Source organism: Olea europaea, chromosome 15 (genome assembly GCF_002742605.1).
Source record: "Olea europaea var. sylvestris chromosome 15, O_europaea_v1, whole genome shotgun sequence".
In the NCBI taxonomy this organism is placed as follows: Eukaryota; Viridiplantae; Streptophyta; class Magnoliopsida; order Lamiales; family Oleaceae; genus Olea; species Olea europaea.
This window is the reverse complement of record NC_036251.1, coordinates 16117754-16189842: the sequence shown is the minus strand read 5'-3', so window position 1 is coordinate 16189842 and position 72089 is coordinate 16117754. Positions and strand designations below refer to the sequence as shown.

The following is a 72089-nucleotide window of genomic DNA, read 5'->3' as shown; positions in this document are numbered from 1 at the left end:
CACTGTTACCAGTCCTATAGAGAAGGAAGCTGTTCAGTACTTACTTGATTATCCCAATTTAATCCGTTGGTCGGCAACGATTTTACGTCTTTCAGATGATTTAGCAACATCCGGGGTGCGCATATAGACTAAAATTTCATTTCATGTTTTCAAGTTCATTCTTGTTTATGAAATCATTAGCAATTCAAAATTAACCCTTTCAACTGACAGTTTATTTCGTTTTCTCTCTCAGGATGAAATGAAAAGAGGTGATGTTCCTAAAACAATACAATGTTATATGAACGAAACTGGGGCTTCTGAAGACGAGGCACGTGAACACATTAGATCTTTGATACGTGAGACGTGGAAAAAAATGAACCAAGCTCAAGAAATAATTTGTCCATTCTCAAAAACATTTATTGAAATTGCAATGAATCTTGCGAGAATGGCACAATACATGTACCAGTATGGGGATGGGCATGGCATTCAAAATCATGAAACTAAAGATCGCATCTTAGCATTATTATTTGAACCCGTTTGAAGAAAATTGAGTTTTTATTATTTATTCTATTAAATAAATTCAATTTTAATTTCGTTTATTTCTAATTAATTCTGAATATTAGGGTTTTAAATTTTTGTCATTATCTTTTACATTTAATAACTATATAGATTTTAGTTATTTCTTTAAATAAGGGTTGAAAGCTATCATGAAAATTAGTTATTTTGTAATAAATATTATAGATTTTGGAGCTGTCGAATCTTTTAATCTCGCTATTTGATACCCATATTTCTGGTAATTTTGGGAATCAACAAAAATTAGAATAAAAAAACTTCAATCGCATGTTCGTTTCATTATTTTTTATGCTTTTACCTACATCAGTTGATATCAGAGTGAGCTTCTATCACTCCTAATATAGACGAGCTAATGTTCGTGGAATCCAATATCAGAAGTTCTATTTTGGAATCAAACTTTTTGGCCCTTTTAATCTGCAGAAGAATCTTTGGTGACATTTACAATATTCCACTCATTTTTGACATTGACAGAAGAAGATGCATCAATGAAACATGCATTTGAGATATACCTGGTTGGTGTTGTACTCCTTGTTATCATGAAATTAATTAGCGGGTCTTACTTTATCAACAATTAAATCATGATGAATTTTATCAAATCCCAAATTCATGTACAAGTAACTCTATATCATTTCTTTCCCAAATCAGATTTCTCTCTTACCTTGTCCCTTCGTCTCCGTTCATCCGCTCCCAAATCATGGTCTATCGCTCATAATCGAAACCCTAAACTATATCGATAGTTCTCTCTTTCAATACCCTCCCAAATCGTTGTAACTGAAGATATTACTTCCAGAATACCGTTCTCTCCAAATTCGTATTTAGGACAAAATATCCACTGAAATCTTGCCTTGACAAATCATTTTGTGCCTATGAATCTCTATAAAAAGATCTTCTGAAGTGTTTACCTTCACCTTCCTATTCTTAGATCTACAGCTCCGTCGACTATTCACTACAGTAGGAGCTGTAAACAAGCTGTTATAGAAATAGCGAATTGCCAACCACGAAAGAGTTCCTCCAAGAAGCAAACGAATCGTGACGATACAACTTCGAGGGAGATTTTTGAACCAAAGAACCAAAAAATGGACATGCACACCCGACTGGCCCGACTCCACGTCCCAGAGTAGCAGAGATGAAGATGCCCCAAATTAACAATGCAGCCAAGAGGATTATAGAAACCATAGTTTTAGATTCTGGTTCCAACAAGAAAAAGATTGTTCAGAAAATTCAACAGCAGGCAATGGACAATATATATTTTCATATAATTTTATTTTTCCATTCAAGCATGTATCAGTATTTTTTCTCATCAAAACTCAACTTGTATAGTTCTTGATGAATCATATGGAATTGTAAAAATAAATCGGGTCAAATAATAAAGACGAGAAGATAAGAGCAATATGAAAAATAATGGATCACGCAAAAACACCAAAATTTATATGAAAGAGGAGAAGAATTTAAATATATTCTTAGATCTACAGCTCCGTCGACTATTCACTACAGTAGGAGCTGTAAACAAGCTGTTATAGAAATAGCGAATTGCCAACCACGAAAGAGTTCCTCCAAGAAGCAAACGAATCGTGACGATACAACTTCGAGGGAGATTTTTGAACCAAAGAACCAAAAAATGGACATGCACACCCGACTGGCCCGACTCCACGTCCCAGAGTAGCAGAGATGAAGATGCCCCAAATTAACAATGCAGCCAAGAGGATTATAGAAACCATAGTTTTAGATTCTGGTTCCAACAAGAAAAAGATTGTTCAGAAAATTCAACAGCAGGCAATAGACAATATATATCTTCATATAATTTTATTTTTCCATTCAAGCATGTATCAGTATTTTTTCTCATCAAAACTCAACTTGTATAGTTCTTGATGAATCATATGGAATTGTAAAAATAAATCGGGTCAAATAATAAAGACGAGAAGATAAGAGCAATATGAAAAATAATGGATCACGCAAAAACACCAAAATTTATATGAAAGAGGAGAAGAATTTAAATATGAAAAAGGAGTAGAATTTAAATATATCAAGAAACTAAAATTGTTTTACGAGATATGACTCTCAATCTAAATTTAAATAACTCTCTCAAGTTTTAAATCTATATAACTATGATTTTATTGTTAATTTATCCTTTTAAGAGCCTATTCCACGAGGAATATAATATATATTGTTGGGTTTTTTGATACCCAATAATCCAGGCGATAATTTAAAACAGTTGTCGGATTATTTATCAACACCATGGACTTGGTTCGACTCAGAGACGAACTACACTTTTGGATGGCTCGGGTTTGGGTTGAATGATTATTTGGTTAGTTGGACCATTTAGTGATTAATATGGAGTTGGAAATTGGCCCATTAGTTTAGGTTATAAGGCAGCCCACTTAGAGATCTCTTGGCCCATATTTGGTGATCTAAACTAACCTATATATATGTATCTATCTCCCAGCCGTTTGGTGTGTGTGTGTGTTGTAGCAATGGAGAGGAGAGTTGAGAGAAGAGAGGCAGCAGAGAGAGAGGGAAGTCATGTGAAGTTGTGAGTAAGATTCAACTATTGTGGTATCTCCTTCTTCCTTTCCATACCTTTCTGAATTACTAACACCACCACCCTTCTCTTTTGTGGAATTAGAGAGAAAGAGAGCAGTCCAAAGTGAAAGTGAAAGTCTCGGGTCGAGTCAAGGTAAATCGGTGTTCGTTTGATTGTTTTCTGATCCCGAAATCAAAATTTATCGAGGGATTTCCGCTACAAATGGTATCAGAGCTTGTGTTGTTGATAAATCTGTGATTTTTGGGGCTAAAACGGGCTGGAAGTGGTTAGAAACGGATCTAAAAATCAGTGGTAGAAACTGTCCAGTTTTTCAATTTTCTGTCAGATCTGTTTTGGTGTTTTCTAGTGAAACCAAAAAACAATTTGGAGAAACGGACACCACCATTGGACTATGCAGGTGGAGACGGTTCAGAAAGGTTGGGGCATCGCCGGTGCGTGGGAATTTCGACGTGGCACATAAGGGCGCATCGGCCGGAATCCGACGATGGTGTTTTCAGACAAAATGTTGCTGGAGATGAGACGGACCCTGCGGTGTTGTCGAATTTCAGTTTGGAGCAATACAGTGAAAGTTAGACGATTTTGCCCTTGGACGTTCGAGTGTCGAGTGCTGTTTTTGTGTTACTATGGTTGTTATTGACTTTAGGATGAACTGTGAGTTCCTAAAGTAGTGAATTCTCATGTCTCGATATTTACAGACCTTCAGACGTGGTCAGTTTGGTATCGTATTCTTTGCTTTTTATTGTTGCAGTTAAAATTAATGTGTAGGTTAATTATTTATTTTTCGCATTAGAAGTGATCGTGTGGGGTGACGTTAGGTTTGGAGTAACCATTGCCTGTTGGTAGACCTAGGAATTACATGTTAATTAATTGTCTTAAATTTAATGCGAATTTGTCACCAATTTTTTCTATACCGATAGAATTGTATGTGATCTTAGGAAAGTTTACTTAACTATTCTGTGTGAATTATATGTCAATACTTTGCTTGTGGTTATTATTTGGTATAATTGGCATGTATAGGTCTAAGGCAAGTACGAAAAATAAAATATGTTTTAACTGTGGTAGACATAATTGAAAGAGATTGTTTTAAGATGATAATAAAAGGAAAGATGACAATAGAGACGAGGCGAATGTGACTTTAGTGTCGAGTAGTGATCCTAGTGAGGTTTATTGAGAGAATAAACCTGATTTTTACATTGCATCTGTGTTTAATACTTTCTACATGTATGTGGTCACTTAATTCTGTTGCAATGTTGATGTTACACTTTCAATATATTTGATGTGTGTAATTGCATGAATTAGAGTAACTTATTATTTTGTGTAATATATTTACATGCATAGTGGGTTGAGTTTTGTGGCGTACTCTGTTTCCTCTGTGAGTGGTGTGAGAGTGTGGTAGTGAGAAGAAAGTTGGGCAGTCGTTTCTCTTCTTTATCTTTGTGAGCCTCCTTTGTAAGTGTTGTGAGGTAATCGGCTCTTTCTTCGATTTTTCTTTGTGAGTGCCACCCTCGCCATTTTCTTTGTGGATGTTTGGAGGTTTGGTGAATGGAGTAACCTTTGTGGTCATCGAAAGGTTTTGATTTGCCATAGTAAGTTTGAGATGCATTAGTAGTGAATTGGATGTCTTTTGGTAAGGTGGAGTATAGATGCCTAAGGGTACATGGTGTTTTGTACCGGGGGATGTAAAGTGTGACATTTGGATCACGAATGGAGATGTGATCAAATGTGTAGAATCCTTTATTAGTGAAAGAGACCCTGTACAGGTGGAGTGCGAAAGAGGCACTTCTATCACTTCTGTAAGGTGGAGTCCCATTATCCATGTAAGTTGGAAGAAGTGATGTGGTGACAGAGGATTATCCCTAAATTTAGGATCTATTGTGACATGCCAGTTAGACATGAGTTGAGTGATTAGTTTAGTAAGCATGGTGGGCGATGAGAGGAGATATGTGTTCTCGAGGTGGGAGTAACACGGAATGGGATAGGATAAGTGTGGTGAGTTCTTTCATGGGTCATTTATGCATTTGTTGCATATGTGAATGACCGTGTGTTGATTAACTTGGTGCTAATTTGTGGTTCTGTGTGAATGTGATTTGGAAAGATCTCTGTGTATGTTATCATATATATTTTCATCGCATGATTGTTTGTTCACTGTGAATAATTGTTTCTACTTGGGTGTTTTTGACCTTAGCCCTGGTGAGTACATGGAGCAAGTATGGTATATGTTTCGGTTCGAAACACAAGGAAAGGTCTGTTATTCCAATTTTATTGGATTACCTTGATTGTGTAAGTATAAACTGCGTATTTTGGTTACTTGCAGATTATTGGGCATCAAGGTGGAGATTGTTAAGTTTTTTTATACCCAATAATCCGGGCGATGATTTAAATCAGTTGTTGGATTATTTATCGACACCATGGACTTGGCTCGGCTCGGAGACGAACTACACTTTTGGATGGCTCGAGTTTGGGTTGAAAGATTATTTGGTTAGTTGGACCATTTAGAGATTAATATGGAGTTGGAAATTGACCATTAGTTTAGGTTATATGGTAGCCCACTTAGAGATCTCTTGGCCCATATTTGGTGACCTAAACTAACCTATATATATGTACCTATCTCCCACCCGTTTGGTGTGTGTGTGTTGTAACAATGGAGAGGAGAGTTGAGAGAAGAGAGGCAGCCGAGAAAGAGGGAAGCCATGTGAGGTTGTGAATAAGATTCAACCATTGTGATGTCTCCTTCTTCCTCCCCATGCCTTTGTGGATTGCTAACACCACCATCCTTCTCCTTTGTGGGGTTAGAGAGAAAGAAAGCAGTCCAAAGTGAAGGCAAAAGTCTTGGATCGAGTCAAGGTAATCGGTATTCGTTTGATTGTTTTCTGAGCTTGGAATCAAAATTTATCAAGGAATTTCCACTATATATATATATATATATTACAAGTATTTTGGATAAAATACGACTCAAGAAAGTAGTCAGAATCAAAAAAGGATTCCCGTCTGAATAATAGTGTCACTCCAGTGTCAGGCGATGCTAGGCGGGCAGCAACTCTTTGCTCAGTTTTTCACCTCTAACGCTTGAACACCAAAGTTAGCTGCTAGTTAGAAAAATTGCGACGATTTTTTCTCCACCAAAATTTCAAAACCAAGTCTTCAATTTTCCAAAGTTCTTTTACCAATCAAATTTCAACCATTGATGAACTTTAATCCTCATTTTCAATCGAACTTCCAATCCAAGAAGACTCTTGTTCCTTTTATCAATTTACCAATCCAATCCTAATCCCAATAGAAATTTGGGTCATATTCTAGCAATATTGTCATGCCCCCACTCATCCTGTCCTGTTGATTTGAATCTTTGCAATTTTTATGTGCATAATAACCTTCATTTCAGGTCACAAACCATATAGTTGTGTTTCTCCACATTTTTGAAATTATAGTGCTTTTGTTCACTGCCCTGATTCATAGCATATTACATCTAATTTAACATATCAAATTGTCGTCTCTACTATTTTTTTTCCTCAAATCGTCATTTCACAGGGATTTATGAGAAAATGAAAGAAAATGGGTTTCATACTTCTAAGTTCATACAAGGTTTCCATCAATTTAAACAGGTGAAGGTATTTGACAATAGATTCATACGTTGAGGGTATTCCCACAATAAACCTTTTTTTTTTTTTTAATTCAAGCAAACACAAAGGTGGAGCACTAATTAACAAGAAAATTGGTATAGATGGTCCTTAATGTAAGGCCCTTGTGTGGAAATGGTCCCTAATGTTACTATCATTGCGTTGACCCCCTCAACATATTGATGTTGTGTGAAAATAAAAAGGTCTTTTTCGATGGCTTCCATCCATCTTGCAATTAATTGTATATATACTTTAATAAAAATAAACTTATCCTCTTAAAGGATCATTTGTACAAGTATCATTTCCTTGTGATGATTAATAACATTTGTCACACATAATTCATCTTTATTAATAAAATCAAATTGTTCATATTCAAATAACGTCATTTAATTATAATATGGTGTTCCCTCTTTGTCTATATGCTTTATCTTGTTTCGTTGGGGTCACTTATATATTTATCGATTTATACTTTCTTTTCTCACATATAAATTTTTGCAGTGATACTTTTATTGAAAAAAAGTCTTATCCATGAAGTGAAAACACAAAATGCAAAACGAGCTAAAAAAGAAAAATATAAATTAAACTTTATTAACTGATCAACTTTTTTCATTTTTCTTTGTTTGGGAATTATTGTTGTGTGGACATGCCTAGCCACAAGATACCAAGATTTTGTTGTACAATACATCTAGAGAGATATTTCTAAAATACTCTTGAAATATATCAACCATTCGAAATATTCTCATGAATTACGGATAAAATTTACAGAAGTAAAGAAGAATGATGCGTAATATTTTTTTCCACGGTACAAAACTTATTTTATATGTTGAAGTGGACATATTTATAAAGGGCTCAAAAAGATACACTGAAGATTTTTGTCCCAAACAGCTTGAAAAACGTGATCTTAATGTTTTACGTATAACAAGTCAATTAACGCATTACGAATTGGTAAGTATTTTGATAGTAAGTGATGACATTAGATTGATTTATGGTTGGAGTTACATGGGGTCATATGGGATTTGCTAAGCCCACGAAAATTTTGGAATTTTCTTTTTTAATTTTAGTTTTTTTTTCACTTTTCTACTATTTGAACGGGTTTTTTTTTTTTTTTTTTTTCCATCCACTTGTTGCCTCCCAACTTCTTTTAAGCCTTCAGTCTCATTCTTCCCCCAATACCTAGATTTGTCATTTTTACCATATAATTGCATTTTCCTACCTAGATCATCCACATTGATGCTGACGACCGACCACATTTTTTCTCCACGTCAACACCATACTCCTCAAGGCCTCAACCACGGTTTGAACCATGCAATTGAATTGGATATTCGACTATTGAATGATAGTCAGTTTTGTACATTGAGGATGCTATTTTTGCAATATTGATAACAATGCAATTATACGAATTATGGAAATGCATAGACAACATTTGTAGTAATGTAATGAATTATTTTTGTTAATGTTATGTTGCTCGAAAATTTTTTGTAACTTAATTTTTGATCCAAAATGAAGAATATGTGGATCCTAGAATGATAGCATTTATTTTGAAAATATAATGCAATTATTTGCTTGAATTATTGAAGGCATTATTACTTCAAATCTACTTGCAACCTTATCAGACCTTTTGTCCCTACTTGATGAACAAATCTTCTCAAACATCGTCCCTATTTGTGTATTGCTTCTTGTATTATGCTATGTACAAAGTGTGTTGACAAATTTGGTTGAAAAATATGTGTTGGCAGAATTCAAGTCATTGATTTTCAATGATTTAAAAATCTATTTTTGAAATGATTGGTGTAGATATTACTTTGTCAACTAACTTTGTACATATAACATAACTCTTGCTTCTTGCCTGCCATTACCAACTTATTTGTACTGGTGCCAATTGACTCACATATTCTATTTTCAATAACCCCCTGCAAGATGGAGAGTAAATATCCATTACTCCCATCTTGAACAAGCAAGAATAAAAACTTTGGTAATTTAGAGCCCTGGTTAGAATGTCAGCAATTTGTGACACACTGTGAACATGTTGGGTGATGATGATTTCGTCTTGTATCTTGTCACGAACCAGACGACATTCGAGCTCAATGTGTTTGGTTCTTTTGTGAAATACCGAATTTGTAGCTATATGGATTGCAACTTGATTATTACAATTTAGGACTACAGCTTGAGGGTGTGCAATCTATAGATCCTTAAACAAATACCTAAGCCAAGTCAATTCACAACACAGGTTTGCCATTGTTCAGTATTCTGCTTCAGCGGAAGACTGAGACACCACATGTTGTCTCTTCAATTTTCATGATATTAAGGTTGTCCAATGAAAACACAATAACCTGATATCGACCTCCTAGTGTCTAGGCATGCTTCCCAGTCAAAATCAATAGCCCTCTAGCTGAAGCCTTGATTTTGTAGGGTAAAATAACCCTTGTCCAGGTGTCCTTTTGATGTACCATAATACTTTATGTGTAGCATGTAAATGTGGCACCCTGGGACAGCTAATAAACTGACTCAACAACTGAACTGAGTATGCAAGATCAAGCCTATTGATTGTCAAGTACAATAGCCTTCTGTAAATTGATTGGTCTGTAATTAATTCTACCTCATCCTTACTAAGCTTCAGATTCTAATCAAGGGGAATCCTAGTAGGGGCTGATCCTATAGTACCTGAAACTACAAAGATCCAAAGCATACTTCCTTTGACATATGTGAATGTTGCGTTCAAACCTTATGATTTTGATGCCTAGAAAATATTTCAACTTGCCCAAGTCTTTAATTTTGAACTTGTCATTGAGAAAAGCTTTAAGCTTATTGATGGTATCAATACAACTTCCTGCCATTCTTATATCATCCACATAAACTATAATAACTATGAAAGAACCATCAATAGACTTAGTAAATAAGCTATGAAATTGGAAAGTTTAGAGTACCATTGACGCGAGGCTTGCTTCAATCCATACAAACTCTTGCGTAATTTGCAAACTTTATTACCACTTACATTGGGATAACCCGGGGACAGTTGCATGTAAACGACTTCATCCAAGTCACCATGTAGAAGAGCGTTATTTACATCAAATTGACACAAATTCCACCCCTTAATTGCTACTATTGCCAGTAAAGTTATGATGGTGACCAATTTAGCCATAGGGGAGAATGTTTCATGATAGTCAAGTCCCTCTTGTTGAGTGTATCCCTTTGCCACTAAGCGTGTCTTGAATCTTTCAACACTGCCATTGGCGTTGAATTTAACCATATATACCCACTTACAACCTATGGCCTCTTTATCAGGTGGTAGATTGGTCAAGACCTAAGTATCATTAAGTTCTAAAGCCTTGATCTCAGCTTCATGGCATCACACCACTCATGTGAATTTATGGCTTCTTGATAGGTTTTAGGCTCAAAGTGGTTTGTTATTGAAACTACAAAAGTGCGGTGACGGAAAGATAATTTATCATAGGAAAGACTATTACTAAGAGGATAGGGACGACATGTAATATTCACTCCCTTTTCCTTGTTGAGCTTCTAGAATGGAAGAGGTGAAGATACTTGTTGACATATGAAATCTTGCATGTGATAAGGAGTCCTTCGAATTCTATTAGACCTGCGAGGTAAATGAGTGATAGCAATGGGATTTGATACCAAAGTGTCAGTAGGAGACTGTGATATGTCATGACTGGTGTTTACATGAAAATTAGAGGATTCTATATGAGCTGGACTATTTGAAATGTTATGTTTAGTATATTCATTATTAGTACTAACAAGTGGGATGATAGCAGGGTCATTAGAAACGTTAAGATCTTGTGTGAAACTAAGGTGATCAAAGTCAGACATGGAGGTGTTGCTATTGAGATCAATTTCTTTAAATGGAAAAATGTCCTCATGGAAGGTAACATTCCTTGAAGTGAAAACTTTCATTATCCTTAAATCAAGTAATATGTATCCCTTCGTACCAAAAGGATGTTGACATATGGTCGACTTAATCCTCAATGTTTTGATCATAACAAACAAGATTATTTTTATTTCTAACAAATTCACTTTAGTAATGATAGTTCAATGTTCAAATTAATAATGTATTGTTGGACTTCAAATGAAGATCAAAATAGAAGCCATGTATTCAAGCCAAATCATTCGAGATAAAAAGCTTAAGACATAAATGTAAAAAAGGATCAAGATCAAGAGTATGAGAGACGACATCAATGAAAGATCAAGACAAGGCGTACTTCAGAGCAAAGACTTGATTTCTTAAGCAAAATGTAAAGGTACTAATGCTTTGATATTTTGCAAAGAGTAGTTAAGCTCAAAATCTTGCTATGCATTAAAAATAATTTTTGTGTACTAAGATAATTCGAATGCAACCTTTTTTATTAAACATGAAAATGACTTTTAAAAATGATATATGGATTTTAAAGACATTTTTATTATGAAAATTTAGTTAAAAGTATTCTCCAAAAGTCCATACACATCAAAACTTTCAAATTGGAACAAATGAGGCCAAAACGTGAAAAGAGCACACTGCCGAGGCGGTCAACTGTCCGGATTTGACCGTTCTGACTTCTGATTTTTACTGTACAAATGGTTATATTGGTCTTCCGAACAAGAGGCGGTCGACCAGACGAGTCATCCGCAAATTAAGATTTTTTTAACGTTTTGGATTCTATAAATACCCCAACCTCTTGCATTAATAATTATCACTTCCAAGAGCATTAAATTGAGATACGTCAAGCTTTAACTCTCTACTCCTTATTTATCTTTATCAATTCATTCACTTTTGGAAAAATTTTGATTAAGTTTACTTTTGAAAGTCATTGATCAAAGATTTTTCAAACCTAACACTTGAGCTTTACTTATTGCCATTCATTAAAGTGCTAGCCTACTTTTCTCCATTGTACTCAACTTTGAATATATCTTTATTTTGGGAGAAGATTCTTTTTTGTAAAACTTACTTTTGATTGAATTGTGGGTCGTGTTGAAGTCCCGAAAAGTTCAATGATTGTAAAAGGATCGGTGCTCCTTGCTTGTAAGTCACCGTATGCGCAGTAAAGGTTGGATTGCACCACAAGTCAATCAATATAGTAAAAAAGGACTTACTCATGATGGAGAACTTGGTAACGGGGGACGTAGATCGTGATAGCATCGAACTTCCTTATTACATCGTTTGCGTTCTCCTTTCCCTTCCTCCTATTACTCTTATGTTATCTTGTTTATTCATAGTTATTTGTTTTACTTTGTGTTTATTTTCGAAAAAGTTTCAAATAACAAATTCATCCCCCTCTTGGTTAGTTGTTCTTGGGCTTTCAATTGGTATCAGAGCTTGGTACTATTTTTTTTTTTTTGAGATTCTACAATCTTGAGTAATGGTAACCAAGTTTTTCAAAATAGTGAGGGGAACTCTACAAACCGACCTCCTTTCTTTGATGGTACACATTATAACTATTGGAAGGCTAGGATGATGATATATGTTCAATCTATTGATTACAATATTTGAGAAGTTATAGAATATGGTCCATATGCTCCCACTATGACTATTAAAGTAGATGGTAGACCAGACCAAACTCTCCCCAAATCTAGAGAAGAATATGATGATGAAGATAAGAGAAAAGTATCATTAAATGCCAAGGCTAAAAATCTACTTTATTGTGCACTTGATAGAAATGAATTTAATCGAAGTAGTACATGTGATTCGGCATATGATATTTAGCACACTCTTGAAGTTACGCATGTTGGCACAAGTAAAGTTAAGGAAAAAAGATAAATATGCTAGTTAAAAAATTTGAAAATTTCTTTATGAAACAAAATGAGCCTATTGTTAACATGATTACTCGTTTTACCGATATTGTAAATGGTTTTAAAGGTTTTGATCGTAAATTTACTAACGGTGAACTTGTGAGTAAAATGCTTAGGTCCTTATTGGAGGAATGGAGTCCATTGAGGATGTTGATCGAGAATACTAAGGATGTAAATACATATCCTTTAGAAGAGCTCTATAGCACATTAATGACCTATGAAATAAACAATGCTGAGGTTAAGGAGAAAATGAGAAAAAGCAAGGAGGAACCAAAGGAGCCTCCTAAACGACAAATTGCATTAAAATCGGCAATTGAAGAAGGAACATCAAATGAAAATATGAGCGATGAAGAACTTGATGATTTGGTCCTTCTTGTCAAAAAATGGAGAGGTTTTCGCAATAATTGAAGATTCCAAAAGAAAGAAGAAAAGGGGGAGATAGGAACAAAAAGATTGTTTGCTATGATTGTGACAAGCCCGGTCACAAGAGAACCGAGTGTCCAAACAAAAAGAAAAATTTCAAGAAAAGGCACTCCAAGCCACATGGGATGATAGCGATAGCGAAGAACAAAATGGGAATGATAGTCAAGATGAAGTGGCGAATATGTGCTTCATGACAATCGAAGACGAGGTATGTTCTTATGATGAGCTTTCAATTTCTTATGATGAAATGTTTGAAAATTTTGAAAAACTCGCTTTAAATCACGCTATTCTTAAAAAGAAAAACTCTATTTTGAAAGAAGAAATTAAGAAAATTTCTGAAAAGTAAAAAGAGAGTATTGATCATGACCTTTTGATAAAAGAAAACATTTTTTTTGAAAGAAAAAGTTAATGATTTAGCACAAAATATCCATAAGTTTACCGAAGGGAAGAAAAATTTTGATTTAATGCTCGGTAGTCAAAAGTGTGTTTTTGATAAAGGAGGAATTGGATACAAACCCTCTCTAAAACAAAAATCACTCCAAAATATCTTTGTTAAGGCTTCAAATATTTCATATAGCTTTTGTAATAAAAGTGGACATATTGCTTTAAATTGTGTAACTAAAAAGAAATTATTCTTTGAAAACAATATAAGTGGATACAAGAATCCACAAAAACTAACTATCAAGGATCCAAATTTGTATGGGTACTAAAAGTCAAAACTTAATTTGTCTTTGTAGGTACCAAAGAAAATAAAAAGTAAATGATTTTTGGATAGTGGATGCTCGAAGCACATGAACGAAGACCAATCATTATTATCAAACTTTCAAGAGAATGATGGAGGTCAAGTGACCTTTGGAGATAATGCCAAAGGTAAAATAATCGGCATTGGAAACATTGGTAACCACTCATCCCCCTCTATCAAAAATATTTTACTTGTTGATAATCTTAAACATAATTTACCAAGCATTAGTCAATTTGTGACAAAGATTATAACATAAAATTCGATTCTTCCAAATGCCTTATTAAGGATGCTACATCGAAAGAGGTGATTTTTATAGGAAACCGAAGTAAAGATATTTATATTATAAACATTGAATTGGAAAATAATGAAAAATGTTTACTTAACTTGAAAGAAGAATCATGGTTATGGCATAGAAGACTTGGACATGTAAACATGGATCTTCTTTCAAAAATTTCTAAAAATTGTTTTGCAAAAGGTCTACCGAATTTGAAATTTGAAAAATACAAAATTTGTGATGCTTGTCAATTTGGAAAACAAGTAAAAAGTTCTTTCAAACCAAAACTTTATAATTCAACCACAAAATCATTACAACTTCTCCATATGGATCTTTTTGGCCCTTCTAGGACGGCTAGCTTAGGAGGTGAACATTATGCTTTTGTTATTGTCGAAGATTTTTCAAGATTTATTTGGGTTATATTTTTAAGCTTAAAAGAAGAAGTTTTGGAAAGTTTTAAACATTTTTGTAAGAATGTTGAAAATGAAAAAGGCTATTCTATTTCAACTATTAGAAGTGACCATGATGTAGAATTTGATAATGTTGAGTTTGATGATTTTTGTAAAGAACATGGATATGAACATAATTTTTTGGCTCCTCGAACTTCTCAACAAAATAGTGTAGTAGAAAGGAAGAATCGTACATTGCAAGAAATGGCTCGAACTATGTTAAATAAAAATAACTTGCCTAAATATTTTTGGGCCGAAGCCATTAATACCACTTGCTACATTATCGACAGAGTATTAATAAGCAAAAGAGAAACTAAAACTCCTTATGAACTTTGGAAAATAGAATTCCAAATATCAGTTATTTCAAAGTTTTTGTATATAAATGTTTTATTTTGAATACAAAAGACAATTTGGGGAAATTAGACTCCAAATCTGATATTGGAATTTTCTTATGATATTCATCCACTAGCAAAGTATATAGAGTTTTTAACAAATGAACTCTGATCGTTGAAAAATCCATGCATGTTACTTTTGATGGAACTAACCCATTTGATCGAGAGAAAGGTAGTGATGACGATGTAGGTTTGGAAGCTCCTTTCGAGCAAATGAAAATTCAAGACCAAAATAAGGAGGCACCAAATGGAGACATAGAAAAGTCAAATGCTCAAGAAAATGAAGCAAGAAAAATTGGAGAACAAAGTGATCCCTTGTTACAAAAAGAATGGAGGTTTATTCCAGCTCATCCCAAAGAGCTAATAATTGGCGATCCATCAAAAGGTATTGGTAGTTGTGCATTTATTTCTCAAATCGAACCTAAAAATTTCAAAGAAGTCGAGTTTGATGAGTTTTGGATTCTAGCGATGCAAGAAGAATTAAATCAATTTGAAAGAAATCATGTTTGAGACTTAGTCGCTAGACCAAACAATCAAACCGTTATTGGAACAAAATGAGTTTTTAGAAATAAAAGAGATGAAAATGGAATAATTGTGCGTAACAAGGCTAGATTAGTGGCCCAAGGTTACAATCAAGAAGAAGGTATCGATTTTGAAGAAACATTTGCAGCCGTAGCAAGATTAGAATCCATCCGTATGCTTCTTGCATTTGCATGTTACAAAGATTTTACACTTTATCAAATGAAAGTTAAAAGTGCTTTTTAAAATGGTTTCATTCAAGAAGAAGTTTTTGTTGAGCAACCTCCCGGTTTTAAAGATCACAAGTATCCGGATCATGTATTTAAACTTCAAAAAGCTCTTTACGGTTTGAAACATGCTCCTAGATCTTAGTACGAACGGTTGAGCAAATTTCTTCTCTCAAATGATTTTTCGATTGGCAAAGCGGATACTACACTTTTTATAAAAACTCATAAAGATGAAATGCTCATTGTTCAAATTTATGTTGACGATATTATTTTTGATGCTACAAATATACATCGTTGTGAAGAATTTTCAAAATGCATGAGTAAAGAATTTGAAATGAGCATGATGGGTGAGTTAAAAAAAAATTCTTGGCCTTCAAATTAAACAAATCAAAGAAGGAATTTTCATAAATCAAAATAAATATATATTAGACATGCTTAAGAAATTGGACATGCATAACATCAAGCCTATGAGCACACCTATGAGCACATCACTAAAGCTTGATAAGGATGAGCAAGGTACATCCGTGAACATCACAAAATATCGAGGTATGATCGGATCCCTTCTTTATTTAACTACTAGTCGGCCCGATATTATGTTTAGTGTTTGCCTATGTGCTTGCTTTCAATCTAATTCTAAAGAATCACACTTAAAGGCCGTAAAAAGAATTTTTCGTTATCTAAGTGGTACGAGAATTTTAGGACTTTGGTATCTAAAAGGCACTCATATTGACTTAATTAATTATTCGGATGCCGATTGAGTCGGATGTAGTATTGATCGTAAAAGCACACGTGGAAATTGTTACTTTTTAGGCTTTGCACTTATGTCTTGGTCTAATAAGAAACAAAATTTCGTTGCATTATCCACCGCCGAGGCAGAATATATCTCAGCCGCTAGTTGTTGTGCACAAACACTTTGGATGAAACAAACTCTATGTTATTATCATTTGTCTTACGTTCATGTGCCTATTTTATGTGATAATTCTAGTGCCATAAATTCGTCTAAAAATCCCATCTTGCATTCACGAACTAAACATATTGAGATTCGACATCATTTTCTTCATGATCATGTGCAAAAAAGAGATATTGAATTAGAATTTATAAAGACCGAGGACTAGTTGGCTAATATTTTCACCAAACCTCTTACACACGATTGTTTCACATATATTCGAAGAGGATTAGGAATTATCGATGAAGATGAAGTAGAATGTGGTTAATTCTCCCTATTACGATGATCAACGTCCATAGGTTTTTATAAAATTGTCCAAAGTATTGCTTCTTTATGACTTCATCATATTTCAGTATCTTAGTAAAAATAATAAATAAAAATAAATAAATAAATTTGACGTCCGGTCGACCGGACGGCCCAGACGATCGGGTTTTAAAACCATTTCTTCTTCATTTCTCCTCCATTTTTTTCTCACTTCTCTTCTTCTTCCTCTTAGATCTACCTCAAATCTACCTAGATCTACAACTATTTCTTGAAATTTCCACAAGATTTGAAAAACCCATCACTTTTTCTTCTTCAAACTCTTAAAATCCCCATCTTTTTTCAAACTCCAACTCATCTTTCTCTCTTTTCAAACGGTCGACCGGGTTATAAAGTTTTTCCACATTTAACTCGTCATGCCTAGAGTGAAAATTTCGGGAAAGAAACCAAGGAGGGAGAGGCTACCAACTCCTTCATCAGAGGATGAACCCGAATTGCTAGAAAATCACTTCGATAAATCTCCCATTCTTATAGGTAAGACTGTAGATTTTGATGATTTTACACTTCAAGCACCTGCATTTCATATAGCAGAGTTCTTTAAAAGTATGGGTTGGACTTCCATTGCATCCATGGAAGAAAATGCTTATCATAAGCTTATGCAAGAATTTTACAAAAACATGGTTTATATTCCTTTTCCGGGTAGTATTTCTTGTCTTCTCAAAGGTAAACGAATTACCATTACCCATGCCCTTCTACATTCTCTTCTTGAGTTAGAAGATTGTTCAAATCAAGTGTTTTGTCATATGGTCCATCCAACCTTTGAAGGTTATAATCCTATTGTTGCATGCTGTAGAGTGACCGGAAAGAATTTTGAACACCTAGTGAAACTTGGTTCAAATCAATTAACTTTACCTTGTAAGGTTTTACACAACATAATCGCCCATATTATTCTACCTAGGAAAGGTCATCTCAATGAAGTAACTCACTTCGATTTGTTCCTTCTTGACTCATTCTTAGTCGGACGAAAATTAGACTTTCCAACTATTGTTATTGGTCACATGAAAATAGTTCATTCCGCCACTCGCATAAAGACCTTACCATTTGGCATGCTACTCACTAAGGTCTTTAAATATTTTGAAATTTCTCTAAATGGCGAAGTCTCCATTTCTCTCCGTTCCACTGACTCTATCAACATTCATACTCTTAAACGAATGAAAATTGTCAAGGAGCATGGGCAATGGGTGGCCCATACTAAAGGGTTTGATCTAGATTCGGGCCCTTCAACGTTACCCTTCGAAGGAATGACGAGGAGGAAGATGATCAGGCCGACGACACACCACTTGTTCCCAGTCCTTCACACAACATTTCGGGATCAAGTGCTTCTCCACCTTTCGGTCGTTTTACTTTTACCGAGGATCACTACAATCTTCTCAATGGACGGCTTGACTCTCTTACCTCATCTATCGACAGGCTTAGTGGGATGCTTCGCCAATTGTAAGTTCAGCAAGACACAATACAAGCTCAACAAACGACGATGCAGGCTCAGTAATATGCTTTCTATACTTATTACACTGCTCAGCAGGAAGCCATGCAAGCTCAGCAAACTGCCTTTTATGCTCCGTTTGATGCACTTTTCCCGCCACCACCTCCTCTGGAGTCTTAGATATAATTTTATGTATTTGTGTTGTCCTTATGTGGGTCTAAACTATTAACCACTATTGTCTTTAAATTTGCTTATGTTGACGTTTAAACTATTTTTATGCTTTGTGTTAAATTAAGGGGGAATGTTGTATGATTTTATATTGCTCTTAACTGCTATATCTTTTTGCTTATGCCAAAAGGGGGAAATATGGTGAGATGATTATGCATGATTTGTAAAGGATATATGTCTTTAATATATGGTCATGATTTGTAAAGGATAGGGGGAAGAGATTACATGATAAATTTTTTAATGCATATTTCTTGATATAAATTGTTAAATTTATCTTGCAAATCATCTTGTTTGCCATGATCAAAAAGGGGAAAATTGTTGACATATGCTCAACTTAATCCTCAATGTTTTGATCATAACAAAAAAGATTATTTTTATTGCTAACAAATTCATTTTAGTAATGATAGTTCAATGTTCAAATTAATCATGTATTATCGGACTTCAAATGAAGATCAAAATAGAAGCCATGTATTCAAGTCAAATCATTCGAGACAAAAAGCTTAAGAGATAAATGTCAAAAAAGATCAAGATCAAGAGTATGAGAGACGACATCAATGAAAGATTAAGACGAGGCATACTTCGGAGCAAAGACTTGATTTTTTAGACAAAATGTAAAGGTACTAATGCTTTGATTTGGCAGAGTAGTTAAGCTAAAAATCTTGCTATGCATTAAAAATAATTTTTGTGCACTAAGATAATTCGAATGCAACCTTTTTCCTCAAACATGAAAATGACTTTTAAAAATGATATATGGATTTTAAAGACATTTTTATTATGAAAATTTAGTTAAAAGTATTCTCTAAAAGTCCATACACTTCAAAACTTTAAAATCGGAACAAACGAGGTTAAAACGTGAAAAGACCGCACTGTCGAGGCGGTCAACCGCCCAAAGAGGTGGTCGACCATACTCCTCCAATGGTCCAGATTTGACTGTTCTGACTTCTGATTTTTACTATACAAACGGCTACATTAGTCTTCTAGACAAGAGGCGGTCGACCGAACGAGTCATCCGCAAATTCAGATTTTTTTTTTACGTTTTGGACTCTATAAATACCCCAACCTCTTGCATTAATAATTATCACTTCCAAGAGTATTAAATTGAGATACTTCAAGTTTTAACTCTCCACTCCTTATTTATCTTTATCAATTCATTCACTTTTGGAAAATTTTTGATTGAGGTTACTTTAGAAAGTCATTGATCAAAGATTTTTAAACCTAACACTTGAGCTTTACTTATTGCCATTCATTAAAGTTTTAGCCTACTTTTCTCCATTGTACTCAACTTTGAATATATCTGTATTGTGGGAGAATATTCCTTTTTGTAAAACTTACTCTCAATTGAATTGTGGGTCGTGTTGAAGTCCCGAAAAGTTCAACGTTTGTAAAAGGATTGGTACTCCTTGCTTGTAAGTCACCGGAAGCGTTGTAAGGATTGGATTGCACCATAAGTCAATTAATATAGTTAAAAAAGCCTTGCTGGTGACGGAGAGCTTGGTAATGGGGGATGTAGATCGTGATAGCATCGAACCTCCTTATTACATCGTTTGCATTCTCTTTTCCCTTCCTCCTATTACTCTTGTGTTATCTTGTTTATTCATAGTTATTTGCTTTAATTTGTGTTTATTTTTGAAAAAGTTTCAAGTAACCAATCCACCCTCCTCTTGGTTAGTTGTTCTTGGGCTTTCAAAGGATAACCAATGGACGCACATCTCCTTGACCTAGGATCAAACTTGTGCCTACCATTGATAAGAGTGGTGGAAAAAGCTAGGCACCCAAAAACTTTTAAGTGACTGTAGTTTGGTTTGGTTTGAAACAGTATCTCAAAAGGGCTTTTGTGGTTCAGGAGGGGAGTTGTTCTGTTTATGAGGTATACAGCCGTCAACACGAAGTCATTCCAATATTTCAAAGGTAGACCACTTTTGAATTTCAAGGCTCTTGCTACGTTTAAGATATATTGGTGCTTTCTTTCCACAACAGCATTTTGTTATGGAGTTTTAATACATGTTCTTTTTGTGCATTATCCTCTTCTTTAAATAAAATTCAGTCATGTTAAATTCACCTCAATTATCTATTCGGGTGATTTTAATCTTAGCTTCAAATTGAGTTTCTATCATGGCATAAAAATTTTGTAAAGCAGTGATGGCATTGGATTTGAGTCTTAACAATAGATCCATGTGCATCTACTAAAATCGTCAAAAATAGATAGAAAATACTTAGAACCATCTCTGCTAAATTCATCACAAGGCCCCCATATGTCACAATGTATTAGTTCGAAGCATTTTGTTGTTTTGTGATGGCTTACTTTAAAAGGCAGCCTATGTTGTTTTGCTAGAGGACAAATGAAGCAATTATTTATGCTAGAATAAGCAGGTATGTGGATGTTCCCATCAGAACTAAATTCAGAACATGAAGAGTGCCCTAATCTGTAATGCCATAGATCAGATTCTTTGTGATTATTAATGGCAAACGGGAAAAAAGAGGACAGACACTTGAACTGTTTGCAAGCATTCAATAAACCTGAATAAGAGACTTCTTTTCGCACCATATGATACAATCCATCTTTCACTTCACCCATTCCAGTCATTCTCCAAGTCGAAAGGTCCTGAATATAACAGTGATCAGAGAAGAAGACAAGATAGCCGTTTAGAGATTGAGAAGCTTCTTTACTGAAATTAAATTGAAAGTGAAACTGCAATGCAAAGGACATTATGTAAGGTAATTGCTTCTGAGATTTTGACAGTTCCTACATGAGTGATAGGGACGTTTTCTCCATTTGGTAGGACCACAAAATAGCACACATTAGCTTGAATAGATGTAAAAAGAGTGGTGGAGCAGATCATGTGATCTGTTGCTCCTGTGTCAAGAATCCATGGAATTTCATAAATATTTCCCTGCCTACGATGAAAGGCCGTTAAGCATAGAGACATACTAGACATTTTGCGAGTGAAATCATCAGATGATGAAGGATTAGCAAGTGTTTAGACGTTGTTTGATGAAAGGGTGGAGTGATGAGTGCCTGTTGCTGGTTTGAATAGTGCCATCAGCTAAGAGTATTACTCTTGACTTAAGGATATTTTTCCCTTGTCCTTTACCACTTCTTGATTGTGTATCATGTGAGTAGAGACCACAATGGCAGCATGCTTTCCTCTGCCGTTCAACTTGTGGCCTGGTGGGAATCCATGGAGTTTAAAACATTTGTTCACTTCATGTCCTGGCGTCTTACAGTAAGAGCAGATTAGCATGCTTGGATTTGCCTTGAAGCATCGTTCAAGAGAATGGCCTACAACCTTGCAATGAGTGCAATAATATTTGTCCCCCTTCTGTGATGAAAAATGTTAGTTTCCTCCTTCTCTAGAATCCCTTTTGCTCAAAAAAAACCATGGAGTCAAATTTAATAGGAACTGGATTAGATATCTCCCGCCCCTTATCCTCTTGCTAGATTAATGAATATACTTCATTCAGGCTGGAAAACGGTCTAATCAATAAGATCTGGGCCTTAATCTCTCTGTAAGAATCATTTAGCCCCATCAATAATTTCATAACCCAATCCCTTTGTTGATTTTGAAGTACAGTTTTTAGATCTCCACACGTACAATTGGGAATACTTTCATAATTCAACAGTTCATCTAAGAGAGTTTTGAGGTTTGAGAAGTAAACACTCACCGAGTCTTGATTTTGCAACAAGGTTGTGATATCCTTCTTTACTTCAAAGATGCTAGGAGAAACGTTGTTCAAGGTCAAGCCAGAAAACGGTGAGTTGTTTCATGGTGCTACTCTTGATATCAATTGCCATGGCACTCTGCAACCACGTTATGACAATGTCATTGCACCTTAACCAATGTTCCATCAATGGATTATTTAGATCTTTTCGTTCACAAAGACTACCATCTATGAACCCCAGCTTATTTTTTATTCTCAATGCTCTTCTCATTGATCGAGCTCAGGAATAATAATTGCTAGAGCACAAGGCATGGATGACCAGCATGACAGTACTTCCATCATCGCTACCTACATAATAAGGGCCCCTGAGATGAGTTGGATCAAGAGAAAGGACACTTGAGTTCCCTCCTCCAGATTGATTTTGGATTTGGCTTGGACTGATGTTTGTATTTGGGTGGGATTTGTGTTTCCTGAATTGGATTCCTCCATTTCTAACTCTGATACCATTTTAGATTTTAAAAGATAAAAATTCTGATATTGATGAATTGCAAGAAGAATGAAATTGTATTCAATTCACCTTGTGTTATGTACAATAGAGCCCCTATATATATATACAAAATGAAGGAATCTTTCCTAACTAACTTACACAAAAAAAATAGCTAATTATTCTTCTAGATTTTTCTTCTGCTGTACAATAACAAAATCTAACTAATCGTCTTCTAGATCATTCTTCTGTTGTTGTTTTGTCGTCTGTCCTATCATTAATCCAACCTAGCCTATTTCTTGCTGATTATGTCAATGCTTCAGCTAAACTTCTTCTTCCAGCTGACTCGCATCTTCTATTTTCAATACATAGTTCTTGATGAATCATATGGAATTGTAAAGATAAATCGGCCAAATAATAAAGACGAGAAAATAAGAGCAATATGAAAAATAATGGATCACATAAGAACACAAGATTCATATGAAAGAAGAGAAGAATTTAAATATATCAATAAACTAAAATTGCTTTACGAGATTTGATACTCTCAATCTAAATTTAAATAACCACCGCAAGTTTTTAATATATATAACTATGATTTTATTGTTAATTTATCCTTTTAAGAGCCTATATCACGTGGAATATATATATATATATATATATTAGAATCCATTACTAGTATTTTGGATGAAATACGACTCAAGAAAATAGTCAGAATCAAAAAAGGATTCCTGTCCGAATAACAGTGTCACTCCAGTGCTAGGCGACGCTAGCAGAAAAAGGATTCCTATGTGCTTTATCTTGTTTCGTAGGGGTCACTTATATATTTATCCATTTATACTTCTTTTACTTTTCTTCTCACATATAAATTTTTGCAGTGATATTTTTATTGAAAAAAATCTCATCCATGCAGTGAAAACACAAAATGCAAAACGAGCTAAAAATGAAAAATATAAATTGAACATGGTTCGGTGCAGACAACCATGGGGTAATAATCTTTATTAATTGATAAACTTTTTCATTTTTCTTTGTTTAGGAATTATTGTTGTGTGCACATGCCTAGCCACAAGATACTAAGATTTTTTGGTACAATACCTCTAGAGAGATATTTCTAAAATACTCGTGAAATATATCAATCATTCAAAATATTCTCATGAATTATAGATAAAATTTTTAGAAGTAAAGAAGAATGATGTGTAATATTTTTTTTCCAAGGTACAACACTTATTTTATATGTTGAAGTGGACATATTTGTCAAGGGCTCAAAAAGAGACACTGAAGACTTTTGTCCCAAACAACTTAAAAAACGTGATCTTAATGTTTTACGTATAAGTCAATCAATGCATTACGAATTGGGTAATTGATTACATTAGATTGATTTATGATTGGAGTTACGTGGGGTCATATGGGGTTTGCTGAGCCCATGAAAATTTTGGAATTTTCTTTTTAAATTTTAGTTTTTTTCACTTTTCTACTATTCGAAGTTTGAAAACTTTTTTTTTTTTTCATCCACTTTCTGCCTCCCAACTTCTTTTAAGCCTTGAATCTCATTCTTCCCCCAATACCTAGATTTGTCGTTTTTACCATATAATTGTGTTTTCCTACCTAGGTCATCGACATCAACGTCGACGACCGACCACATTTTTTCTCCACATCAACATCAGACTCCTCAAGACCTCAACCATGGTTTGAACCATGCAATTGAATTGGATATTCGACTATTGAATGATAGTCAGTTTTGTACATTGAGTATGCTATATTTGCAATATTGATAATAATGTAATTATACGATGATTTTAAATTATGGAAATGCATAGACAACATTCGTAATAATGTATTGAATTATTCCCATTAATGTTATGTTGATTGAAAAATTTTTGCAACTTAATTTTTTTATCCAAAATGAAGAATATCTAGATCCTGTCAAGAGAGTGATAGCATTTATTTTGCAAACATAATGCAATTATTTGCTTACATTATTGAAAGCATTATTACTTTCAATCTACTTGCAGTCTAATCACACCTTTTGTCCATACATAATGAACAGCTCTTCTCATACAGGGCCACATGGGCCCTGTTTATGTATTGCTTCTTGCCTGCCATTACCAACTTATTTGAGTTGGTGCCGATACTTCAAGTGGCTCTACTGTTTTATCAAGCATCATCTTCAATTGAATCTTCATCTCAGAAGCCCCCATCGCGTCTCTCTCTTTCTCTAGTTCCTACATTATGCATAATCAAAATTTGATTGCATGAAAAAATAAGAGATGGCAAAAAAATTTGTCCCGTCACGTCTCAAATGTGGCCAGACCAGAGTTCACCCCCTTTAAAAAATAAATAAATAAATGTTTGAGTATTATTTACTTTGGATTTTAAAATTTTGAATTCGTATTTTATTCTCTAATAATAGCATAACTCGAATTATTTTTGAGTAGTGCACGTTTTTAATCACACATTCTTACAATAAAATATTTTGTATGCAAATTTAAAACTTTTTCCTACTTTTTAACTACTAATTCCCCAAAAAATCTTTATTCCAAAACACATTTTTTCAAAAAATTCCTTTTAATGGATGTCAAACAGGGTCTTATATAGAGTTAAAAATTTCTATTGCTATTGAACATTAATGTTTCTCAATTGACTTTCAACTTTAAGCGAGTTACTATTAAATTTTCTCAAATTTTTCTTAGACGTCGTTGAACTTCAAAGGTTATTCGAGTTATCACTAAACTTATTAAAATATTATGACACTTGTCACTTTGTCATTCATTGAGCATGAAATGTATATGAAATATATAATTTTTTACATACCACAAATTTCGTGTGAATAAGGGATATTTCTTTAGCTTTGATAAATAAAATAGTTGAGGATAAAATATTTATTTTTTTGAATAAACTTGTAAACACAGTCAACCGCAAAATTTGTTGGAAGGTACCTTTCAGGCTAGCCAAATATGATCTATATAAAGATCTCAAATCATCCACGCCAATTATACTATTGCGTAAAATAAGTATTCAAAAAAAAATTAAAAAAAATAATAAAAAATGTGAACTCGATGGCTACGTCAACTTGCACTTAACGGACCTCTACCAAACCCAAATCTTCAAGGCAGCAACAGAGAAAAAATGGTCACTCAACCCCTAAATTAATGACACTTATAACAGTACTTCTCTATGTTATGTTCAATTTCTTTTTTGCTTATTTCGACAAAGTCTGTAAGATATCGAATTGCTCTGATAACAATTCGTTGTAATAATGAACAAGAAACGAATAATATATTTATGGCACAAGATGAAGTAATTGAACACAAACCCAAGAACAAGATAATTTGTAGAGAAAATGATATTTCACTAGAATATGGAGAAAGAATACAATGATTTTGTGTTTATAATTTGTCTAACTTATAATGAGGTTTAACAACCTGATTAATTTGTAAAGAATAACCAAATATGAATAGGAAACAAATAGAAGACATCCATAACCCTAGTCTTGATATCGTAGAAGAAACAGAATGTTGAAAATGCTTGTAAAACGTGAAAATGGGCCCAGGTAGGATGAATATGGTGCTCGAGCATTAGGTGGTAGCTGGCTTCACTGCTTTGGACGCTCGAGCTCAAGTCAAGCGCCAAGCGAGCACGATTGCACCAAAAGTCCTTCCTAATCTATATCTTGATCTCTTCAAATCCAAGACAAATTTCAACTAGAATTTACCTAACAAACTTCGAATAGGATTTCAAAATAGCATTCCAAATAAAATTTTTCTTAAGTCAACTTTAATTAAAATTTTCAATTACCTTTCAAATAGAATTCAGGTCACACCCTAATTCTAACAAAGTCAAAATTTTCCTACCACTTCAATGATTAGGCAAATTATACAATGGCTCATCTAAAGATCTAGACAAGAATAATGGTCGTCATGAGAAATCGAGTCAGGCCCAAAACTTGCCACCACTATATTAATGACAGAAGATTTCTCTCATGTTCAATTTCGTTTGTGCTTAAGTTAGGCAAATACATTAACAGATTCAAAACTTGTAAATTATAGGCATGTTCTGTGCAATTTGTCCTAAAAATTCAATATGTCAATATTTCCAAAATCGACGACGAAGTCACAGACAAATTTAAAATAATAATAATAATAATAATAATAATAATAATAATAATAATAATAATAATAATAATAATAATAAAATAGTAATTGATATACTTGATATGCATCTCTTGCAAAGATTGTCTCTAACTCTACCAACTCTAGATTGTGAAGCAGTGAGAACGAATATACACAAAAGAATTTCGTTGATTTTGGCTAGATAAGATTGATCAATTGGGAAAAACTCCAATTTTATTTAGATCATAAGAAACAACAAAGAAAACAACACGCTCTTAAAAGAGTTTAAAAAGTGACAATCCTAACTAAGAATGACAAAATAGCTCCTAATTAAAAGTATTTTATTTAATGATAAAATAAATAAACCAATTAAAGTGTATCTCCATCTATTTGTTTGGTTTAATAAGAAGAGCAATGAGATGTGAATCACTCACGTGTCGGGTCTCCGATATTCAAAGCTCGTTAGAAATTTGTGTTTTTAGAAAGAAAAGTAAGTAATGATATGTGGACTCAGAATCAATCTAACTCACCAAATTCTTATCTATACAGTGAATTCTGGTACATAGAATTTTGATTCAAAATACTATAGCGCCACAACCGACAACTTGCCTGTTTGATAGATCATCCCTCCCTCCCTCTATATATATAGAGGGAGGGAGGGGGAGAGAGAGAGAGATTATCAACATGCAAATTCTGAGGCCAATTTCTGTTTGCTCGTTCAAAACGGAGCTTCCAAAAATGGAGATCCGTTTTGCTTTAGGTACAACTACTGATAGCCTTGCTACTAATGCTAAACAAAATCGAATTCTTGCCTCTACATCTTACAATCAGACAGTGATTAGGCGATCAGGAAAATACAAGCCCCCTATATGGGAATTCGATTATATTCAGTCCTTAAATAGTGAATACACGGTAATTATCATCATCTGCAGAATTTTTTTCTATATATATTTATTATAAGGACTGACAAAAAATGATATGCATAATGTAGGAAGAGAGATACAAAACAAGGGCTTCTGAGATGAAGATGCAAGTGAAGATGATGCTTGATGAAACGATGGAACCACTGGATCAGTTGGAATTAATTGATAACTTGGAGAGGCAGGGAATATCTTACCATTTTGAGGATGAAATTGAGCAAATATTGGCTTTCATAAACAGAAAATATAGCAGAAGTAAAGAGCCAAAGATTAAGGATTTGTATGCTACAGCTTTGGAATTTAGACTACTAAGACAACATGGCTTTAATGTCTCTCAAGGTGCACAAAAAACAAGTTAGAATCCTTTATTTATTCTGTTGATTTATGATTTCTTATTGTCAGATTCCTTGTAGCCTAATCATAATGCACACTTACAGAATCGAGCACGGATGTAATATTTTTTCAGGGGTATATTGTATGTGCTTATTTGGTAAGGATTTTGTTAATTGATTTTTTAACCATTAGAAATAAATTAAACCCTATCTGTAAGAGAAAAATTCAAAAATTAATTTTAATTGGCTTTTAATCCCTACCAAACATGCATAGTCCATGATGTAGGACATATTGGTCATATTGAGGAAAGAAACACTAGTAGAAATAAAAATGATCTTAATTTCGGATTGGGCCCATAAGACCATTTTGAAAGGAGAACGACAAGAGGAACAATGGCACTGCTAAGCCGTGATGTACGACGAATTCCGACCATTCGAGTTCGTTTAGGCCTCGAAAACTGATTTTTAAAGTTTTGGCGCAATTTTTGTTAATTCCCTTATTTTGGGTTTTTTGCAATTCTAGTTTGGTTAAACTTCTTTTCCATTACTTTTAGTTGTTCTAAACTTCATTTTCATGTAAACCCTTATAAATAAGGGCTTAGTTCATTTTTTTCATTATCTTTCATTAATAAAATTCGTAAGTTTTTTTTTTATTTGGTAAATTTCAAATTTCTTGTTCTTAAGATTTTCGTTTGAATTCCTTATTTCCCTCTGCATCAGTCCACTACGCAAAAGATCTAAGTATTTCTTTGTTTATTATATCTCTCCTATGTAGAAATTAAGTCCCCGTTTTGCCCCCATTCTCCGTCTCATTCTTTTTCTTTCTCTTATTTTCAATCACACAATCTTCTATAAAATAATATTACACGCAAATCAAAAACCTTTAATTCTTTTTCAACCACAAATTTTTCAAAAAAAAACTCTATTCCAACCATTAAAATTTGGAAAGAATTGGGGCCAAATGGGGGCTAAGGTTTTATTTTTTTTGCATCAGTTTCTCGCACTTTTTTCGCTTAACATGCCAAAGCTTGGCTGATTACAGAGAGATTTGATTGTTTCAAGAATGAGAAGGACAATTTCAAGCCAAGCTTATGTAATGATACAAAGGGATTACTACAACTGTATGAAGCTTCTTTCTTGTCAATAGAAGGAGAGAGTACTCTGGAAATGGCAAGAGAATTCACTATCAAACATCTCGAGGATAAAAGTGTTGACGACATTCATTGTGGTCCATTGGTGCACCATGCGTTGGAGATTCCACTGCACTGGACCATACCTCTGGCTGAAGCAAGGTAGTGTTGAACTATTTCGTCTAAAAGTTTAATCTATTAGGAGAGTACACATTTATTTAATTCATTCAACAGGCTGTTCATAAACAAATAGGAGAAGAGACCAGACAAGAATCCAATTCTTCTCCAACTTGCAAAACTGGATTTCAACATTGTTCAAGCAACATTTCTTGAGGAACTAAAATTTGTCTCCAGGTATTGCCAAGTGCGCTAAATATATCGTATGTTAAGCCCCTAACCTTACCATCCTTTGTTTCTGTATGTTAATAGGTGGTGGGACAGAACATGCCTTGCCAAGATGTTGCCATTTGCCAGGGATAGGCTGGTGGAATGTTTCTTTTGGAATATAGGAGTGCTATTTGAACCACAATATGGATTTTCACGAATAGATGCAACCAAAGTAAATGTTTTTATTACAATTATGGATGATATATATGATGTGTATGGTACGTTTGAAGAACTGGAACTTTTTACATACATCATTGAAAGGTTAGCAACGTCCTCCTAATGTTTCTTTCCAAGCCTCCTTTCTCTTTGTAGCTCTTACAATTATTTCTTCTTGGAACTTTACAGATGGGATGTCAATGCAATCGAGCAACTTCCAGATTACATGCAAATTTTCTATCTAGCACTCAACAACTTCGTCAATGAAATGGCTTATGATGTTCTCAGAGAAAAAGGGATCGTAATTATTCCATATTTAAGAAAAGTGGTACTATTAGTTTCCTTCAAGAATATATCCTTATTAGCATGTGTATTATGATGAATATCAGGTCTGTTTGAATCGCATTCTTTCAAAAAAAAAAATTTATATATATATTCCTAAAAGTAATTTAACATCATTTCAACTACATATTTTTCAATAAAATAATATTACACATAAATCCAAAACGTTTTCTTATTTTTTAACCACACATTCTTTCAAAATTCTGTGACTCAAACACACACTAGATAACATCAAATAATATTAAAGAAGAAAAAGAAAATCTTGTTCATTTTATTGTCAAATCTTGTATGATACGCCTTCTGGGTCATAGACTTCTATCTTAAAATATTAACAAAGTTAAGAGGAGTAGCACAATTGCACGAGCCCTTATATTGAGTATTGTTTCTATACTAAGCGATCTCATAGTTTATCCTTTACTACAACCAACAGAAATTTCTCTATGTGTTTTAAATATCCTTAAAATTTTCCGATCTAAGATATTTACAATAAGCATGTCAAATCAATGTCACAGTGGACAGATTTATGCAAAGCATACTTACAAGAGGCAAAATGGTGCTCGACTGGATACACCCCAACAATGGAAGAGTATATGGAAAATGCATTGATTTCAGTATCAGCTCATGTAATATTGTCACATTCTTTTTTCTCTGTTACCAATCCAATAGAGAAAGAAGCCATTCAGTGCTTGGAGAAATATCCTAATATAGTTCGCCGGTCGGCTACGATTTTAAGGCTTGCAGATGATTTAGCAACATCATCGGTACGTATGCAGCAAGCCATTTCATTTCATGTTTACGACATTTTTGGTTAATGAAATCAATGAGACAGTAGGAATTCGAAATTAACCCTTTCAACTAAAGGGGTTTTTTATGCTTTATTAATTCAAGATGAATTGGAAGGAGGCGATGTTCCTAAATCAATACAATGTTACATGAAGGAAACTGGTGCTTCCGAAGATGAGTCACGCAAACACATAAGGTTTTTGATATGTGAGACCTGGAAAAAGATTAACAAAGGTCAAGATGCAAATTGTCCATTCTCACAAAAATTCATTGAAATTGCAGTGAATCTTGCTCGAATGGCACAATACATGTACCAGTATGGAGATGGACATGGAATTCAAAATCGTGAAGCTAAAGATCGCATTTTAGCTTTACTATTCGAGCCCATTCCCCTCAAGTAGAGTTCGAAATTCATTTGTGGTAGGAATGTTGTTTTCACACTTGCAAGTTGCACTCTGTATATTAACTATGATGTCGTGGCCAAACATAACATGTAATCCAGGTTTGAAACAATTGGAGCAAATTCAGACCTTTTATATACACCTCTTAATATATACTGAATTCGAGGAGCCAATGGACATTCAAATACAAACCCTACCTTCGCAAAAATAATTAATTCATCGAATCTTTCTTCATCAATTTGACACTCTTTAAATATAGATATAGATAAAATATACAATATAATTCCCACTAATTGCACTAACCCACTAACATATGTAATAATGCCAAATAAATAGCAAACAATATAACCATGACTCCAGTTATTTGACCCTTCAACAAAAATAATAAATAAAGTCTAACAATTGCTAAAAACAGGTTCGCCTAATTTGAAAGAATAATTCTGTGTAATAATATTGATGTTAATTAACTTGTACACAGACAATAAATAACATTTAATCGTTGGCTCAATTAAATGTTAAGATACGAAATTCATTTATTTGAACACGTAGTTCACTACCTTGTAATTTGGTGATATAATGCAAGTCTATTTTTTATAATCACCCAACCGTTTTATCCAAGCCGACTACTTTGTCATTTTGAGAGCATCTACCTGCTTAATCCTCACGTAAAATGTTATTTTCTATTATTTTTTTGTTATAAATATAAAATAAAAGTTTAAATTCTAGAACAGCGTAATTACTTACTAATACAACCAATAATTTTCTTTAACATGCTATTGTTAATTAAGTACAAGTTTAAACTTAAATTAGTTCATAATAGTTTTGTAAAATATACACCAAAAAAAAAAAAGTTCACTCATATAATCGATTTGATCAATAAAGTTTTAAATCGGAACAAAAATGATCTTGTTAGTTTCCTTTAATTTATTTTATAAGAAGATACGGTAAAGTAGCCATTTGCACCTTTTTGCAAAGTTTAGGAACCCAACTGCAATTTTTTCTAATAAAAATTTAAGTGCATTTTGGTCTTTTTCATAAAAAGGACCAAAATAGCACTAAAACACATTGGTCGGTGACGTTTGTGCCAAGAAACATATTATAAACCATTTCCACAAGGTAGACTAAGGTTAGTGACCATTTGCGACAATTTCTCAAATTTTATAACTTTATTTATCTTGTAAAAAGAGATTAACCATTTAGCTTGGCAAACAGATCTTAAATACAAAATAATGTCACAAAAAAGCAATATCAAGAAATAGAGAGGGGAGAGACATGAGAGACAATTGGAAGGACGAGGAGGAGGAGGAGGCAATGGAGATTATGGGTCAATTCCATGTGATGCCTCAACTCTTGGTCTTCAATCTCAACTACACTCTCATGTGTCTTGGATGAGAATGAATAATATGTAACATTGATACGTGAAGTTAGTATTCATCATTTTTATATTTATATAATTTCTGAATGGGTTAACAAACTTTTCTGGTCAACAAACTCTCAAAATGTGACATTTTAGTAACTCCCTTTTAGCATAGATTGTCGGCAAACTTACAAAGATATTTCAGTTAAGACAATCCTTCCATATCAATTACTAAAGTTTATGATTTTGTTTAGGTGTTGTTGTTTATGTCATTGACAGTAGTTATAAGAATTATGAGATGGCATTAATAAGCTAGTGTTTGACATGTTGACGTAGCGGAAGCTTATAGGGAAGAACAAAAACTCGCAAAATATTCAAACTTGTTGATTTGCTCACGAATGTTAAGAAAGATGGAATAATTTTGAGAAACTTCTCTAAGCTCTTTATTATAATAAATTCAATTAAGACCATTAAGGCTTCCAACTTATATTTAAAGCAATAATTAAAATATGGATAATAACTAAACTTCTAGATAATGACTTACTTCAGATAATGATAAGAATTAAAGATAATATAATCCTAAATGGAATTAAAATCCTAATTTAATTAAAATTAACAAAATCATTTAAAAAACGTTAAAAAAATCATTTTCAAAACCCTAAACGATGAAATTTGACTAAAATGGACTGTACGTTGGGGGCAAAGCCGTTGTGTTTCACTCATTAGACTATGATTTAAAGAAGTAATTTTTCAAGGAGTTTTGTGTCTATTTTGGATGAAAACAGTCCAATGAGCAACACAACATTACAATTATGTTTTGCATCACATGTGATTTTGATTTCATAGCACTCGTTTAAATGTTTAAACTCAGACACTTATTATTGAAGTGGATATTAATTTGACTTGAGTTTATTGTCATTTCTTTTGTCACATAATTCTTACAATAATTTGTAGGGAAAATGCTATTAGTACATTCTATGTATACATTAAGGTTGACATTTTATAAGATGTAAAAATATGTGCCGCGAATTAGTTTAAGTGTTGTTGAAATCAAGGGTAAAAAAGTGTGCCACTTCACACACCGTAAAAAAACTGTCAAATTTAATATCAATGTAGTGAGATCGAATTTGTAGGCACATCCCCAAATGTGTTAAATTTAACTAATGGGTTCATAGCCAGTGACTTAATTGGAACAACTTTATAAGTTCACTGACCATTTATGCTAAAATAAGTACAATGACTGAAAAACATATTAAAGTTTGATGACCAAAAGAGTTTTTATCCCATTATGGAAATTTTGAATTTCTCTGAAACCACCGTTTTGAAAGGAAGAACTTTCTCTTTGTTGAATCAAGATTAACAAAATTATTTGAACGCTTCCACGTAAAGTTAGTGTTGAGAATTCAAACTGGTGATTTTTATTTTGTCAAGTGTGCTTCCAAAAATCTGTGGAGAAAAATGTGTTTTCAAAATGACAACTCTATTAGTTGTGCCAATTAACAAGATTTCGAGTCCTGGCATCATGATGACCATCCGATCAGATTCTAGAGACTTCCAATTATGAAATCTTGTGACTCTACTGGAACGTGATCTTTCAGATTGGAGAGGGAGACTTTATTCTTACATTTTTCAGATTTGAGAGATCTTCTCTAGGGTTTGGGGTGGTCTCTTCATCTCTCTTCTTCTCTGTGTATGAAATCCCTCTTCTTCACATATTCAAGCCAATCTTGAGTGATTCTCAGGTATATACTTGAGGGATGATGAAGTTCTACTCCATTTACTTGTGTTAATATATTGGGTTTTTTGGTATGGTGTACGAATCTGCGTGATTCATGTTGGAAGTTCAAATTTCTGTGAAATCTTTGTGATTTTGTATATAGTCTCTCGGTAGAAAGTGATACGCTGTTTATTAGCACTCATTCTTCTGTGGTTCGAAGAGGGCAATTTGTTTTTGGCACCTGTGTGATCCGGGTTTCTTGATTCCTTAGTGGAGTGAGGTTTGATTTGTGTTTCATTTTAAAGATAAGTCTTGGTAACTTTATTTCTTGTAATTGTTGGAACATTCTTGTAATTTTTGGTGCCTGATTTTGGAGATTTATGGTGCAACCGAGCTTTATCCATTTTAATGGATGCTCAAGAGGGGATTAGGCGTTATAAGTTGTCGTCGAACCTCTGGGGCTTCGGCCAAAAAAATCCTTGTTTTCATTTTTATTTCTTGCACTTTATTTTCATTTTGTGATTGTATTTTTTGGAATCTTGGTTAATATTGATATCTCTCGACTTTTCAGTGGTATCAGAGCAACTTGGACTACTGGAGCTTTGTGATTTCTTGATTAAACCCTATTCCTGAAACCTGCAATAAACATTAGCTGGTGGAAATTGAGTTTTATCAAACTAATTGGTGAGATCTTTCCTACATTCTGCAATTAATCTTTACAGTAGGGTCTCCTAATTTTTCCCTTGATTTACCTTGCACTAACAAAACCTACTATGGTTGGTCTTTGTCTAAAGACTCAAGAAGTCTTGGGAATCTGAGATAACAATACTAGTAGGAATGCAATTGGAAGGTCTTGCTGGAGAAGATAGTTGAGGCATAGGATTGTCATCTCTATTCTTTGTGATTATGCCTTCTATACTTAGTGTTAAGTGTTTACCATTTTGTGAAAATAATATAAGTGCATTGGTCACTGACCCCAAATCCCCTGTTCTGCCTACAGTACTATTATTATGTATCCTTGTGTGTTCTTGAATTCAAACTTGTATTCTGTGAACTGTCTTGGTGAATCTTGTCATGGCTACTGCTAAGTGTGAAATGAGCATGTATGATGAGAGGGGGGACTTTAATATGTGGAGCCAAAAAATGAGGGCTATCTTGATGCAAATGAAATGTGCTAAAGCCTTCGATAATTTTTGGCCTGCTGAAATGTTTGCTACAAAAAGAATTGAGTTAGAAGAAATAGCATGGAGTACTATTTTCTTGTACCTTTCAGACAATGTGATTAGGTCTATAGGTGAAGCTAAAACTCCTGAAGAATTGTAGACTAAATTGAAAGCCCAATATGAGCCAAAAGCTGTTCCAAACAAATGTTTTTTGCTAAAACAATTCTTTTCTTTCAAAATAGATCCTTCTGTTGACTTAGATGAGAACTTGGACATATATACCAAATTGACCAAGGACCTTGCCAACTGTGATGAGAAATTATCAGAAGATCGACTGGCTGTGGTCTTGTTAAACTCCATTAGTGATAGGCATAAAGACCTAAAGAATGCCTTATAATATGGTAGAAAAAAGCTTACCACCTATATCATTATAAATGCCTTAAGAAATAGGGTTCTTGAATTAAAATAAGATTTTTCAACCAACAAAGTAGAGAAAATCTTTTGATAAAAGGCAAAAATGTTGATAAATCTAATTTTCATTCATATTTTCAAAATGAACCTAAGAGAAGAAACAATGACAAAATGAAATCTAAAACTAAGGGAAAGGGTAAGAAATGTTATTATTGTGGTAAGTTAGGTCACTTTGCAAAAGATTGCTACAAAAGTAAAATGATTTAAAAGGAAAGAAGTTAAATGAGGGTAATGCTGTTTTGTCCTATGATAAGCAAAATTTTGATAATGGCTTGGTTCTTGTAAGTGTTGAAAGAAACCTAAATCAAGAATGAATTCTTAATTCAGGTTGCTCTTTCCACATGTGTCCTAATAAAAACTATTTTTTGGACTTTGAATAAACTAAAGGGGACCAAATTATCATGGAAAACAACATGACCTGTAAAGTGAAAGGTATCGGAACCATAAAATTGCTCTTAGAAAATGGTAGAATTTTATTGTTAAAAGATGCCAGATTTGTTCCTGAATTAGAAAGAAACCTTGTGTCTCTAGGAATGTTGGATGACATGGAGTTTGACATAAAATAAGGTCAAGGACACATAAAAATCTTTAGGGGTAGTGATTTGATCACTTCTATCCTAAAGAGATATGATTTATACTTTTTAAATGCAAAACCTTTTTTGGGCCTTTCAGCAACAACTTTAGATGATAACTTTAATCTTGCAAAATTGTGGCATTGTAGACTTGGCCACATTGGTGAAAAAGGTTTAAAGACTTTACAAAATAAAGGTGTATTTGAAAAATCAAATATTGGTGATTTGTCTAAATGTGAACAATGTTTGACTAGAAAGCAAGTTAAGTTACCTTTTCCCATTAGTACTCATAAATCAAAGCGAATTCTAGAATACTTACAAGCTGATTTGTGAGGCCCTGCATCCACCCCTACATTGTCTGGTTACAAGTATTACTTACTTATAATTGATGATTTCTATAGAAAAATTTGGGTATTTCTTTTGAAAACTAAAGATGAAACATTTGCCACATTTAAAGATTGGAAAACCCAAATTGAAAATCAAACTGGTTTGAAAATCAAAACTTTGAGAACCGACAATGGTCTAGAATTTCGCAATTATGAGTTTAATGATTTTTGCAAGTTGAATGGCATTTTAAGACATAGAACTGTGACCTACACACCCCAGCAAAATGGCATTGCAGAAAAAATGAATAAGACTTTGTTGAATAAAGCTAAATGCATGCTTTTGAGTTCCAATTTACCCAAATTATTTTGGGGTGAAGCTATTAAAACTGTTGAATATTTGATTAATAGAAGTCTTACAAATGCTTTAAATTTTGATTTGCCTAAATCTATGTGGACACAAAACCCTGTGAACTATTCTTACTTGAAAACATTTGGTTGTGCTGCATATGCTCATCAATACATAGGGAAACTTGAACCTAGATCCCTTAAATGTGTGTTTTTGGGTTATGTTGAAAATGTTAAAGGATATAGGCTTTGGGTTTATGGGGAAAAGGTTACAGAGTTACCATAAGAAGGGATGTGATATTTAATGAGTCATGTATACCATGTTTGGAAGGGAAACAGGGAAATTTGACTGAAAATGATGTCCAAATTGAGGTAGAGCCTATTAAAATTGATAATACGAGTTCTGTCCCTTTAAAAATAGCACTAATGAAGCTGATCAGAGTGAAAACGAGCCTGATTTGGCTGAACCTGAGCAGTATAATGATGATAACACACCTCTAGATAAATCTGAACCTAGTTCTTATCATGAAGCCTTAAAATATAAAGATTCTAAGCGGTGGTTGAGTGCTATGGAAGAAGAGATGTGTAGAACCCCAAATAATTTTAAACACCTTAGTGGCACTAAGACATGAATATTGGAAGGCTAAAGTATACTTCAGATTTTTAGTCTCATTTGAGACCTATTCACGACATAGAAAACATTCGATTTGGAAAATAATATCTAAATAAAAGTTGTAACTCTTTGAGTTAGGTTTCCAACTCACTTTGAATTACTTCAATCGGATATCGGGAGAAGAAGTTATAATAGAAATACTAAAAGCTGTACAGTATCAACCGAAGTACGCGGAATATGAAAAGTCAAATTCCTACACGATTTTCTAGCACCTTCTTAAACCTATAACTCTCACATAAATGGCACCCGTATTAATGAGTATTAGGCCCTTCACTTGCCCTTAAGTTGTGAGATTTTCACCTATAAATAGGCCTCAATACATACACATTTTTCACACCAAGACAAAAGCTTCTAAGCATAAAAGAGAGAGTTTTCAAGTCTAGAAAAAAGAGAAAGGAGAGGGAGGAAAATTAGTTTTTCCTAGAAGTTTTGGTGCTATCAAGAAGTATTTTCCAAGTATCAATTCTCAACGGAGTGTATTTTTTTTGAAACATCAAAGAAGTGTATTTTTCAACAAGATTCAAAGCATCAATCAAGGTAGGTAGAGGTGCAAAATATTAATTCGTGTTAAGTTATAAGTTTCTAGCAAATGAAGATTTATGTTAATATTTGTATGTCTAATGGTACCTCCGATATGGCATATACCTCCACGTCTAATGGTACCTCCGGGTACGACATGTATTTTCGGTCGAGGCGTCGTGTTAAGTCATGACTCTACGTGTTTGGGATTCTACCGAAAATCCTACTATGACAAGGTTTCTCAAGTTACAGCTTTGAAATGTATAGCTTGATCACGAATGCACCAATAATATCTATTGAGTTTTTTTAACTCACGGGTTTAACCCCTTCTCTACAGATTGATATGATTCTACCTTGGGCCTAAATGATGGAAAAGATGGAGAGTGGTGTAATGAGCCCATGGAAAACTCGATGAACAAGTTATTTAGATTTATTTTTGTGAATGTTTTCAATGTTATTGCTTTAAAATATTTGAATAATGCTGAACGCGAGAACAAGTCGTGTTTTCTTCAAATAAATTACGTTCCGTTTTTTTTATTTAGTGTTTTATTTAAAGTATTCGAAAGGTTGTTGTTAAAATTATCATTTGTAAAAATTAAGCTTCCGCTAAAACATATTCTCCTATGACTAAACCAGCAATTAGTTAAGTAAAATAAGTAGCGTTTCGGTCCACAAGGGGTCGGGGCGTTACAAGATGTCTTCCCTATACAAAAATAAAACTTGGGAATTGGTTGATAGACCTAAGGATAAGAAGCTGGTTGATTGCAAGTGGATTATAAGATAAAGGAAGGGGAAGGTGGCACTAACAATGTTAGATACAAAGCTAGACTTGTTGCCAAGGGTTTCACACAAAAATGAGATTTTTTTTCCCCGTTGTTAAATATACAACTATAAGATGTATTCTTGCTTTGGTTGTGCAATTTAAGTGAAAACTTGATCAACTAGATGTAAAAACTGCATTTTTATATGGTGAATTGGATGAAGTGATCTACATGAAATTGCCTTTAGGATTTATTAAAGGAAATCCTAAAAAGATAGTTTGTTGAAAAAATCTTTGTATGGTTATAAAAGATTCGATTCATTTGTCTTGAAGTTTGGGTTTAGTAGAAGCAATTATGATACATGTCTTTTTTGTAAAGGAAATGGAGGTAAAGATTCTTTGTATCTTGTGTTTTATGTTGATGATATGCTTCCTGCTAGTGCCAATAAATCTGAAATCGATGATATCAAACACAAATTAAAATCAGAATTTGATATGAAGGATCTTGGTTCCGCTAAGAAAATACTTGGCATGCATATTATAAGAGATGAAAAATCTGATTGTTTGTTTTTATGTCAAGAAGAGTATGTGAATAAGATCCTTAAGAAGTTTAATATGTTTGATTGTAAATCTGTGACTTTAACCCTTGCCAATCACTTTATTTTAACATTTGATTCGTGTCCAAAAATTGAAGATGAACTTGAAAGAATGTCTAATGCTATTGGTTCAGTTATGTATTTAATGATTTGTACCAGACCTAATTTGGTTTTTAGTATTAGTGTTTTGAGTATATTTATTGGAAATCCTGGTGAAACTCATTGGGAAGCCTTGTAGTGGTTATTGAGATATTTAAAGGGTTCATACAACTTGGGTTTGATGTTTAAAATGGACAAAGGGGGGGTGGGTAATTTTAAAGGGTTATACAGATTCTGATTTTGGTGGAAATAGAGACAATAGAAAATCAACTTCATCTTATTTTTACACTTTGTGTGGTACTGTGATAAGTTGAAAATCTCAGTTACAAAAAATTGTTGCTCTATCTTCCACTGAGGCTGAATATATTGCTGCCACTGATGCCATTAAAGAAGGCATAAGGCTTCATGATTTGTTAAATGAACTTGGTTTTGTATATACTAATCCAACACTACATTCTGACAATCAAAGTGCAATCCATTTGAGTAAGAATCCCATGCTTCATGATAGAACAAAATATGTTGATGTAAAATAACATTTTATAAGGGATATTATTTCAAAAGGTTTGCTGAAAATTAATAAAATACCTACTTTGTATAATCCATCCGATATGGGAACTAAGGTGATGCCTTTAAATAAGTTTCAAAACTGTTTAAAGATGTTATCTACTTATTCTTTTCATTGATTGTACGGGTATAATAGAGAAAATAAAATTATAAATGTTGGTAAAGCTCCTGGTTGCACTATAGGCCTAAATTTTGGAAGCAAGGTGGAGATTGTTGAGAATTCAAACTGCTGATTTTTATTTTGTCAAGTGTGCTTCCAAAAATCTGTGGAGAAAAACGTCTTTTCAAAATGACAACTCTATTAGTTGTGCCAAGTAACAAGATTTCGACACCTGGCATCATGATGACCATCCGATCAGATTCTAGAGACTTCCAATCATGAAATCTTGTGACTCTCTACTGGGAACGTGATTTTTTAGATTGGAGAGAGAGACTTTATTCTTACATTTTCAGATTTGAGAGATTTTCTCTAGGGTTTGAGTTCACCTCTTCATCTCTCTTCTTCTCTGTGTATGAAATCCCTCTTCTTCACATATTCAAGCCAATTTTGAGTGATTCTCAGGTGTATACTTGAGGGATGATGAAGTTCTACTCCATTTACTTGTGTTAATTTACTGGGTTTTGGGTATGGTGTATGAATCTACGTGATTTGTGTTGGAAGTTCAAATTTCTATGAAATCTTTGTGATTTTGTATATAGTCTCTCGGTAGAAAGTGATACACTGTGTATTAGCACTCATTCTTCTGTGGTTCGAAGAGGGCAGTTTGTTTTTGTGACCTGTGTGATCCGGGTTTCTTGATTCCGTAGTGGAGTGAGGCTTGATTTGTGCTTCATTTTAAAGATAAGTCTTGGTGACTTTATTTCTTGTAATTGCTGAAACATTCTTGTAATTTTTGGTGCCTAATTTTGGGGTTTTGTAGTGCAACCGAGCTTTATCTATTTTAATGGATGCTCAATAGGGGATTAGGCATTAGAAGTGGTCGCCGAACCTTTGGGGCTTCGGCCGAAAAAATCCTTGTGTTCATTTTTTATTTCTTGCAATTTATTTTCAGTTTATGATTGTGTTTTTTAGAATCTTGGTTAATATTGGTATCACTCGTCTTTTCAATTAGACAGTTAGACTATTAGTCGGCCAACCGTTTATTCTTTTCTTCTTTTATAAAATACCGTTTTGTGTTTGATAATAATTGAAATGGAGTAACTAGAAAATTGTCCATTAGACATTACTATTTCTAGGTAAATTTAAGTCCTTTATTCTAGCACCGTCATTGCTTGATCAATGAATGTTCCCTATACTAAAAAGTTGTCAATTGTTAAAGTACCTTTTTTGTTAGATTGTGGAGGCAACTAAGAATGCTAAGATAATTGAACTTGTTTTCCAACAATCTTATGCTCAAATGTCAATTTTTGGTAATTTGTTAAGTGATAAAATGAAGGTTAACTGATACATATGTCTAACTAGATGGTATTACAATTTCCTTATATTTCTTAGGCAAATTGTTGTCAAACGACGTGATCTCGGTTTATTTTTTCAATCAACATTGACCAAATGACTGAACATTATACCGACGCCTCAAACGAAATGATCCAACCCCAAAATTGTTTTGGGCCATTAGAAGCAGCCTAATTTAAATTAGTGCCACTCATGGGCCATCTTACTTACCTGGACGGCTAAATAAAGGGTAACACACTAAGTGGTCCATTTAACTATGTGTTAGGTCTCCTTTTGACCCATTACCATACCCTATCCCTACTTACCTTAATTATCCCATTGCTTTGGTTATATTTCCCTTGTCGCAGTCTCTCTTTGTGCGAGAAGAACTAGCCGCCTCTTTTGTGATCTCTCTACCTCGATTCTGTTCACTCATTTTGCTACCTCTGTGGTTGTTCTCATTGTGATTTCATTCCCCTTTGTGGTTCTCTAAGTGGGTAAATGTAGCAACTGTAATTGGGAAAGGCTGTGAAGGAGGTTTATGGTTGTTTTGCTTGTGGTGTTGACTTGGAAAAAAACTAAGCCCAGTTCAAGCCTTGGTGGTCATCATCTTCCGCTCAACAATACTTACTACTTTTTGTCTTAGTGTTAGACATATACATAACCGAACCTTTTAGTGCTACTTGTAATATGTATGGTTATATGTTGATATGTGGAGGAAATCCCCCCAATGGTTACTGAACTTTGCAGAAAATCTCCTAGAAGGTCACCAAACTTCAATACGTCCCTAAATAGTTACTGAACTTTGCCGAAATTCCCCCAAGAGGTCACTGAACTTCAAAACGTCTCTAAATGATAACTGAACTTTGACGAAGTCCTCCAGAGAGGTCAGTCAATGTTGCAAATTGGGACCCCATACATTACTAGTTTAGTGACCTCCTAGGGACTTTTAGCGAAGTTTAGTGACCATTCAGGGACGTTTTGAAGTTCGGTAACCACTTGTGGGAACTTCGGAAAAATTTAGTGACTATTTAGGGACGTATTGAAGTTCGATGACCACCTAGGGGATTTTTTGCAAGATTCAGTCACCATTGGGAGGATTTCCTCCTGATATGTGCATACTAGATGAGGCTTGGTTAGTGATAAATAATGTACATATTTTATTACCTTATATATCATTTCTTCCCTTTTTATTACGGAGAATGTATATATCATATGTGCATTTTAAAATTCTTACATATACTATGGCTACGCTCTTTGTACAGTAGCATAGATACATGTTTGTGAAGATGTATACAAAATAATATTCACTGGAGGGTGCTACATGTACACTGAGTACAGCCCCCTCACAGGGGATGGGGGTCGTGCATTAATTAGGCATGGGCCCCTCCCCTCATGTGAGGGGAGTGTACATAAAAAACCTAGAGAAACAATTAAAAAAAGTAAAATATGTGAAGTAGAAAGTTTAAATTGACAAAGATGATCCAGACTAAGGGCATTTATTTGTGTTCTGCAGTATCATCATGTGGACCTCCTATGCCTGTCTGTGTCAAGACATTTGTAGAAAGTTATTATGTATTGCTACCATGATGAATATTTCTAATATTTGAGCATATATTTTTCATTTGGACTACAAGAGAGATCATTTTCAGATAATTAGTCAAGATATCCTCAAAGACATAATTATTTATTTCCAAAAGGTATATGGTCTGCTGCTCTTAAACACACAATGTGGCACCAAAAGGAAAATATATTGCCTTTGTTTTAGTAGAAATAGAGACAAACATCCCCAAAGTTGAACTAAAGCCTGGAATAGACCTCCTTGGACCAGTTAACAAGATTTTTTTTACGAGACTTATGACAGATTTGTACTCTATAATAATAGTGATGGTGACAATTGTTCCATTTCCAGGGTAAGTATACATGCTTCTATCTATATTAACATATGAATCTTTGCAAGTGAGAATTGGATGTTGTCCATTTGTGCTACTCTTATACGATAAATATAGTAATTGTTGGACTTTGTAGAGTCTAATTATATTGTTTACGTATCTCTTGAATTGCTTATCAACCTTTAATCATAGGGATATATTGACTATGTGAAGCCTAATTATATTATTCACTTATCTCTTGAACTACGGATCGACTTTATGATAGGGTTATATTGGGAAGTCATATCTATGTATTAGGCAGCCCTAGCATTTTCTGAGATAAGACAGATGGATGTGCAAAAGAAAAACTTGTAATATCCACCTTCATTATACCTTTGACATTGTTTTGCACCAATCACTTTATGCTTTTTATCATTTGTTGCAGAGTTATGATGCAATGACACACTTCTAGTCCACTGTAACATATATTCTAGCCATATACACCAAGATAACTGGAAAGGTAATGTAGGAATTCAAACGAACCAAAATTTTATCAAATCCTTTCACAAAATCATATAAATACTCCATGTTGAAATCAAAGAGAACGTTAAAAAAGCGAAAACGTACCTTGACCCATAGTTGTTAGTATTCTGAATGGGTTAAGATCCTCCAATTGTTACGTAATTTCTTGGAATTTTCTTTTCTGTTGATGGGGATGCAGAGAGATATGAAAAATCACATATAATTGGGGATCATGACCCCATGATAAATAACTACATTAAGCAATTATTAATTTTGTTTTATTTCAAATTGGTCCCTCATTAATTTAAAATACCATCGTCCGATCTCTATACTCTATTCCCATGACATTTAATACACGTTAGTCCAAAAATTGACTTTTAACGAATCACTTTATTGAATAAGCCTTAAAATAACACCACATATTTTAATATACACACACACACACATGTGTGTGTGTGTGGCCTCATACGTTGGAAATTTTTCCAATAATCTCTCATTGGACCATACATGTAATATTACAAATGTGCTCAGATTTATGAGCTCAAAATTCTGCTATCATTATTAAGGGTATTTCCAAACAATTTTGTCCATGGGTTGTAGGATTAAAGAGATTTTCGTCTCATTTAGTATGATTAAATCCATCAATGGTCACATACACTCATATAACCAAATGACATAGATCAATCATGAGAGTCTAGCATGGAAACTACATATTATGTGACCCAAACATGTCTATTTCCAATTAGTCCAACCTTATTTCTTAAGTGAGATCAATACAGAACATAATAATAGAGTGGAATGAACTGAATACTTCATTTCTATATAGAAAAATATCAAAATACAAAAATATGTCCACAAAACTAAACATAAATGAGAATACAAACTCCCACTAAAACATGTTATCCTCAAGAAATACAATATAACTTTACCGGTCTTTCTATGCCATTCAGAATACACAGCCCAATGACAAAATTTCGTAGCCATATTCCATGGTTAGATACCTCATAGCACACTACAAACTCTATTACCATGGTAGAAAAAGTTATGAGTGTCTGCTTGGTACTCTTTCAGGAAATAGCTCCTCCAGCTATTTGATAGATATAGCCTGGTGTGGATCTCCTACTGCCTTGGCATACAGCAAAATCAGAATTCGGGTACCCTGTGATCTTTAACTTATTCGATTTGCTATATGTGAACATGTAATCCTTTGTTCTCTTTAAATACCTCATAACCCTTTTGATTGTCTTCCAATGATCTATCCTAGAGTTGTTTAAATATCTGCCTAACATTTCAAAAATGAATGTTATGTCTGGACGTGTACAAACTTGAGCATACATTAGACTCCCAATAGCTAATGCATAGGAAATCTTTTGCATTTTCTTAACTTCAAGGTCATTTTGTGGGCATTATTTGAGACTAAATTTTTCTCCCTTAGCGACAAGGGCATCACCTAGTTTACAGTCTTGCATGCCAAACCTTTCAAGTACTTTATCTATATAGCTCTTTCGTGACAATCTAAGAATACCTTGAGAGTAATCCCGATGTATCTGAATCCCTAATAAAAAATAGGCATCACTAAGATCTTTATCTCAAAATTCCTTGATAAAAGTCTCTTGATTTTGTGCAACATGCCTATATCATTAGTGGCAAGCAGTACGCCATCAATATACAAAACTAGGAAAATATGCTTACTCCCACTGAACTTGTGATACACACAATCATCAACGTCATTCATCTCAAAACCAAATGAGATAATTACTTGATGAAATTTGTAGTACCATTGATGGGAAGCTTGCTTGAGTTTATAGATGGATTTCTTTAATTTGCAAATCATATTCTTCGAGTCTCCTGACACAAAGTTTTCTAGTTGCACCATATAGATTGTCTCAGCAATGTTGCTATTGAGAAATTTCGTCTTAACATCCATTTGATGTAACTCAAGGTCAAAGTGTGCAACAAATGCCATAATTGTCCTAAAATAGTCTTTCGTTGAAACTGGAGAGAAATTCTTTTTGAATTCGATTCCTTCCTTTTCAGTAAAGCCTTTAGCCACAAGATGAGTTTTATATCTTTCCACATTATCTTTCTAGTCCCCATTGGTTTTAAAAATCTATTTGCAACCAATGGGCTTCACACATTCAGGTAACGAGACAAGATCCCAAACTTTATTGTCTTGCATAGACTTTTACTCCTCATTCATGATATCAATCCACTTTTGAGAGTTGTAACCCTACATGACCTGATGGAAATTGATTGGATCATCTTTCACCATTCCATTATTTTTCTCATGTTCTTGGAGAAATACTATAAAATCATTCGAAATAGCACTTTTCCTTTCTCACGTGGATCTCCTTAATGGTATTGGTCTTTGAGGTTGTTGAGTTTGTACTTTTGAAATAATTACCTCATTTTGGATGGGAGGTTCTTCAACATTGTTTTTTTTTTTTTTTTTTTTTTGTTTTTTATTTTTTTTTTTAAATTTTTTTTTGGCTTGGTTTTTTAAAATTTTTTTTTTTTTTTTTTTTTTTTAGGTTCTAGATATACTTCTTAATCAATGATAGGTATAGAAACATGTACATTGTCAAAAATAATAGTGCGAATTGAAACCAATCATTCCTCAACTTCTTTCTCAAAGACAATGTCTCTAACTTTATTTTTCCTCCCAAACTCAACATCCTCAAAATGTATTGCAGTCCCGTTTCAAAAATTGATTTAAGCGTGGGATTATAAAATTTATAGCCCATAGTCACTCAAAATAACCAATAAAATAGCTACTCACTATTTTGGAGTCTAATATTTTTTTTTTGTGACCTATAATGTCTAGCCTTAGTTGGACATCACCAAGTATGAAAATGCTTTAGATTAGGCTTTCTGCCTATCAAAAGTTCATAAGGTGTTTTAATAGCAGCCTTAGTTGGCACTCTGTTCAGAATATAAGTTGCAATTTTTAATGCCTCTTCTTAGAGTGATTTTGGTAAGATGGAATGATTAATCATACTCCTTACCATATCCTTAAGAGTCTTGTTTTATCATTCAGCTATACCATTCATCTAGGCGATCCTGGCATGGTGATTCCATATTCCTCTAGGTGTCTAGCAAATGGTCATAGACATTGTTCATTTGAACTATCATGTCTGCCTAGTACTCACCACCAAAGTTAGACCTAGCGCTCTTTATTCTTTTATTGAGTTGATTCTCAATCTCAATTTTAAAAGCTTGAACACGTCCAACAACTCAGACTTTTCATGGATGAGATATAGGTACTAATATCGTGAGTAATTGTCTATGAATGATATAAAATATTGTTGACCATTCCAAGAAATCGTAGGAAATGGTCCACAAATATTTGTGTGTATCAATTCTAAGACATTCGAAGTTTTATTAGCACCTAATCTCCTTGTTTTGATCTGGTTTCCCGTGATATAGTCAATACATACATTAAAATCTGTGAAGTCAAGGAAAAACAAAATACCATCTGATACAAGTCGTTCAACTCTAGCTTTTAAGATGTGACCTAAGCGCTTGTGTCATAATTTTGCTGAATTCTCTTTATTTAATTTGTGTTTAGTATCACTTGATTCCACATGCAAGATCTCATTATATGATACAATAATATCAAGCAAATATAGGTCATTATATGAAGATAACAAACCATTACCAATAACATAAGAATTTAATGAAAGACTAAACTGAATGTTTCCAAATGAACAACAGTATCCAAATTTGTCCAACGAACAAACGAAAATCAAATTCTGTCTAAAAGACTGTACAACAAAAGTGTCTTTCAAATACAAATAATAACCAGTTCCTAATTATAACCTAAAAGTGCCTATTACATCAGCTTCAACCTATTTGCCATCATCCACATATATGTATCTTTCACCATCACTTGGCTTTCGGTAGCTCTGGCAACCCTACATAGAAACACTTTTGTGAGTAGTAGCACCAGAATCTATCCACCAAGTGTTTCTAGGTACTAGAGCAAAGTTATTTTCAAAACAGACCAAAGTAAGAGTTGTACTTTCCTTTGCACGCCATGCGTGATATTTGGTATAATCTTTCTTCATATTTCTAGTCTTATTGCAAAAGAAACAAGTTCATTTATGTTCCTTCCGTTTCTTTTGTCCTGGACCCGTAGGAATAGATTCATATTCTTTCTTTATTTTCTTGCTCTTATCCTTAGAAGTACTTATCAAGTGAGCGCTTTCAATTCTTTCTTGCTTCAACCTTTCTTTCTCTTGTGCATAATATGAAATGAGCTCATTTATAGACTATTTCTCTTTCTAATAGTTATAATTGACCTTAAATTGACTGAACTGTGAGTCATCATATAGCTCAAGCTTTAGCCTTTTAAGCTTAAAAGAAATGTGAGATGTCCCCATGATGTACTCCTTTATGTTTTCCTTGCCTTTATACTTCATTGAAATCAAGCTTTACAAAAGCATGCTAGTTTCAGCCTTATCATTTTTCGCAAAATGCTTCTCAATTTCTGCGAGGAACTCCTTGACATTTGTTATCCCTTTGGTTACTGCACCTCTAAAGGCTTTCATAATGCCATACTTAATGATCATTAGACTCATGCAATTTTTGCGATTCCACTTCTCAAAGTTCCTCTTTTCATTAGGTGAACTTTCTTCCATAAGAAGTGTGGGTTCCTCAATTTGAAGTTCAAAGTCAAGATCCATGCAGCTAAGAGCAATGAACATGTTCTCTTTTCAATCCTTGAAATTTGTAAATCAAATTAACATTGGCAAATATAGTAGTAGCAGATGAATTAGCTGCACAAAGAACAAAAATAAACAAATAATCATGCTCATATCTACATTTAATGAACAATAAATTTAAATAATGGTATGCTCCATCTCGGTGTAGTGATCAAGTCTTTTGACAGTAATATTAACAAGTGGTATTCTTGGTGTAGTGATCAGATAGTGACAATAACTCTTATCAAATAATAAACCCATCTTTGGGTTGATTTATGGAAACCTTATAATTGTTACACATTCGCTATCACAAGTGTGTATGTAATTCGGTCATATATTAACCTTTCTTTGGGTCGACTAACACCCATATGAACAAACACACACACAATATCTAAACATCCCAAACTAACCAATTTACACTAAAAAGTCACTTTGGTGACATATTGTTTCAATTAGTTTATTTAAAATGCTAGATAACCTTAATTTATCATGAATGATTTATCAAAATATTTGAATTTGATTGTCCCACATAATTAAATCTCAACTATACATCTTAAAAGAGTCCTTAATACCAAAATTTGAGAAAGAGAATCACTAATTTTGCAAGGTCCAGCTTGTATGGATTTCAAACTTTAGAGACTAAAATGTAAAATTATTTTTTAAAAAATTAACTAACCCTAATCTTTATTTCAAGCAAGGGCATGAGATTACCAAAATTGCACCTCAGGTCCCCGTCCCAAAAAATTCAACCCAATCTTTCTCTTTCTCCTTTCCTAGCGACCAGCGCTGCTGCAAAATGCAACATTGCTGCAGTGCCGACAGTAGCTAATCAAAATTCTTTTTTATGAAATCCAAAATATCATAAATTGAAATTCTCAAAATTTTAATCCGAGTTTTGAAAAAAAACTAACCATGAATAATATGCCGAACAATTTTCAAATTCAGCAAAAACAAATTTGAATTTGTGAAGTTTGAAAACTCTTAAAATAATGTAAGAACTAAATTTCACATAATCATATGATAAAAGATCAAAAATAATCCACAATACAGAATTGTTATAGCATTTATTCTTGCAATTTCTCAAAGATTCAACAATTGAGTGCTCTAATACCACTTGTATGAATTGAAAAAAACCAAAATTTTATCAAATCTTTTCACAAAATTACATAAATGGTCCTACATGTTGAAATCAAGGAGAACATTAAAAAATGCGGAAGCGTACCTTGATCCACAGTTGTTAATATTCTGAATGGGTGAATGGGTTAAGATCTTCCAATTGTTACGTAATTGCTTGGAATTTTTTTCTCTGTTATGGGGATGTAGAAAGATATGAAAAATCACGTAAATAGGGACCATGACCCCAGAATAAATAACTATATTAAGCAGTTATTAATTTTGTATTATTTCAAATTGGCCCCTCATTAATTTAAAACAACATTTTCTGGCCTCTACACTTCATTTCCATGACATTTAATACCCGTTAGTCCAGAAATTGACTTTAACGGATTACTTTATTGACTAAGCTTTAAACTAGCACAACACATTTTAATATGTGTGTGTGTGTGTGTGTCCATACGTTGGAATTTTTCCAACAGGTAACTTATGGATATATGAGTCATGAAATCTACATGAAGAAAGTGTATATAACTTAAGAGAAATTTGATATTTACTGTTTATATATTTATTTGCCTTTTTTTTTTTTTTTGGTTCAAGTTCTCTAGTTGTCAGTAGACCTGAGTGCTGCAAATGCCGTTGTTGAAGAATAATAACTTCATTTTCTTCCTTATTTATTGAACAGTTCACATAATCGATATCAAACCTTCAAAATGGTTCTGATGCTTTGGAAGCAAATCACTAAATTTTTGCTTCAAGCTCCATCGAGAAGAACTTTGCTGAAATTGTTTTTTGGACTATGGTTGTTAGAGCTTTTTTATTTTTTCTTTCTCCTTCCCCTTTATTCTTTTCAAAATTTGTGGCATTCCTGCTCTTGGTTTATTTATTCTTCAGATGATACACAAAATTGAAAAGATCAACGGAAAAGTTTACCAAGATTTTGAACAAAGTTATGTTTATTCTTATGAGTTGGTTGACGGTCCTCTAGTCAGTCCCTCTTGCTCTTTTCTTTGATAAACATCATTCGGTTCTCGTTTTCATTTGACGAAAAACCTTAAGTAAAAAAGTTCACTTATTTTGATAAAAAGGTCATGATCCCAATTATGATTATTTTGATACTCAAATATAATAAACATAACCTTCTATTCTTGAACTTCCGGTTTGATTATTTTAATAGTCGTTTTTATGTGTATTATTAACCAAGTATCTTACTCAAATAGTAATTTTTTATTTTTTCATTTTTAATTGGATCCACAACAATCTGCCCCAGATGGGCCTAAGCAATTCATGTATTTTATTATCACTGCCAACTGATTCTTATGTAACTTAATCAACTCGACCATTTATCAACTAGTGTAACTTTTTCAACTTGTTCATTTTAGAAGAATTTATAAACTGTTTAATTTATAAATAGACAGGAATTAGTAGTGAATGAGTAGATACTAATTGTAGGTCAATTGATATGTATGGTGGAAAATGAAGTTTGACCATTATAAAAGATTTAAAAAAAATTTCCGAATGGAGGCTTTGTTATCAGTTTGTCGAGTGCCAGCTGAGAAAACAATATTTTTCCCCTATCATTGTGAAGCATCCTGGTTTCTTTCTTCACTGGGCATTTTAATCTGTGACACAGCAATATAACACAAGATCAACTAACTTGTTGAATCATAATCGATACCGAGTAGGATCAACAATTGGAAAACAGTCCAATATATTATTAACTTTCATAAAAAAAATAATTATGGATAACAATGCATAACCATAGCATAAATACGAAACCTTATGGAATATTATGGTCATGTTAGGTGCACTGGAGTAAACAGAATAAAATATTAGTATAAATGATAATGAATATTACTGGGTAAAGGGTATTATGGGGGATAAAGGATGATAATAATCTTTGAACCATCATTTCATCGCTCTTTTTATGTGGCCTAAACTTACCTCCAACCTCGGTGCTATATTATACGGTTGATAGGGCAAATGACCATTTTTTGAATGAAAAATTAAAGATTAGTATTCACCTTAATCAACCATAATATCATTTACCTAGTAGTATCATTATAATTTTACACTAAATTCTTTATATGGCCAAATCTGGTGCACCATACATAGCTTAATGTGAAGACAATATTTTTCCAATGGTACCGAAAAACATTACTCTTTTGACTACATCCTACTCTTCTAGCTAATCATATTGGATTATTTATAAAAAATGACGAATGAATCATAATGCAATTATTTAAGTGTATTATTTAAATGATTAATAATTCTCAATCAATGTGCACTGTCCTATTTATTTTGCTTCTTGTCTGCAGGTAAGCAACTACTAAATTATCTTTGTGGCAATAAAGCTAAGCTACAAATTTATGAATAGTAAGATTATGTGTTATTTAAATGATTAATAATTCTCAATCAATGTGTACTGTCCCATTTATTTTGCTTCTTGCCTGCAGGTAAGCAACTACTAAATTATCTTTGTGGCAATAAAGCTGAGCTACAAATTTATGAATAGTAAGATTATGTGTTCAACATGCAATCTTTCGATCTAACATACAATCAAATATCATGTGATTCAACTCTTATTCTCAATAAAGAAAATAAATCAATCATGCCACAATTTACAAAACAAATATTCAAAATAAATAATTAAAATATGAATAGAAATCAATTAATTATACCGAAGTCACCTATATCATTCGCCCTAACAAATAATCTAGCCAATAAACATGTGAAAATATAAAAAATAAGAAAAAGTTGACATAGACATCGCCCATTTATAGGATGTCCTCAACTAAGATTTTGATGTATTTTAAAAGATTATAAATTCTAATGAATTTTGTGGATCTGAATGGATTTCCACAAATTCAATAAGAATTTCATCAAATACAGTGAAATTTCAAAATATTTGGTTATATATATTTTTAAGTATGAAATCGACTTAAAATCTTTTAAAATTTTATAAATACACAAATTATTGAAGATACCTAAACTTTAAAAGATTTCATTGAATTTCATTAAAATTTCAATTTGGAACACCTAAATTTTAATGAATTTCATTAAAATCTCAATTGAGGATACCTAAACTTAAAAGGATGTTTAAAATTCATCTCTCAATTGAAGACACGCCCTTAGTCTAAGAGCAAGAAGGATCGAATGAAAGTTTTCAATCCCAAGAAATTCTGAAATCTTCAATAATTCTTAATTTCAATACTTTTTGTATTTGATTATCAAAATAATGACTATCTATTAATCAATTCTTAAAAATTAGGTTTTGGATGCTAGAATATATGTTTATTGCCAACAGAGTGTCTCCCCATGAAGTAGTAGGCTTCACCAATCCTCCCGATGAAGTGAATTTCGAAGTTTTGGTGGATGAATTGCAACATATGGATGAGGCGGAAACCCACAGACAATAAATTTTCAGTGGCATTTCTCATTGGTCCATGGCTCCAACCAATTTGCTTGCCTGTCCTGCTATTTCTCTTCTAGCGTCGGCATCCTACTAACACCATTCATAGGCTATGACATGACTTTGAGGTCTGTGGCAACAATAAAAGTATAAATACAACAACAGATTGACTTGATCTTAAACTCTTTATCCACTAGACGTCAACGATATCCTGATCAAAGGCTCAGAAACAATTTACCCTTCTGAATTTGTGTACTGGGAATCCAATATACAAACACTATCGAGTGCCTGGTTTGTAAGTGGGTGAGAAAATATTGATCCCTAAAATCTGAATATAAGTTTTGCTTAGATAAAATTCTTCAAAAGTAAACATAAAAGTAAATAAGTTTAAAGGTAATTTATTTCTTTGTTGTCCCCAAGTAGAAATAATTAAGTTATTTACAATCAAAATTAAGTAATTTCAATAAACGTTTAAGTCCATGTTTAACATGTTTATTTGTGACTTCATTTTTGCTTAACCATGTGAATCTTTTTATTTTTATTTTATTTTGAATCAGGTACCATTAACTTTGATAAAACCAAATATTCCAAGTTTTAAGCTGTTTTCTACTAATGGAGATTGAATTTCATTGGATCCTTAATGTATTCAGAGATGTGTTTATACTCATCTTTAAATATTCATTATCTGTATCATATAGTGAATTGATTACCATTATTTTGAAATCAATTACTAAAAATATTGCATTCTATTCTTGAACTTTCGACTTGTGGATTGCTTCAGCGTATCAACCAAACATATTAATCTAATAGTAAGTCACCCCCCCCCCCTTCTATTATATCCACCAAAACAATTTATCCCAAATGGGGACTAAGCAATTAAAGTATTAAATTATCTTTATCAACTTCATTAAGTTTTTATCAATTTGTCCAGTTCCATTGTTCAAGTTAAGAAACCAATTTTTCATTGTCAAGCATCATGGTTTCTTGTTTCACAGTGCATCTTATTTACTACATCCGTCCCATAAAAATAAACTTCTCTATATTTTAACACATATTAAGAAAATGTTATTAATATAATTGAAAATATAAATTTTGTTACATTTTTCTATATATACTCCTACATTAAATAATAGTTTAAATAGTATTTGTTTTATATTTATTGATAACAAGATACATTAAATATGACATATTAGAAAATTAATATATATCTTTATTTTCATCAAGGAAAGTAGCTAGTAATTTGGGACTGACGAAAAAGAAAATCAAGTCTATCTTTAAGGGAGATAGGTAGATTATTTTTTATTTTTTTTTTCTTCCTTCAAAGGACCCCAAAAGTGGAGTATTTATTAACAAGGAATTGGCATAAATGGTCCCTAATGTTACAATTATGGCATTACCCCCTCAACATATTGATTTTGCATGCAAAAAAAGGGGGGGCCGTTTCCATATTCTGTACGCAAATTTAAAACTTTTTCCTAATTTTTAACTACTAATTCTCCAAAAAATCTTTATTCCAAAACACATTTTTCTCAAAAAATTCCTTTTAATGGATGTCAAACAGGGTCTTATATACAGTTAAAAATTTCTATTGCTATTGAACATTAATGTTTCTCAATTGCCTTTCAACTTCAAGTGAGTTACTATTAAATTTTCTCAAATTTTTCTTAGACGTCGTTGAACTTCAAAGGTTATTCGAGTATCACTAAACTTATTAAAATATTATGACACTTGTCACTTTGTCACTCGTTGAGTATGAAATGTATATGATATATATAATTTTTTACATACAACAAATTTCGTGTGAATAAGGGATATTTCTTTAGCTTTGATAAATAAAATAGTTGAGGATAAAATAGTTATTTTGTTGAATAAACTTGTAAACACAGTCAACTGCAAAATTTGTTGGAAGGTACCTTTCAGGCTAGCCAAATATGATCTATATAAAGATCTCAAATCATCCACGCCAATTATACAGTTGCGTAAAATAAGTATTCAAAAAAATAAAATAATAAAAAATGTGAACTCTATGGCTACGTCAACTTGCACTTAAACCACCTCTACTAAACCCAAATCTTAAGGCAGCAACAGAGAAAAAATGGTCACTCAACCCCTAAATTAATGACACTTGTTATGTTCAATTTCTTTTTTGCTTATTTCGACAAAGTCTGTAAGATATCGAATTGCTCTGATAACAATTCGTTGTAATAATGGACAAGAAAGGAATAATATATTTATGGCACAACATGAAGTAATTGAACACAAACCCAAGAACAAGATAATTTGTGGAGGAAATGATATTTCACTAGAATATGGATAAAGAATACAATGATTTTGTGTTTATAATTTGTCTAACTTATAATGAGGTTTAACAACCTGATTAATTTGTAAAGAATAACCAAATATGAATAGGAAACACATAGAAGACATCCATAACCCTAGTCTTGATATCGTAGAAGAAATAGAACGTTGAAAATGCTTGTAAAACACGAAAATGGGCCTAGGTAGGATGAATATGGCACTTGAGCATTAGACGATCGCTGGCTTCACTACTTTGGACACTCGAGCTCCAGTCAAGCGCCAAGCGAGCATGATTGCACCAGAAATCCTTCCTAATCTATATCTTGATCTCTTCAAATTCAACACAAATTTTAACTTTCAGTTGACTTCCAAGTAGAATTTCAACTAGAATTTACCTAACAAACTTCGAATAGGATTTCAAAATAGCATTTGAAATAAAATTTTTCTTAAGTCAACTTTAATTAAAATTTTCAATTATCTTTCAAATAGAATTCGGGTCACACCCTAATTCTAACAAAGTCAAAATTTTCCTACCACTCCAATGATTAGGCAAATTATACAATGGCTCATCTAAAGATCTAGACAAGAATAATGGTTCACATTTAGAATAATGGTCGTCATGAGAAATCGAGTCAGGCCCAAAACTTGCCACCACTATATTAGTGACAGAAGATTTCTCTCGTGTTCAATTTCGTTTGTGCTTAAGTCGTGGAAATCAAATTTACAATCCACTACAATAGTTAATTTACATTAACAGATTCAAAACTTGTAATTTATAGGCATGTTCTGTGAAATTTGTCCTAAAAATTCAATATGTCAATATTTAGTCATTATTAATAATAACCGAAATCGACGAAGACAACACAGAGAAATTTTAAAAAGTAATAATAATACATAGTAATTGATATACTTGATATGCATCTCTTCCAAAGATTGTCTCTAACTCTACCAACTCTAGATTGTGATGCAGTGAGAATGGATATACACAAATCGAACTTCGTTGATTTTCGCTAAATAACCTTGATCAATTGGAAAAGCTCCAATTTCATTTAGATCATAAAAAACAAAGAAAACAGCACGCTCTTAAAAGAGTTTAAAAAGTGACGAATCCTAACTAAGAATGACAAAATAGCTCCTAATTAAAAGTATTCAATTGAATGATAAAATAAATAAACGAATTAAAAATGTATCTCCATCTATTTGTTTGGTTTAATAAGGAGAGCGATGAGAAGTGAATCACTCACGTGTTGGGTCTCCGTCATTCAAAGCTGGTTAGAAATTTGTGTTTTTAGAAAGAAAAGTAAGTAATGATATGTGGACTCAGAATCAATCTAACTCACCCAATTCTTATCTATACAGTGAATTCTGGTACATAGAATTTTGATTCAAAATGTTGAAAATCGAAGAGAACGCAATCACGTGTACTGTGCATTTTTGAAAGAATTACTTCCAAGAATTTTGCTCGGTGTACAGTACCCCTCCAACTACTCACATGGGATTGCCAAAAAAATACTCGTCCATCTTCCCTATTTCACATGCTATACAGATATGCTGCCAAAATTTTTACAGAAAACACTTGGCAATTTCTGTTAAGAAAAAAGAACAGACCAAACAGATGCTGCCACAGCAGCGTGGCAACATGTGTTTTAAGTCTGGCAGCACTGCTCTGTACAAGCAGAGAAATTCCTGCAAATATCAACTTTCTTTCCGTTGTCGGTGCCAATTTTAACACTTAACACAGTGACTTCGTATTATTCCATGTGAAAAATACTATAGCGCCACAACCGACAACTTTATTCCATGAGTCTTGCTAGATGAAGATAGATGATGACATTGTCTGAGCCTTGCTAGATGAATATAGAGGATGACATTGAGGTTGACATAGCCCTCACACAAGGGGGTCGGCATTTTTTTATTCACCCCGAGGCCCACGCATTTTATGTGAGTGCTATGTCATCCTCTATGTCGTTGGCTATGTTCGTTTAGAATTATTCAAATACTAAAGCGACACAGGGTTACATTTTGCCCTTTTTATAGATCATCTCTCTCTCTCTCTAGTGTGTGTGTGTATATATATATATATATATATATATATATATATATATATATAGTATGAGAGAGAGAGAGATTATCAACATGCAAATTCTGAGGCCAATTTCTGTTTGCACGTTCAAAACAGAGCTTCCAAAAATGGAGATCTGTTTTGCTTTAGGGACAACTACTGCCAGCCTTCCTTCTAATCCTATACAACATCGAATTCTTGCCTCTACGTCTTGCAATCAGACCGTGATTAGGCGATCAGGAAAATACAAGCCCCCTATATGGGAATTCGATTATATTCAGTCCTTAAATAGTGAATACACGGTAATTATCATCATCTGCAGAACTTTTTTTCTATCTGTATTTAATTGTAAGGACTGACAAAAAATGATATGCATAATGTAGGGAGAGAGATACATAACAAGGGCTTCTGAGATGAAGATGCAAGTGAAGATGATGCTTGATGAAACGATGGAACCACTGGATCAGTTGGAATTAATTGATAACTTGGAGAGGCTGGGAATATCTTACCATTTTGAGGATGAAGTTGAGCAAATATTGGCTTTCATAAACAGAAAATATAGCAAAAGTATAGAGCCAAAGATTAAGGATTTGTTTGCTACAGCTTTGGAATTTAGACTACTAAGACAACATGGCTTTAATGTCTCTCAAGGTGCACAAAAAACAACTTAGAATCCTTTATTTATTCTGTTGATTTATGATTTCTTATTGTCAGATTCCTTGTAGCCTAATCATAATGCACACTTATAGAATCGAGCACGGATGTAATATTTTTTCAGGGGTATATTGTATATTTCCTACATGTATTAGATTTCCCTGATAGTCCACTACACAAAAGATCTTAGTATTTCTTTGTTTATTATTGCTCTCCTAAGTAGAAATTAAGGTTTAATTTTTTACATCACTTTCTCGCACTTTTTTCGCTTAACATGCCAAAGCTTGGCTGATAGCAGAGAGATTTGATTGTTTCAAGAATGAGAAGGGCGATTTCAAGCCAAGCTTATGTAATGATACAAAGGGATTACTACAACTGTATGAAGCTTCTTTCTTGTCAATAGAAGGTGAGAGTACTCTGGAAATGGCAAGAGAATTCACTATCAAACATCTCGAGGATAAAAGTGTTGACGACGTTCATTGTGATCCATTTGTGCACCATGCCTTGGAGATTCCACTGCACTGGACCATACATCGGGCTGAAGCAAGGTAGTGTTGAACTATTTCGTCTAAAAGTTTAATCTATTAGGAGAGTACACATTTATTTAATTCATTCAACAGGTGGTTCATAAACAAATATGAGAAGAGACCAGACAAGAATCCAATTCTTCTCCAACTTGTTTATTACAGTTATGGATGATATATATGATGTGTATGGTACCTTGGAAGAACTGGAACTTTTTACATTCATCATTGAAAGGTTAGCAACGTCCTCCAAATGTTTCTTTTTAAGCCTCCTTTCTCTTTGTGGCTCTTACAATTATTTCTTCTTGGAACTTTACAGATGGGATGTCAATGCAATCGAGCAACTTCCAGATTATATGCAAATTTTCTATCTAGCACTCAACAACTTCGTCAATGAAATGGCTTACGATGTTCTCAGAGAAAAAGGGATCGTAATTATTCCATATTTAAGAAAAGTGGTACTATTAGTTTCCTTCAAGAATATATCCTTATTAGCATGTGTATTATGATGAATATCAGGTCTGTTTGAATCGCATTCTTTCAAAAAAAAAAAATTATATATATATATTCCTAAAAGTAATTTAACATCATTTCAACTACATATTTTTCAATAAAATAATATTACACATAAATCCAAAACGTTTTCTTATTTTTTAACCACACATTCTTTCAAAATTCTGTGGCTCAAACACGCACTAGATAACATCAAATAATATCAAAGAAGAAAAAGAAAATTTTGTTCATTTTATTGTCAAATCTTGTATGATACGCCTTCTAGGTCATAGACTTCTATCTTAAAATGTTAACAAAGTTAAGAGGAGTAGCACAATTGCACGAGCCCTTATATTGAGTATTGTTTCTATACAAAGGAATCTCATATTTTATCCTTTACTACAACCAACAGAAATTTCTCTATTTGTTTTAAATATCCTTAAAATTTTCCGATCTAAGATACTTACAATAAGCATGTCAAATCAATGTCACAGTGGACAGATTTATGTAAAGCATACTTACAATAGGCAAAATGGTGCTTGACTGGATACACCCCAACAATGGAAGAGTATATGGAAAATGCATTGATTTCAATATCAGCTCATGTAATATTGTCACATTCTTTTTTCTCTGTTACCAATCCAATAGAGAAAGAAGCCATTCGGTGCTTAGAGAAATATCCTGATATAGTTCGTTGGTCGGCTACGATTTTAAGGCTTGCAGATGATTTAGCAACATCATCGGTATGTATGCAGCAAGCCATTTCATTTCATGTTTACGACATTTTTGGTTAATGAAATCAATGAGACAATAGGAATTCGAAATTAACCCTTTCAACTAAAGGTGTTTTTTATGCTTTATTAATTCAGGATGAATTGGGAAGAGGCGATGTTCCTAAATCAATACAATGCTACATGAACGAAACCGGTGCTTCCGAAGATGAGTCCCGCAAACACATAAGGTTTTTGATATGCGAGACCTGGAAAAAGATTAACAAAGGTCGAGATGCAAGTTGTCCATTCCCACAAACATTCATTGAAATTGCAGTGAATCTTGCTCGAATGGCACAATACATGTACCAGTATGGAGATGGACATGGAATTCAAAATCATGAGACTAAAGATCGCATTTTAGCTTTACTATTTGAGCCCATTCCCCTCAAGTAGAGTTCGAAATTCATTTGTGGTAGGAATGTTGTTTTCACACTTGCAAGTTGCACTCTGTATACTAATTATGATGTCGTGGCCAAACATAGCATGTAATCCATGTTTGTTACAAAAAAAATGCGAATTCAGACCTTTTAATATACACCTCTTAATATATACTGAATTCAAGGAACCAATGGACTTTCAAATACAAACCCTACCCTCGCAAAAATAATTAATTCATCGAACCTTTCTTCATCAATTTGACACTCTTTAAATATAGATATAGATAAAATATACAAGATATTTCCACTAATTGCACTAACCCACTAACATATGTAATAATGCCAAATAAATAGCAAACAATATAGCCATGACTCCAGTTATTTGACCCTTCAACAAAAATAATAAATAAAGTCTAACAATTGCTAAAAACAGGTTCGCCTAATTTGAAAGAATAATTATGTGTAACAATATTGATGTTAATTAACTTGTACACATGACAATAAATAACATTTAATCATTGGCTAGATTAAATGTTAAGATACGAAATTCATTCACTTGAACATGTAGTTCACTACCTTGTAATTTGGTGATATAACACAAGTCTATTTTTTATAATCACCCAACCGTTGTATCCAAGCCGACAGCTTTATTTTGAGAGCATCTACCCGCTTAATACTCACGGATTTGTCTTCGTGATAAAATGGTGTTTTCTATTATCTTTTTGTTATAAATATAAAATAAAAGTTTAAATTCTAAAACAGCGTAATTACTTAATAATACAACCAATAATTTTCTTTAACATGCTATAGTTAATTAAGTACAAGTTTAAACTTAAATTAGTTCATAATAGTTTTGTAAAATATACACAAAAAAATAAAAAAATAAAAAATGTTCACGCATATAATCAATTTGATCAATAAAGTTTTAAATCGGAACAAAAATGATCTTGTTAGTTTCCTTCAATTTATTTTATAAGAAGATACGGTAAAGTAGCCATTTGCACCTTTTTGCAAAGTTTAGGAACCCAACTGCAATTTTTTCTAATAAAAATTTAAGAGCATTTTGGTCTTTTTCATAAAAAGGACCAAAATAGCACTAAAACACATTGGTTGGTGACGTTTGTGCCAAGAAACATATTATAAACCATTTCCACACGGTAGACTATAGTTAGTGACCATTTGCGACAATTTCTCAAATTTTATAACTTTATTTATCTTGTAAAAGGAGATTAACCATTTAGCTTGGCAAACGGATCTTAAATACAAAATAATGTCACAAAAAAAGTGATATCAAGAAATAGAGAGGAGATAGACATGGGAGACAATTGGAAGGACGAGGAGGAGGAGGCAATGGAGATTATGGGTCAATTCCTTGTGATGCCTCAACTCTTGGTCTTCAATCTCAACTACGCTCTCATGTGCCTTGGATGAGAATGACTAATATGCAACATTGATACGTGAAGTTAGTATTTATCATTTTTATATTTATATAATTTCTGAACAGGTTAACAAACTTTTCTGGTCATCAAACTCTCAAAATGTGACATTTTAGTAACTCCCTTTTAGCATAGATTGTCGGCAAACTTACAAAGATATTTCAGTTAAGGCAATCCTTCCATATCAATTACTTAAGTTTATGGTTTTGTCTAGGTGTTGTTGTTTATGTCATTGACGGTAGTTATAAGAATTATGAGATGGCATTAATAAGCTAGTGTTTGACATGTTGACGTAGCGAAGCTTATAGGGAAGAACAAAAACTCGCAAATATTTAAACTTTTTGATTCGCTCACAAATGCCAAGAAAGATGGAATAATTTTGAGAAACTTCTCAAAGCTCTTTATTATAATTAAATTCAATTAAGACCATTAAGGATTCCAACTTATATTTAAAGAAATAATTAAAATATGGATAATAACTAAACTTCTAGATAACGACTTACTTCAGATAATGATAAGAATTAAAGATAATATAATCCTAAATGGAATTAAAATCCTAATTTAATTAAAATTAACAAAATCATTTACAAAACGTGAAAAAAAATCATTTTCGAAACCCTAAACGATGAAATTTGACTAAAATGGACCGTACGTCGGGGGCAAAGCCGTTGTGTTTCGCTCATTAGACTAGGATTTAAAGAAGTAATTTTTCAAGGAATTTTTTGTCTATTTTGGATGAAAACAGTCCAATGAGCAAAACAACATTACAATTATGTTTTGCATCACATGTGATTTTGATTCCATAGCACTCGTTTAAATGTTTAAACTCAGACACTTATTATTGAAGTGGACATTAATTTGACTTGAGTTTATTGTCATTTCTTTTGTCACATAATTCTTGCAATAATTTGTAGGGAAAATGATATTAGTACATTCTATGTATACATTAAGGTTGACATTTTATAAGACGTAAAAATATGTGCCACGAATTATTTTAAGTGTTGTTGAAATCAAGGGTTAAAAAGTGTGCCACTTCACACATTGTAAAAAAACTGTCAAATTTAATATCACTGTAGCGAGATCGAATTTGTAGGCACATCCCCAAATGTGTTATATTTAACTAGTGGATTCATAGCCAGTGACTTAATTGGAACAACTTTATAAGTTCACTGACCATTTATGCTAAAATAATTACGATGACTGAAGTACATATTAAAGTTTCGTGACCAAAAGAGTTTTTATCCCATTACAGAAATTTTGAATTTCTCTGAAACCACCGTTATGAAAGGAAGAAATTTCTCTTTGTTGAATCAAGATTAACAAAATTATTTGAACACTTCCACGTAAAGTTAGCGTCGAGAATTCAAACTGCTGATTTTTATTTTGTCAAGTGCGCTTCCAAAAATCTGTGGGGAAAAACTTGTTTTCAAAATGACAACTCTATTACTTGTGGCAATTAACAAGATTTCGACACCTGGCATCATGATGACCATCCGATCAGATTCTAGAGACTTCCAATTATGATATCTTGTGACTCTCTACTGGGAACATGATTTTTCAGATTGGAGAGAGAGAGAGACTTTATTCTTACATTTTCAGATTTGAGAGATTTTCTCTAGGGTTTGGGGTCGCCTCTTCATCTCTCTTCTTCTTTTTGTATGAAATCCCTCTTCTTCACATATTCAAGCCAATTTTGAGTGATTCTCAGGTGTATACTTGAGGGATGATGAAGTTCTACTCCATTTACTTGTGTTAATACACTGGGTTTTTTGGTATGGTGTATGAATCTGCGAGATTCATGCTGGAAGTTAAAATTTTTGTGAAATCTTTGTGATTTTGTGTATAGTCTCTCAGTAGAAAGTGATACACTATGTATTAGCACTCATTTGTCTGTGGTTCGAAGAGGGCAGTTTGTTTTTGTGACCTGTGTGATCCGGGTTTCTTGATTCCTTAGTGGAGTGAGACTTGATTTGTGCTTCATTTTAAAGATAAGTCTTGGTGACTTTATTTCTTGTAATTGCTGGAACATTCTTGTAATTTTTGGTGCCTGATTTTGGGGATTTATAGTGCAACCGAGTTTTATCCATTTTAATAGATGCTCAACAAGGGATTAGGCATTAGAAGTGGTCGCCGAACCTCTAGGGCTTTAGCCCAAAAAATCCTTGTGTTCATTTTTATTTCCTGCACTTTACTTTCAGTTTATGATTGTGTTTTTGGAATCTTGGTTAATATTGGTATCTCTCGAATTTTCAATGGTATTAGAGCAACCTAGACTACTGGAGCTTTGTGATTTCTTGATTAAACCCGATTCCTGAAACTTGCAGTAAACATTGACCGGTGGAAATTGAGTTTTATCAAACTTATTGGTGAGATCTTTCCTTCATTCTGTAATTAATCTTTACAGTAGGGTCTCCTAATTTTTTCCTTGATTTACCTTTTACTAACAAAACCTACTATGGCTGGTCTTTGTCCAAAGACTCAAGAAGTCTTGGGAATCTGAGATAACAACACTAGTAGGAGTGCAATTGGAAGGTCTTGCTGGAGAAGTTAGTTGAGACATAGGATTGTCATCTCTGTTCTTTGGGAATTTGCTTTCTATACTTAGTGTTAAGTGTTTACTATTTTGTGAAAATAATATAAGTGCATTGGTCACTGACCCCAAATTCCCTGTTCTACCCAGTACTCTTATTGTTTATCCTTGTGTGTTCTTGAATTCGAACTTGTGTTATGTGAACTATCTTGGTGAATCATTTCATGGCTACTGCTAAGCTTGAAGTGAGCATGTATGATGGGAGAGGGGACTTTAATATGTGGAGCCAGAAAATGATGGTTATCTTGATGGAAATGAAATATGCTAAAGCCTTAGATAATTCTTGGCCTACTGAAATGTTTGCTACAAAAAGAACTGAGTTAGAAGAAATAGCATGGAGTGCTATTTTCTTGTACCTTTCAGACAATGTGATTAGGTCTATAGGTGAAATTAAAACTGTTGAAGAATTGTGGACTAAATTGAAAGCCCAATATGAGCCAAAAACTATTCCAAACAAATTTTTTTGCTAAAACAAATCTTTTCTTTCAAAATGGATCCTTCTGTTGACTTAGATGAGAACTTGGACAGATTTACAAAATTTACAAAATTGACCCAGGACCTTGCCAACTGTGATGAGAAATTATTAGAAGATCAGCTGGCTATGGTCTTGTTAAACTCCATTAGTGATAGGCATAAAGACCTAAAGAATGCCTTAGAATATGGTAAAGACAAGCTTACCACATATATCATTATAAATTCCTTAAGAAATATGGTTCCTGAAGTAAAATCAGATTTTGTCAACCAACAAAGTGGAAAAAATCTTTTGATAAAAAGCAAAAATGTTGGTAAATCTAATTTTCATTCAAAATTTCAAACTGACCCTAAGAGAAGAAACAATGACAAAATGAAATCCAAAACTAAGGCAAAGGGAAAGAAATGTTATTATTGTGGTAAGTTGGGTCAATTTGCAAAAGATTGCTACAAAAAGCAAAATGATTTGAAAGGAATGAAGTTAAACGAGGATAATGCTATTTTGTCCTATGATAAGCAAAAATTTGATAACAGGCTCGTTCTTGTAAATGTTGAAAGGAACCTAAATCAAGAATAGATTATTGATTCAGGCTGCTCTTTCTACATGTACCCTAATAAAAACTATTTTTTGGACTTTGAACAAACTAAAGGGGACCAAGTTATTATGGAAAACAACATGACCTGTAAAGTGAAAGGTATTGGAACCATAAAATTGCTCTTAGAAAATGGCAAAATTTTATTGTTAAAAGATGCCAGATTTGTTCCTAAATTAGAAAAAAATCTTGTGTCTCTAGGAATGTTGGATGACATAGAGTTTGACATAAAATTGAGTCAAGGACACATAATCTTTAGGGGTAGTGATTTGATCACTTCTATTCCAAAGAGACATGGTTTATACTTTTTAAATGTAAAACCTTTGTTGGGCCTTTCAGCAGTAGTTTTAGATGATAACTTTAATATTGCAAAATTGCGGCATTGTAGACTTTGTCACATTGGTGAAAAGGTTTAAAGGCTTTACAAAATAAAGGTGTATTTGGAAAATCAAATATTGGTGATTTGTCTAAATGTAAACAATGTTTGATTGGAAAGCAAGTTACCTTTTCCCACTAGTACTCATAAATCAAAGTGAATTCTAGAATACTTACATGCTGATTTGTGGTGCCCTGCATCCATCTCTACATTGTCTGGTTACAAGTATTACTTGTTTATAATTGATTATTTCTCTAGAAAAATTTGGGCATTTCTTTTAAAAACTAAAGATGAAACATTTGCCACATTTAAATATTGGAAAACCCAAATTGAAAATCAAACTTATTTGAAAATCAAAACTTTGAGAACCGACACTGGTCTAGAATTTTGAGATTATCAGTTTAATGATTTTTGCAAGTTGAATGGCATTTTAAGACATAGAACTGTGACCTACACACCCCAGCAAAATGGCATTGCAGAAAGAATGTATAGGACTTTGTTGAATAAAGTTAGATGCATGCTTTTGAGTTTCGATTTACCCAAATTATTTTGGGGTGAAGCTGTTAAAACTACTGCATATTTGATTAATAGAAGTCTTACAAGTGCTTTAAATTTTGATGTGCTTGAATCTGTGTGGACACAAAAGCCTGTGAACTATTCTTACTTGAAAACATTTGGTTGTGCTACATATGCTCATCAAAACATAGGAAAACTTAAACCTAAATCCCTTAAATGTGTGTTTTTGGGTTATGCTAAAAATGTTAAAGGATATAGGCTTTGAGTTTATGGGAAAAAATGTTACAGGGTTATTATAAGAAGGGATGTGGTTTTAATGAGTCATGTATGTCATGTTTGGAAAGGAAAGAGGGAAATTTGACTGAAAATGATGTTTAAGTTGAGGTGGAGCCTATTAAAATCGAAAATACTAATTCTGTCCCCTTAGAAATAGCAACTTATGAGGCTGATCAGAGTGAAAACGAGCCTGATTTGGCTAAACCTGAGTAGTATAATGATGATAACACACCTCTAGATGAATACCAGTTCACTAGAGACAGGGATATGAGACAAATTAGACCACCAGCTAGGTTTAATATTGATGACTTTGTATCTTTGTTCACTTATCAAGATGAATTTGAAACTGAACCTAGCTTTTATCATGAAGCCTTAAAATCTAAAGATTCTAAATGGTGGTTGAGTGCTATGGAAGAAGAGATGTCTTCTCTATACAAAAATAAAACCTGGAAATTGGTTGATAGACCTAAGGATAAGAAGCTAGTTGATTGCAAGTGGATTTATAAGATAAAGGAAGGGGAAGGTGGCACTAACAATGTTAGATACAAAGCTAGGCTTGTTGTAAAGGGTTTCACACAAAAAGAGGGTGTGGACTATGATGAGATTTTTTCCCCTGTTGTTAAATATACAACTATAAAATGTATTCTTGCTTTGATTGTGCAATTTAAGTGGAAACTTGATCAACTAGATAAAAAAAAAAACTGCATTTTTATATGGTGAATTGGATGAAGTGATCTACATAAAACAGCCTTTAGGATGTATTAAAGGAAATCCTGAAAAAACAGTGTGTTTGTTGAAAAAATCTTTGTATGACCTAAAACAAGCTCCAAGACAATGGTATAAAAGATTCGATTCATTTATCTTGAAGCTTGGATTTAGTAGAAGCAATTATGATACATGTCTTTATTGTAAAAGAAATAAAGGTAAAGATTCTTTTTATCTTGTGCTTTACGTTGATGATATGCATAGTGTCAATAAATCTGAAATCGATGATATCAAACACAAATTAAATTCAGAATCTGATATGAAGGATCTTGGTTCCACTAAGAAAATACTTGGCATGAATATTATAAGAGATGAAAAATATGATTGCTTGTTTTTATATCAAGAAGAGAATGTGAATAAGATCCTTAAGAAATTTAATATGTTTGATTGTAAACCTCTGACTTTACCCCTTGCCAATCACTTTATTTTAACATCTGATTCGTGTCCAAAAACTGAAGATGAACTTGAGAGAATGTCTAAAATACCTTATGTTAATGCTAATTGTTCAGTCATGTACTTAATAATTTGTACCAGACCTGATTTGACTTTTAGTAATAGTGTTTTGAGTAGATTTATGAGAAATCCTGGTAAAACTCATTGGGAAGCCTTGAAGTGGTTATTGAGATATTTAAAGGGTTCATACAACTTGGGTTTGATGTTTAAAATGGACAAAGAGGGGGTAATTTTAAAGGGTTATACAGATTCTGATTTTGGTGGAAATAGAGACAATAGAAAATCAACTTCATCTTATTTTTACACTTTGTGTGGTACTGTGATAAGTTGAAAATCTCAGTTAGAAAAATTGTTGCTTTATCTTCCACCGAGGCTAAATATATTGCTGTCACTGATGGCATTAAAGAAGGTATAAGGCTTCATGGTTTGTTGAATGAACTTGGTTTTGTAGATACTAATCCAACACTATATTCTGACAATCAAAATGCAATCCATTTGAGTAAGAATCCCATGTTTCATAATAGAACAAAACATGTTGATGTAAAATACCATTTTATAAAGGATATTATTTCTAAAAGTTTGCTAAAAATTAATAAAATACATACTTTATATAATCCATCCGATATGGGAACTAAGGTGATACCTTTAAAATGGTTTCAAAATTGTTTTAAAATGTTATCTAATGATTCTTTTCATTGAGATTCTTTTCATTGATTGTACAGGTACAATAGAATGTTGGTGAAGCTCCTGGTTGCACTATAGGCTTAAATTTTGGAAGTAAGGTGGAGATTGTTGAGAATTCAAACTGCTGATTTTTATTTTGACAAGTATGCTTCCAAAAATCTTTGGAGAAAAACGTGTTTTCAAAATGATAACTCTATTAGTTGTGGCAATTAACAAGATTTCGACACCTGGCATCATGATGACCATCCGATCAGATTCTAGAGACTTCCAATTATGAAATCTTGTGATTGTCTACTAGGAACGTGATTTTTCAGATTGGAGAGAGAGACTTTATTCTTACATGTTCAAATTTGAGAGATTTTCTCTAGGGTTTGGGGTCGCCTCTTCATCTCTCTTCTTCTCTATGTATGAAATCCCTCTTCTTCACATATTCAAGCCAATTTTGAGTGATTTTCAGGTGTATTCTTGAGGGATGATGAAGTTCTACTCCATTTACTTGTGTTAATATACTGGGTTTTTCGGTATGGTGTATGAATCTGCGAGATTCATGTTTGAAGTTCAATTTTTTGTGAAATCTTTGTGATTATGTGTATAGTCTCTTGGTAGAAAGTGATACACTGTGTATTAGCACTCATTCTTCTGTGGTTCGAAGAATGCAGTTTGTTTTTATGACCTGTTTGATCCGGGTTTCTTGATTCCTTAGTGGAGTGAGGCTTGATTTGTGCTTCATTTTATAGATAAGTCTTAGTGACTTTATTTCTTGTAATTGCTAGAACTTTCTTGTAATTTTTGGTGCCTGATTTTGGGCCTTTATAGTGCAATCGAGCTTTATCAATTTTAATGGATGCTCAATAGGGGATTCGGCGTTAGAAGTGGTCGCTGAACCTCTGGGGCTTCGGCAGAAAAAAATCATTGTGTTCATTTTCATTTCCTGTACTTTATTTTCAGTTTATGATTGTGTTTTTTAGAATCTTGGTTAATATTGGTATCTCTTGACTTTCCAATTAGACACTTAGACTATTAGTCGGCCAACCGTATATTCCTTTTCTTCTTTTGTAAAATAACGTTTTGTGTCTGATAATAATTGAAATGGAGTAACTAGAAAATTGTCCATTAGACATTACTATTTCCAGGTAAATTTAAGTCCTTTATTCTAGGACCGTCATTGCTTGATCAATGAATGTTCCCAATAATAAAAAGTTGTCAATTGTTAAAGTGCCTTTTTTGTTAGATTGTGGAGGCAACTAGGAATGCAAAGATAATTGAACTTGTTTTCCAACAATCTTATGCTCAAATATGAATTTTTGGTAATTTGTTAAGTGATAAAATGAAGGTTAACTAGTACATATGTCTAACTAGATGGTATCACAATTTCTTTATATTTCTTAATTTTTATCAAATGACATGTGATCTTAGTTTATTTTTTCAGTCAACATTGACCAAATGATTGAACGTTATACCGACGCCTCAAACGAAATGACCAAACCCCAACATCTTTTTGGGCCATTAGAAGCAACCTAATTTAAATTAGTGCCACTCATGGCCCATCTCACTTGCCTGGATGGCTAAATATAGGGTAACACACTTAGCGATCCATTTAACTATGTGTTAGGTCTCCTTTTGACCCATTACCATACCCTATCCCTACTTACCTTAATTGTCCCATTGCTTTGGTTATATTTCCCTTTTCGCGATCTCTCTTTGTGCGAGAAAAACTAGCTGCCTCTTTTGTGATCTCTCCGCCTCGATTCTGTTCACTCATTTTGCTACCTCTGTGGTTGTTCTCATTGTGATTTCATTCCCCTTTGTGGTTCTCTAAGTGGGTAATTGTAGCAATCGTAAGTGGGAGAGGCTGTGAAGGAAGTTTATGGTTGTTTTACTTGTGGTATTGATTGGGAAAAAACTAAGCCCCGTTCAAGCCTTGGTGGTCATCATCTTCCGCTCAACAATATTTACCACTTTTTGTCTTAGTGTTAGAGATATACATAACCGAACCTTTTAGTGCTACTTGTAATATGTATGGTTATATGTTGATATGTGGAGGAAATCCCCCTAATGGTCACTGAACTTTGCAGAAAATCTCCTAGAAGGTCACCAAACTTCAACATGTCCCTAAATAGTCACTGAACTTTACCGAAATCCCCCCAAGAGGTCACTGAACTTCAAAACGTCTTTAAATTGTCACTGAACTTTGACGAAGTCCTTCAGAGAGGTCACTTAACGTTGTAAATTGGGACCCCATACATTACTAGTTTAGTGACCTCCTAGGGACTTTTTGCAAAGTTTAGTGACCATTCAGGGACGTTTTAAAGTTCGGTAACCACTTGGGGGGACTTCGGAAAAGTTTAGTGACTATTTAGGGACGTATTGAAGTTCGGTGACCACCTAGGGGATTTTTTACAAGATTTAGTGACCATTGGGGGGATTTCCTTCTGATATGTGCATACTAGATGAGGCTTGGTTGATGATAAATAATGTGCACATTTTATTACCTTATATATCATTTCTTCCCTTTTTATTACGGAGAATGTATATATCATATGTGCATTATAAAATTCTTACATATACTATGGCCACACTCTTTGTACAGTAGCATAGATACATGTTTGTGAAGATGTACACAAAATAATATTCATTGGAGGGTGCTACATGTACACTGAGCTTTACAGCTCTGTGTACAGCCCCCTCACAAGGGATAGGTCTTGCGCATTAATTGGGCATGGGCCCCTCCCCTCATGTGAGGGGAGTGTACATAAAAAACCTATAGAAACAATTAAAAAAAAAAAGTAAAATGTGTGAAGCAGAAATTTTAAATTGATGAAGATGATCCAGAGTAAGGGCATTTATTTGTGTTCTGCAGTATCATCATGTGGACCTCTTATGCCTGTCTGTCTCAAGACATTTGTAGCAAGTTATTATGAATTGCTACCATGATGAATATTTCTAATATTTGAGCAGATATTTTTCATTTGGACCACAAAAGAGATCATTTTCAGATAATTAGTCAAGATATCCTCAAAGACATAATTGTTTATTTACAAAAGGTATATGGTCTATTGCTCTTACGCACACAATGTTGCACCAATAGGAAAATATATTGCCTTTGTTTCAGTAGAAACGGAGACAAAAAACCCCAAAGTTGAACTGAAGCCTGGAGTAGACCTCCTTGGACCAGTTGACGAGATTTTTTTACGAGACTCATGACAGATTTGTACCCTCTAATAATAGTGATGGTAACAATTGTTTCATTTCCAGGGTAAGTATACATGCTTCTGTCTATATTAACATATGAATCTTTGCAAGTGAGAATTGGATGTTGTCCATTTTTGCTACTCTTATAGGATAAATATAGTAATTGTTGGACTCTGTAGAGTCTAATTATATTGTTTACTTATCTCTTGAA

At 33.3% G+C, this 72089-nt stretch overlaps 1 protein-coding gene, 1 long non-coding RNA gene and 1 pseudogene across 2 annotated transcripts in view; all 3 read left to right on the top strand.

The window, feature by feature from the left end:
- The window catches only part of LOC111410284 (terpene synthase 10-like), a 3835-nt gene extending 3262 nt beyond the window's left edge, over nt 1-573 (top strand). Inside the window, exons 6-7 of the mRNA XM_023040548.1 lie at nt 1-115; nt 233-573. The exon at nt 1-115 is cut by the window's left edge and continues 134 nt beyond it. Coding sequence (XP_022896316.1) covers nt 1-115; nt 233-520 — 403 coding nt within the window. The 3' untranslated portion in view covers nt 521-573. The remainder of the gene's footprint in view (nt 116-232) is intronic.
- A 26769-nt stretch (nt 574-27342) lies between these two features.
- LOC111410282 lies at nt 27343-60581 on the top strand (annotated as a pseudogene).
- On the top strand, nt 59217-60204 carry LOC111410285. The gene is made up of 2 exons (XR_002705644.1): nt 59217-59342; nt 59871-60204. It is a non-coding gene; the product is annotated as an uncharacterized LOC111410285 (long non-coding RNA).
- Nucleotides 60582-72089: the final 11508 nt, after the last annotated feature.